We start from the raw sequence: 70,790 nt of genomic DNA on the forward strand, positions 1-70,790 counted from the left end.
TTTTCGTTTCGTGAAAGATGACTTCCATAAATATTACGGAACTGGTAAAAATGGAGGTGGAAGCGGGTTCAGCTACTAAGGCACCGAATATGCTTAAGGGTACCGATTTCGTGGCGTGGAAAGATCGGTTTGAGCAGTATGTTAAATATCAAGATGCTAAGATGTGGGTGTGCATTCAAGATGGATACATTCCACCAATTGCTTTGTATGAGGGTCGTGAACAAATTAAGAAATACAACAAGATGGAAGAGGAAGAAAAGAAGATGTATGAGGCTGAAAGCAAAGCTCATGCTGCGATAACAATGGCTCTTCCACAAGAGATTCTTCACACCTTCAGGAAGTATAAAACCGCTAGAGAGTTATGGGAAGCACTTGAAAACCGATTTGAAGGTAATGTGGGGATACGTGCATCCAAGATTAAACTACTCAAAACCCAATTCTCGGTGTTCAAGTATTTGAAGAATGAATCACTTGATGATATCATCACGAGATATTATCACCTGATGACCGAACTCAGCAATTATTCCATTGCTTACAAAGAAGAGGAGATTGTAGAAAAACTTCTTGATGCTCTCCCACCGAAATGGGAGATGTACACTGTCTTGATGAGAGAAGATAAAGAGTTTGCCGACTATGACTTGGAAACAGCAGTCAACAAACTACGAACTTTTGAACTTAACATGGTTCGAAAAGAGACACCAACTGATCAGGTTCAGGATCCGGGAATGTATGGTGCGAAAGTTAATTCAAGTTCAAGTTCGAAGTCAGAATCATCTGCTTACTACTCAAAGGGAGACTCGAGCTCTAACTCAACTCATGATGGTCATGTTTCTCTCAACATGGACGGTGATGTGTGTTTCGTAGCTGGTGGAACAAATTCTTCTAAACCTCAAACAACAAAGGGTAGTTTTTCTTCAAGTGTTCCGAACATCAACTACTCTCAGATGCCCATGAGTGTTAAATCTGCTGAACAACAGTTTGCTCTCTATGCATCTTTCATTGCTTCTTACGAAAATTACATTAAAGGTAAAATCGTTGATCCTGCAACTTTAGACGAAGACTATGATCAGATCGATGCTGATGATCTGGAGGAGATGGATCTGCAGTGGCAGATGGCAATGATTGTAAGAAGAGTTAAAAGGTTTATGAAGAAAACTGGTAGAAAATTCGTTGGTGAAAGACCAGGTTTTGACAAGTCAAAGGTTCGGTGTTATAACTGTCAACAGAATGGCCACTTTGCTAAAGAATGCACAAATGACAGAGTAGAACGCAGTCAAAACAGGTCTACACAACAGAGTGGTGGTGGTAGTGAGAATAGGGCGATGATATCCAGACAGAACGGGGAATACAACTGGAATCTGCAAGTTGAGGAAGTGTTCGAACAGGCCAACTTGGTTAACATCGAAACTGAAGACAAACCCAGAGAGACAAAAGAAAATCAAGCCTACATGGCAGAAGTGAACGATCAGCTTTCTGAGGTAAGTCCTAAACTCCCTTGTACGAAATGTGAAAATCTGTCTGAACAGTTGAAAACAATAACTGATCAGTTGGTTAGTTTGGATGCTCAATTCAGAACATTAAAAGAAGATCATTATTACACTAAAACTAGAGAAAACAGTTACAAGGTAAAAATAAAAGCTAGTGAGAAAGATATCAGAAGTCTTAAAGCAAGTCTAGCTGAAAAAATACAAGTAATTGATCTTAGCTATGAAGTGTTAGAAGAGAAAACCAAACTAATTGCTGAAAGGGATAAACAGATAGCTGATCACCAGGTGAAAATGGTGGAACTAAACAGAAAGCTTGAGCAATTTAGAAATTCCTCCGCAATACTTGATCACCTCATAAGTGATCAACGTTCCCCAGTTAAAAGGGGAGGAATTGGATATAATTAAGTTCCACCACCTTATAATCATAACTATACTTTTGATCCTAGTAATCAGAAATCTGTTGATATTGAAATTGGTCAGACAGTTCCTGTTAAGGTTACGATTAAAGATCCAGAAGTTAGTAAAGACGAAACGAGTAAGCCTGTTTCGAATGTTAAGATTTCTGTTCCTAGTTCTGTCTCATCAAATTCGGACAAGACATCCGAGTCTAGTGAGACAGAAGAAGAGGAAGTGTTACTAAAACGTGGAGAGGAACATAAACCAACTGAAAAGAATTCTCCACTAAACCCGTATGTCCCACCATATGTTAGACAAACGGACAGTAATGCAGCCTCATCATCTAAAACAACTATTGAGACGAAAGTTGAACACAGGAGTTGTTTCAGATGCAATCAAATAGGACACCTGATTGCTGATTGCCCTCTGAAGCAGAGATTCAGAGGTATGAGGCCTTCGAAAACTGAGAATAGAACTAACAGTAATTTCTATAATGGTAAAAATGAAAACTCATCAAAGTTCAGATGTTGGACTAATCCAGGTTTTCAAAGAAGTCGACCTCAGTTTTTCGCAGTTAACAACCAAACCATTAGTAATAATTCATTTAACTCACGAAGGTTTGGATGGCCTCATAGTCAATCTACTAGAAGGTATCCTTTTGGGACTTACAGAAATCAGTCTAATACTAACTTTGGACAGCCAAAGTACGGGATGCATTTTAACAGATTTAATCGACCCAAGACCAATAGGTCTTGGGTCCCCAGATTTTAATCCTTTGCTTTGATCGTGCAGGAACAGTTGAACAGGGCTGCAAACAATCTATGGGTTGTGGATAGCGGCTGTTCCCGGCACATGACGGGTAACAAGAATTTGTTACACGAGTGGAAACCTATTCAGGGAGGAAGAGTTAGTTTTGCTGGAGAGACTGGTGGAAGGATTACTGGAATTGGGACAGTTACTAATGGCAAAATGAAGTTAGAGAAGGTGAATTTCGTTGAAGAACTGAAGCATAATCTGCTGAGTGTATCTCAGATCTGTGACAAAGAGTACACTGTGCACTTTACCAAAGATGAAGCGATCGTACTGTATCCTGGTTTCAAGATACCAGAGGAATGGATAGTAATGAAGGCTCCAAGGGAAAAGAATACATATATTATGGACATGAGGTCGACTGAGATGGCAACAGAAGAATCGTGTCTTCTGTCAAAACCAACTGAATCGGAGTCCGAGTTATGGCATCGAAGAATGGGGCATATTCATCTTCGGAAAATGAACTACATTGTCAAGAATGGGCTGGTGCTGGGTGTTCCCTTGAAAAATTTCAACTTTGAAGACCAATGCTTATCGTGCAAAAAGGGAAAGCAACACAAGAAATCTCATCACACCAAGAAGGTTAATTCAATAGTCAGTACCATAGACCTACTTCACATGGATCTCTTCGGTCTCGTGAATGTAAAAAGCCTAGGTGGAACATCATACTGCTTGGTGATAACTGATGATTTCTCTCGATATTCTTGGGTATATTTCCTGAAGACAAAGGATGAAACGGTGCAGTTGGTAATAAATTTGATTACCAAGGTTGAGAATATTATGGGGAAGAAGGTTAAATACATCAGGACTGACAATGGGACAGAGTTCAAAAACTATCAGATGGAGATATTCTGCTTACAGAAAGGGATAGACCACCAGTACAGCGCTCCGTATACTCCGCAACAAAATGAGGTGGCTGAGAGGAAGAACAGAACGCTAATTGAAGGAGCCAGAACCATGCTGGCTGATTCTAAACTTCCTGTGGTGTTCTGGGCTGAAGCTATTGCAACAGCCTGTTATATCCTTAATAGAGTTTTAACTGTTAAAAGATTGAATAAAACATGTTATGAACTTATGCATGGGAGAAAGCCTAACTTGAGTGGTCTCGAACCATTTGGGTCCCCGTATTCGATATTAAAGACGAACTCAAAATTTGGTGAAATAGCCGACGAAGGTATTCTAGTCGGATATGTTGTTGGGACTCCCAACAGGCGAGTCTTTAATCTATCGACCAGCAGGGTTGAGGTGGTGTGTAACACTGATATCACAAGTTACAAATCACCAATACTAAGCACGGGACCCGCTGGGGCTTTCGACTATGATAGGCTTTTTAAATCTTTTAATTTGCCTTACCTGGATTGTGCAGAAGTTGATGAGAGAATAGCTACGAAGATGCTTTATGATGAGGAAGAAACTCTTGTGCAACGACCGCAGTACGATGAATGTCAACCTTCCTCGTCAAATGCTGTCGATACCCCTGCTGCCTCTACAGAAGAGGAATTCTTCAATCCGTTTCACTCTCAACAACAATCACCCATTGATGAGCTATCTTCGAACCTGGAAGACAATCTGCAAGTCAGTTAGGTTCCGACTACGAGTGTTCATAAAAATCACCCTTTGGAGAACGTGATAGGTGATCTGTCCGACGGTGTACAAACAAGACGAAGCTTGAATGAGCACACTTGTGTTTACACAAGCATTAAGGATACAGGCATCATTAACGAATGCTTGTACACCTGCTTCATAAGCCAGATTGAACCAAAGAACTATCAAATGGCTCTCAAGGACAGCTCGTGGGTTGAAGCCATGCAAGAAGAGTTAGCCCAGTTCAAGAAGATGGAGGTTTGGAATTTGGTTGCAAAACCGAAAAATGTGCATGCGATTGGTACAAAATGGGTTTTCAAATGCAAGAGAGATGAAAAAGGGATAATTATCAGGAACAAGGCGAGGCTGGTTGTAAAAGGTTTTAATCAGCAAGAGGGGATCGACTACAATGAAGTGTTTGCTCCTGTGGCGAGATTGGAAGCGATTCGATTGTTTTTGGCATTTGCGGCACACAAGGAGATGAAGGTGTTCCAGTTAGACGTGAAAAGTGCGTTTCTTAACGGTAAAGTCGATGAGGTTGTGTACGTTGAGCAACCTCCGGGTTTTCCTGACCCAGACTTTCCTAATCACGTGTTCAAGCTAAGTAAAGCGCTATATGGGCTACATCAGGCCCCTCGTGCCTGGTACTCAACTCTATTCGATTACTTGCTTGAGAATGAATTTGAAAGGGGAAAGATCGATAGCACACTGTTCGTTAAGAGCAATGGAAGAGACTTTCTTCTGGTTCAAGTCTACATGGACGACATCATCTTTGCTGTATCAAAAGTCGCCATGTGTCAGGAATTTGAAGCCGTCATGAAAAAGAAGTTTGAAATGAGTGCTATGGGTGAACTAACTTTCTTTTTAGGACTGCAGGTTGATCAGAAGAAAGATGGGATGTTCATTCATCAGACTAAATATGTCCAAGACGTTCTCAAACGCTTCAAGATGGAGGACAGCACACCATTTGATACTCCAGTTTGCGTCAACCATAAACTGGGTGCTGATTCAGACAGTGATACAGACGTGGACCCCACCCAATATCGGGCAATCATAGGTTCTTTAATGTACTTAACTGCATCTAGACCTGATATTATGTTTGCAGTTTGTCTTTGTGCTCGCTTTCAGGCAAACCCAAAGGAATCTCACATGAAGGGTGTGAAGAGGATATTGCGATATCTCAAAGGCAAGCCTAAGCTAGGGTTGTGGTACACGAAAGGAGGAGACTTGGAGTTAGTCGCCTACACAGATTCTGATTATGGAGGATGCAATCAGAATCGGAAGTCAACAACAGGTGGATGTCAGTTTCTTGGAGGCAGATTAGTGTCATGGCATGCAAGAAGCAGACCTCAGTCGCCATTTCTACCTGTGAAGCAGAATACATGGCAGCATCGAACCGCTGCTCCCAGGTTCTTTGGATACAACAGCAATTGCTCGATTATGGTCTGAATTTCACTCATACTCCTATTTGCATAGATAACACTGCTGCTATCTCAGTAACTAACAATCCCGTAAAGCATAGCAAAACTAAACACATTGACATCCGTCATCATTTTATACGGGATTGTGCTGAGAAGAAATTGATTGTGCTCGAAAAGGTTGATTCGTTAGATAATTTCGCTGATTTGTTTACTAAAGCGTTTGACAAAACTCGTTTTCAAAACCTTGTTGAGCTAAATGGGATGATCAATCCCGAGTAACCGTGTTTTTCGTTTTTGAGTATTTGTAAAAAAAAAAAAACATCACTATCGCTTAGAATTATGTCGGTTGCTTCAGTTTGAAGGACATATCTTTGGATATGTTTGGTCCTCATTTCTACCTGTAGAGTATGAGGATAGCCATTAACCAGATGACTGAAAGTGACCGAGGCGGTTTATGATGTGTTTTTATTCTTTCGCTGAAAATTAGTCGTTCATACTTAGTTAGAAGGACACATACTCGTATGTGGTCTGTCCAGCTGATCCATTGGATCTTCAGGATAGCCGTTTACCTGAAGACTTCGAATTGATCGGGGCGATAGAAGTTAAATTTTTTTTTAGGGAGATGAAATTATTTTTCAAGTCTACTACTTCGTAAGAAGTTTCTTTACTATGTTTAAAAGAAAATTGATCCAACCTTGGAAAGTGATAGACAAACTGATTCTGTGTGCTTAATTAGTGAAGTTATTAGGCCTAAAAGACTTTAGAACAGTCATTGTATGTCATGGTAGCTTTTTATGGTGCGTAAAAGTAGAAGTGATACAAACTAAATCTCCTCGATTTTACGTGGAAACTCCTTAAGAGTTGTGCATGTCTCCATATATATCTTTCCGAATGATAGGCAGAAAAGCGATTACCCAGTCATACACGAGCCCGTGAGTGTTCTGATTCCCGTGAAAATAGCGTGTCAAGAAACAGTGATCCAGATTCGGGACTTGCAGTTGTTTACGTCTCTAAAACTGTGTAAATCTTGTTATTAAAAAAAAAAAAAAAAAAAAAAAACTGAGACATTCTAGAGCTTATAATGTTAATACTTCTCAATCAAGATGCAAGAAAGAGAACGGGAAGAAGAGTCTAAAGATCGAAGAGTACTTACTATTTAATCAGACACTACGGGTCGAGGTCAACTCGGGGTGACTTGGGGAAAGCCAAATACGCTTTGAGAATAGATAGGAGACATCACAATCTCTGATGTGTTTCCCATTTAAATTTTGAGCTTAATTGAACCTAACCCGTATCACAGAAGCGATGAAAACCATTTTAAGTTATTTACCTGCTTACAACCTGTCTCTTTATGTCATAATACAGCTGAACATGGATCTATGTGACAGTCACGTAATTAGTATGATTCCTGTTCGGATCTTTTCTAAAAATATGAAGAAACTCTGATCTCCCTTTCCTTCCTGAAACTCAGATCTCCACAACATCTCAGATCTCTCTTTCCTTCCTGAACACATCCTCATCGATCTCTTCCTGAGAACCCTCAGAAGCCACCGTCATCCTCCGTCATCCACCGTCATCTAACATTGACTTTCAAGCGATCTGCTACAAGATCCGCCTCCACCGTCATCCTCCGTCGCCGCCGTGCTCCTCCACCCGTCACTCTCCTTCACTACCATCCTCCGTCGCCGTGCTCCACCACCGTCACTCTCCTCCACCACCGTGCTCCACCACCGTCACTCTTCTCCACCGTTGTGCTCCTCCATATCAGAAAGGTTTGATTTTCGTTTTCCTCCTAAAACCACTTTGATTGTAGACAAAATTTCATATACTGTACAGTGTACATACACCCATTTTGCAGCCAATTTTAGATTTTTTTTAGATTTTTTTTAAACAGTTTTATTATTGATCTTTTAATTTATTTTTTTATTGTTTTCTCCGAAAATCTGTTTAATTAAGATTTTTATTAATTTTTCGTTTTTTTGTTAATATTGAATAAACCATATCTGTAACTTGTAGCATTATTATTATTATTGTGGGTATTATTATTATTATTATTATTTTTGTGTGAGCAATTATTATTATTTTTGCTGCCGTTGGGGGTCCCAAAGCAAAAGAGTGAGCTTCTTGTAACCTGGCTGCCGTTGAGCTGTATCTGCGTTCATCATCTTCACGGTATACTCGTTCCTTTCTCACTGTTATTATTATTATTAGTATTATTATTATTATTATTATCATTAGAACATATGTGATCCGGATCTTTGGAGTTTATTTTCATTTTAAGATCTCTTGACTATTATTTTTATTGCTACACACTATTATTATTATTATTAGTTTATGTTACTATTATTATTATTATTATTATTATTATTATTGATTTAGTGTTCTATTGCTTGTGTTTGTGTGATTAGTTGCAACCATAGAGCGTAGGAACCATGACTATTACTTGAGACCATGTCCTGAAACGAGGGGTGTCGGAAAGAGTAAAGATAGGGAGCGTATATTGCGTTTGGCTTCTTGGAATGTAGGAACATTAAATGGTAAGTTGCTAGAATTGGTAGATATGCTTAAAAGACGTAGGGTTCAGATAGCATGCCTCCAGGAGACTAAGTGGAAAGGACATAGAGGGGCTGAGTGTAATGGGTATAAGTTGTGGTACTCGGGGTCTGATGGAGCTAGAAATGGAGTCGGGTTTCTAGTGGCTAAGGAAATACACACTAGTGTGGTGGAGGTGATAAGACATAATGACAGGATTATGGTGTTGAAATTAGTACTAGGAGAGGAAGTAGTGGCAGTAGTCTCCGCCTACGCGCCTCATGTAGGCCTAGGGGATCAGGAAAAGAGAGAATTTTGAGATTGCCTAGACGCAGTGGTAGGGGGCATACCTAGGGGGGAGAGGATTTGCATAGGAGGTGATTTTAATGGACACATTGGTAAGGCTAACGATGGTTTTCAAGCCGTACATGGGGGTTTCGGTTTTGGTGATAGGAATGAGACCGGAACAGATCTTCTAGAGTTTGCGGTGGCACATGACCTAGGTATTATAAATTCTTATTTTAGGAAACAAGATTCTCATTTAATCACTTTTAGCAGTGGCGGACGCGACACGCAAATTGACTACCTTTTGATGAGGCAAGGAGACCGACGTTGGTGGAAGGACTGCAAAGTCATACCTGGGGAGGCAGTTGTGACTCAACATCGACTACTAGTGACAGATATAGCCTTCAGAAATAAGCTAACTGTTCGAGAGAAGAAAGGTACACCGAGAATTCGATGGGGAAATTTGAAGGACGAAAATCTCCTACTGTTTAAGGATAAACTCATACTGCATACGCGGGCTCGACTAAATGGGGACTCAACTCATATATGGGAAGCTATGGAGACAAAGATCATCCAAGTAGCAAAGGAGACTCTCGGGGTCACAACAGGAAAGACAAGTGGGCATAAGGAGTCTTGGTGGTGGAATGACGCAGTGCAAGACAAGATAAGGGACAAACAAGGATGTTTTAGGGAGCTAATGAGGTGCACGAATGAGGAGGAGCGAGTGGAATTGAGGGACAACTACAAAACGGCCAAGATAGAGGCGAAGAAGGCAGTGGCGGAAGCAAAGAAGGCGGCCTTTAAACGGATGTATGAAAGTCTAGAAACAAAAGAGGGGGGACATGCTATGTTTAAGATTGCCAAAGCCAGGGAGCGTAGAAGGCAAGATCTAGGACCGGTGAAGTTCATAAAGGATACAGATGGGCATGTACTGGTCAAGGAGCAGGACATCAAGCTAAGATGGCAAACCTACTTCCACAATCTTTTTAACAATGGGAGAGCTTACCAAGAAGAACATGACAACACAAACTGCTACTGCCGACGGATCACACGAGAAGAGGTGAAGGATGCACTTAGGAGGATGGGAAGGTCTAAGGCGGTTGGCCCAGACAACATACCCATCGAGGTGTGGAAGTGTCTGGGGGAGGAAGGAGTCATGTGGTTAACTACTCTGTTCAATAGTATTCTCAAATCAGGTAAGATGCCAGACCAGTGGAGGAGCAGCGTTGTAGTTCCTATCTATAAGAACAAAGGAGACGCCCAATGTTGTGGTAACTACCGAGGAATCAAACTACTAAGCCATACTATGAAGCTATGGGAAAGAGTGATTGAGGTTAGACTTAGACGAGAAACTCAGGTTACGGTCAACCAATTTGGCTTCATGCCGGGGGCGTTCCACCACAGAGGCAATACACCTTATAAGAAGATTAATGGAAAAGTATAGGGAGAAGAAGCGTGATCTACATATGGTGTTTATTGACCTAGAAAAGGCCTACGACAGTGTGCCACGACAGGTGCTCTGGGAGTGCTTGGAGGGTAGAAGAGTGCCCAGGAAATACATAGAGATAATTATGGATATGTATACCAGGAGTGAAACAAGTGTCCGTGCGCCAGTGGGGGATACTGATTTCTTTCCTGTAGAGGTAGGTCTTCACCAGGGGTCAGCGTTGAGCCTGTTTCTTTTTGCAGTAGTCTTGGATGAGTTGTCAAAGTCGATTCAGGGGACTCTCCCGTGGTGCATGATGTTCGCAGACGGTATTTTGTTACTTGCTGAGAAAAAACAAGATCTAAACATGAGGCTTGAGGAGTGGCGAACAACCTTAGAGACAAAATGTTTAAAGATTAGCCGATCTAAGACGGAGTACCTCCACTGTGATTTTGGTGGGATAAACGACAATGAAGACGCACATATCACAATTGAAGGGCAGGTGGTCCCGCAGGTAATGAAGTTCAAGTATTTAGGATCATTTGTACAGAGCGATGGGGAATTAGACAGTGATGTGACCCACCGAGTTCAGGTAGGAAGGTGTAGATGGAAAGCAGCCACAGGTATATTGTGCGACAAGAGTTTCCCGATTAAACTAAAGGGAAAATTCTATAGGGTGGCAGTTAGACCTGCAATGCTATATGGAACAGATTGTTGGGCCATCAAGAAGGCACAAGTGCAGAAGATGGAGGTAGCAGAAATGAGAATGCTACGTTGGATGTGTGGGCACACAAGGCTAGACCGAATAAGAAACGTTGTATTTCGCGAGAGATTAGGGGTGGCGAACATAGCAGACAAGATAAGAGAGTGGAGATTGAGATGGTTTGGACATGTAAAGAGAAGACAGACGACGAATCCTGTTAGATCCGTAGAAAACATTACTATAGAGGGGAGGAGGGGTAGAGGACGACCGAAATTGACTTGGGATGAGAGGATTAGGCATGATTTGATAGACCTAAACCTCTCCGAGGACATGGTTGAGGATAGGAATTTGTGGAGAAGTAGAATTAAAGTTAAGGATTTTTAGAGAGAATTGAATACCTTAGGGCTTAGACTTAACTTATTTAGGTCACATATCATAATGGTATTTCCCTTACATATATTATTATTATTACTATAATTATTATTAGCTTTTATATAGCTGTTAAACTGTGATCTTATTATTAATATTATTATAATTAGTAGTAGTTGTTATATAACTGTTAAACTTTGATTTCCTTTATTTTGCTTCATACACATGTACTTAGAGCCGAGGGTCTCTCTGGAAGCCACCTCTTTATTCCTTTGGATAGAGGTACGGTGTGCCTACATCCCACCCTCCCCAGACCCTACTTATAGCTTTGCTGTCGGTGGGATTTTACTGGGCATGATTGATTGATTGATTGATATCTTTTCTAAAACGTGGTAGTCCCTGTCGAGACTGAAATTTGATCCCGTGTACCTTATTTCTAAGTTTTATCCTACTTATGTAGTTGTATGATTTTATACCTGGTTACTTGGTCTTGATCGTATTATTTAACTCTTTAAAGGATGTTTTAAAACTTAATTGCAAATTGTTCAAATTATAGGGGTTTGTTTTGTAAATTTTAACATCGGCGAAGTTATCCCAACTTCGCCTGCAATAGGCGAAGTTATCCATAACTTCGCCTGTATAACCTTGACCCTATATAAAGAAGTTTTTGGTCAAACGCTCAGTATTGTTTTTCAAAATCCGGCGAACTTATTCCCAGTAACCCTAAGCGAAGTTATATCTCGATCAATCTGTGTTATTTTTTCTCGAGTTCATTCCGTGTTAAAGGTGTGTAGGGTTGTTGCATCTTTTAATCTATGTCATTGGCGTTAATCAAAGGTCGTTTCGACCCGTTTAGTGACCTCGTTCTTTCAAACATCCAACACCCGATTTTCAAACTTATTTTCACGTGGTCGTAAACATATTGATCGTCTAGATCTCCATAAAAACATGTGTTTAACAGTCCGCAATCTCCAAATTGACCAAATCAATTCGTTTGAACAACTAAACTGTTGCCGATTCATATTCAGGCGAACTTACAGTTTAGGCGAAGTTATCCTTAACTTCGCCTGATAATTAATTATGTAACAGTACATGAGGTGAAGTTGTGGTTAGGCGAAGTTATCATTAACTTCGCCTGGCCCTTTTTACTTAACATTGATCAGGCGAAGTTCAAGTTGAGGCGAAGTTGTTCCCAACTTCGCCCCACCTCTAACTTCTCCTATACAGAATAAATCATAACTTCGCTCATGGTAACAGGCGAACTTGTGATCTGCCTCGACGATTCTCTAACTTAGTCTGTTTTTGTTGCGAAAATGGCAGCTGTAGCTGGAGCAGGTGGTGCAGGTGGTGACGAAGGAGGAGATAACCATCGACAGTTTTTCCCGGGGCATAACATGTACATCACATTGGACCCGGATGCGAGCGGTGTTGATGATTTCCGCGTGATCATCACATTTCTACTCCGCTCGCGTATCTTCCACGCTATTACTACAACACTGCCTATCTCATTACCAAACATAGAAGATTTCTGGCAGACAGTGGAATATGACTGTCGAGTCGAGCCCCCAGTTATGCGTGCAACGGTTAACAATCAGATAGTACAGTTCTCGTCTGAACAGATCAGGGTGGCTTTACAGTTTGGGGATGAAACGAGAGACGATCCTACAGACTTCGTGGCTCCATTCAGAGATTGTGCTTTTCTGAGGATGGGATATTCTGGTCCATTGGGAGATACTCAAAGACGAAAGGGATTCTTGTTATACCAATGGCGATTTCTTATGCACGTGATGATCGTGTGTATGTCAGGGAAAAAGGCTGGTACGGATGGAATGGGTGCGACCATGCAGTCGGCGATGACTGCACTGACTTACAATAAGCGTTATAGCTTTAGTCAGATGGTATTCTAGGAGATAGACCGTCAAAGAAGAGCGGTGGCGCGTGAGAGATTTCTGATGTATCCAAGATTCCTTCAAATGATCTTGAATCATGTTGCTCCCACGTTACCTCAGCGCCGCCCGATTAGATATGTGGAGAGTGTAAGCAAGAGGATCTTCGCTCAGTGTAGATCATCACGTGCAAGAAGCAAGCCTGAGCTCCGTCCTCGACATACTCCATTATTTGGGTACTTGATCAACCCAGAGTATGTTCCAGCTCGTGGGGACGAGTTTCGGGATCCGGCACCACAACAGGCTGGAGCACCTCAACCACCACCTGAGGTACAACAAGCTTTACCTGCTGCTCCTGTTGTGGCACCGGAGGAAAATGTAGACCTTGAAGCTGCGTTTGGCGGTCAAGGATTTTTTGATATGGATCGTGTTGATCCTGAGGAAGAGGTACAGGTCTCGGTAGCCCGGGTTACTAGTGTGGATGTTGCTAGGGCAGCTACGACTGAGGCTGATTCTGATTCTTCTGATGATGATGTGGCTGAAGCTAGACGGATTTTGGTTACACAAGAAAGGATTCATGGGAAGAGGAAGAGAGACAATGATGACAGTGAGTCGGATTTTGAGGAAGATTTACATCAGTTGGTCCATAGATCGAGAAGGGAACGGGCAGGTGCAGGTTCGGGAACTGGTGAGAGCTCAAGGGTGGTTCGTTTCACTCCACCCGCACTGTCTGGTATGACTATAGTCCCTACACCATTGCAAGTTACAGGTCCAATCGCCACGGATGTTCCCGTGGTGACTACCTCATCTTCCTTCGGCATCCCACCCACTACATTCCAGCTCTCGGCTCCGGAGATTGTGTCCCTGCCACCTCCAACTCTTACTCCAACGGAGGTCGTAGCAAGGTTTGTTGAGTCGACAGTTGTTGCTACTGCAGGGTTGTCGGTTACGATACCACCTGCGGTTACGTTTCCACCTGTTTCTGAGGTGCCGGTTACATTGGGAATCCCTCCTTCGTACGCTCAAGACATATCATATATGAGGTTTGATTTCGATGCAACCTTATCCGATTCGGAAAGAATAGCAGCGCTAGAAAGGGTCGTGGCAGAACAATCAAGGGTAAATCTTATCCAGACTCATGCTATTCAGCGCCTCGTTGCAGAGAATCAGATTCAGTCGTCCCTCCTGATCGAGCATGGTAAAATAATTGATGCCTTGAAACAGTTCTTGGCATCTCAGGGGGAGACGGGCTGTAAGGGTGATGAGCTGAGGACGAAGAAGCGTAATGATCGAGACGATGATCCCAATGCATCGAAAGGTGCAGGTGGAGAGTTGCCAAAAACTGAACAAGCTCTTGGGACTTCCACATCTCAGGGGGAGTCAACGAGTGCAGCGGGCGGTTCAGGGGGTGATGATGTGGTGGTTGTGGATGCTGAGGAGGTGTTAGATGATGTTATAGGTGATGAGGATGTGTTACCGATGGAGGAGATAGAGAAGATAGGGGCTGAGATTGTCATTGATAGTGAGATTGAAGAAGGAGAGATTGTGGAGGAGAACGTTGAGCACGAGATTCCGGAAGTTGATAAGGCAGATATGGGTCAAGATATGGGAAGCGATGAGACGGAATGGGAGGAGCAGCCAAGATGGAAAGAAGGCTACGCTCAGTGGTTCGTAAAGACTAAGAAACCGCCGGTCCCTACTATGTTCAAGAAAAGTTACAACATCAAGGGTTATGCTGAATCGAAAAAGGGGATTATATGCTGGTTATATGATGAGCAGTTGAGGCTTTTTGTGATTAAAAGGTATGATGGGGTTCAATATTTCAAGAGGCTGTTGAGATCGTTGAATACGTTGCCTGAGTGTGAAGTGAAGGACTTAGCCAGGTTGGGGTTGATAAACAGGAGTGATGATAACATGGCTAGGTCATTGGGAAGATAGTCTGGAAGGAAAGCATAAAGGAGAAAAAGTTCGAGCTGTTGAAACCACAGAAAGGAAAGCTTGTTGAAGACAAAGACAGAGGAATGAGAGCAGATGGCAAGCCTTGGATGATCATGAAGTATAAGCCGATCCGGTGTTTAAAAGAAGTGCCGATGAAACAAATGCCCAAGGATGTGCTCAAAGATCTGAAGTGGTGGTATGTGGATTGTGAAACAGCTGAAGCAGTAATGGAGGATGAAGATGAACAAGAGCTGATGAGAGTTTATGATCCTATGCATCTAGTGAATCTGTCTCAAGCTGATCTGCAGGTGCTGAACGAGAAAAAGATATTTTATATTCCTGCTTGGAAAGAAGAAGCAAAGAAGTATCAAAGAGTTGTTTCGGTTTGTGTACAAGAAGGCGTTCATGCTTGAAGATGAAAGATACAAGATCTTTGGGATTACAAGACACGTGTTTGAAGATAGAGATATGAAGCTACTGCCAAGGGGGAGTCTGTTGGTACATGATGTCAGTAGTTCAGTGTCTAGTGTCTGTAATCGAGTTAGTTGGATTTGTATTTTGTATTAAGCGAAGTTAGCTCACAAGTTCGCTTATATAGGCGAACTTGTGGAACAAGCGAAGTTAGTGACAACTTCGCCTAAACATGTTAGGCGAAGTTGTCGTCTGTTATATACGGCTAGGTTACGGCTGAATTAGATGAATCAGTTTATGAGTTGTTCAGAGTTTGTGTAATCGGTGATCAGTGAATCACGTGTTTCCAGTTGCAATACAACGTGTCTTTGTTTATTGTAACGTGTGTTTGATTGTGTTAACGTGTATCGTCTTCTACGCTCGTATCGTCTTACGTAGGGATTCCGCACCTACGTAGAACGAGATATTCCGTGTAGATCCGGCTGGGAACCTACAATATCTTGTAAGTCCCCCCGGGGCGTCGCCGATCGATACGAGATCCGCACAAGGTCTAGGAGTGCGGAATCCTCCTAGACTCGTTTAATGGTGTAGAAGACGAAGAACACAATTACACACAAACACATACACGAACAAACACACGAATGGGATAAACACATCTGCAGATCTTTTATATCATAACCAAACCATGTTACAAAACGAACAAAAACAAAGACACGGCCTACCCGAGGTGAGCTCTACCTCGGGCCGTCCCACACGACTCTGCCTCTCTGTTTCTCTCTAGCTACTTGAACTGAACACACAATACTCTAATTTTCTGGATACTCAAACCTAAACAAGACACATATATATAGACAAAACAACTTCGCAAGCTTGGGCTTGGGCCAGTAGGCGAAGTTGTTATAACTTCGCCATTCGCCTATGGCGAAGTTGTTCTAACTTCGCCTATGGCGAAGTTGTTATAACTTCGCCTATGGTGAAGTTGTTCTAACTTCGTACTTCGTTTCCGCTGATCAGAATTGCATAGCGACGGTCACAAAATGCACCAACAGACTCCCCTTTGACCGTTGCTCTCAATTCTAACAAACACAAAAGATCATCTGTTACAAAACATGCACCAACAGACTCCCTCTTAACTGATGATCTTCTATTTGCTCTTCAACCAGCCGTGCCTGAAACTGTCTTGTAGCTTCACAAATCTACCAATCACCCAGCGTCTTCCATATCAGATCTCCCCTTCAGTGTAAGCTTCTCCGACTATATAGATTAAAGTCTTTGAAATGCATGCATCCCCGTGCCTAATTGATCATCTCAACCAATCACGTGAGTCCTTCTGGCTTCACCAACACTTGAAGTTCTTCTAACTTCACCAACACGTGAAGTTGGGCTCCCTCCACAACTTCACCAACACGTCGGCATACGATAAGGTTTAATCTTCAACTACTCAACATCAAGTGATCAATTTCATCACAAAACCACCTTGACAGAATCTAACACACATGACCATTAATTAATCCGAAGCATCTTCAATCACCAGGGATAACGATCAAGAACATAAACACTTTAATTCCTGATTAAATCCAACTTGTTCCAGAATTTTTCACTTTAATAAATAAGCATCACGTTTCAGGATCCAATTCTCGAACGCCTTGAAAATAACATAAATAATATGCTCTGACCGCAATCCAGTAATGACGAAAACCTTCAGTTTAATTTGACTTTCTTCAGTTGGTCAACCTCGAACAACAACTATTTCATTGCCCACAAACACCCAAATATGTGTCAATATCCAGTTTCAATCAATATCCCATTCACAACCTCAACTCCATATCCAGAGTTGACACGTATTTGTTCACACGTAAGACCAAGAGATAACAAGTTTCACTCGTTAACGGAACAACGTCTTAGGTCTCACAATAATCGTGTACACCTGGCCATACAGACGAAAAATCCAAACAAATTTTTTTTTTTTTTTAACTTCGCCTAAAAGTCAACTTCGCCCCTCCTTAACTTCGCCTGTCCATAACTTCGCCTGTCCATAACTTCGCCTGACTGATAACTTCGCCAAAACCTTAAAATTTAAGCGACAACTTCGCCTGAACCCCATAACTTCGCCTGCCTAATAACTTCGCCTAAACCCTAAAATTTAAGCGACAACTTCGCCTGAACCCCATAACTTCGCCTGCGGCGGCTGTTCGGCCAAAAACGCATCAGAAACGTGCCAAAAACACCAAAACGCAGATCTCGAACCATAGCATAAGAGCCTAAGGCTCTGATACCACTTGTAGGTTCCCAGCCGGATCTACACGGAATATCTCGTTCTACGTAGGTGCGGAATCCCTACGTAAGACGATACGAGCGTAGAAGACGATACACGTTAACACAATCAAACACACGTTACAATAAACAAAGACACGTTGTATTGAAACTGGAAACACGTGATTCACTGATCACCGATTACACAAACTCTGAACAACTCATAAACTGATTCATCTAATTCAACCGTAACCTAGCCGTATATAACAGACGACAACTTCGCCTAACATGTTTAGGCGAAGTTGTCACTAACTTCGCTTGTTCCACAAGTTCGCCTATATAAGCGAACTTGTGAGCTAACTTCGCTTAATACAAAATGCAAATCCAACTAACTCGATTACAGACACTAGACACTGAACTACTGACATCATGTACCAACAGTTATCGACCCTACAGGTGCGTGGGGTTACTTTGGCCTGTTATCCATTCTTGTCATTTTTTCCTAACTAGTTTTTGTTTTCGCAGTTTCGGATTCCAATGAGGTTTATGCTCCAAGGTAGAATGTCCGCCGAGGAACAACTCTCCGGACTGCCGCAGACTACGTCGACTGGGCACGCCATGCCGCTCCAAGTGGTGCATTGGGAGAGGCGATGGTTAGCTACCAGGAAGGCCGCTTGTCCACTGAGCTCCGAATCCTTCTCACCTGTATGCAGCCGCGTGTAGAGTTACTTTGTCGTGAAAACGACAAGTTAAAGACTGTGCGTAGCTTGGAAGGGGCTTGATGTGTTGCAAAACACATAGCGTTTTTATTCTGTTTTTGGGTTGTTTTGTGCGTAAAAAGTTAACGAATATAAATTTTTCTTGCATGAAATTACATGTTTGTGTATGTGATAGGTCCCATGTTGAAGAGAGCGAGAAAACGAGTCAAATGGAAAAAGAATCAGCTAAAACGGAGCTCGGATGAAGCCGGTACGCAAAAACGAAGATAAACGAGCTGAAAGTCGAAAAACGTTAGAAAATGTCATGTTCGAGCTACGCGACCTGGTCATACCATTCAAGAAGCATGTGGTAGATTCCAACATGTCCCAAGGCTACCAAGAATGTTCAAGAATCAGCTACCACGTCTATTTTGTCTTCTAGTGGGCCTAGTGGGCTTGTTTTAACCTATTTTATATTAGGAAGGAGGTGATTAAACATATATATAAACCCTAAAAACCTATGAACGATTTTATTCAAGTTTCCAGCCATCCCACACCTGCTCTAGAGGAGAAATCAAGGAGGACAAGCTTACGGTTACATCTTTTATCCTTCGGTTGTCGGTTTTGACTATTTTAACGTTTGTGAGTTCGTTTTTGGTTTTTAAGCATTCAAACCTTTTGTAATCAGATTTATATGAACATGTTTATCATTTATATCTATTTCATCTATTGTTCATTGATTATGATTGGCTAAACGTGTTAGTTCTACCTAGGTTAGATGTTTATTGTTAGGTTTTAATAAGTAATATGGATTGTTGATTATCATGACTTGAATTGTTAATGAAAAGTTTGGTTTAACATTGAATTTGGTTGTGTTTAGTGGCTGTGAATTTATTAGTTATACTCATATACCTCTTGCTTTGATTAATTGAATAAGTTTTGATTGATTGTTGCTTGTTAGAACTCCTTACTTTGTGTTTAGGGTTTGTTTGCGGGGTGATCAACCGTAGGGTTTAAGTGAGTTTATTAATTGAATATAATCAGCGGGTGAACACCTTCTTAGAGACTGAGAGGTGATAAGAAGTAAACTCGTCTCATAGCTTTTACTTGTTAGGACTAGGACCGCGCGAGAGCGGGTTCGGTTCTTGTCGGGTTTGGGTTTTTGATCGATTAGTTGATCTAATTTAAGTTAAAGTAAATTGTTCCTCTATCCTTGGTTGCGTAGTATTCGTCTCCATTAGGGTAGTGTGTCGGTGAGACCGAGAGGAGAGTCGACATTAGAGCACTTTAACAATTCGTTTCCCGGTTTTTTCTTAAAATCAACTAAGTGTAAGTTAGAGTTTGTTAGTGAGACTGAGAGGTGATCTAGCTTTCTTGAGTGAACTTTAGTTGTGTCATCCTTAGGAACCGGTGTCGTGAGAATCCTCAATCCATTAGCTTATTATACCTTCAATACGATTCTTACCTACGTAGACGTTTTCCTCCGATTGTAGTTAAGTTTCCAAGTTTTGTTAAGTGTTTAGTTAAGTTAAGTTAAGTCTAGCTATTTAATTTAGTTAAAGTAAGTTAGGTTAAGTAGTTAATTATTAAAAATCATTTAAATATTCTTAGGTGAGTCTTGGTTAGGGTTAAGTATCATTGACGTTTTCAAGTGTCCTTGTGTTCGATACTCGGACTTCCATAGTGCTATACTATTAGTGATCGGTACACTTGCCGGTTTTATGTGGTTTCTTTAGGATTCTTGTTTAATAAATTTAAAGCTTAGTTGTGAGAGCATCATATTACACACATCAGGGCTCAGGTGCGATCGCTGCGGGAGGAGAACAAGAAGCTTGCCGCCACCGCTGCGGAGAAAGAGAAGGCCTTCAAGGATCTTGAGGCCGAAATTCAAGCTAGGCATGAGGCCCGTTCCAAGGCTACCCAAGCTATTAACGAACAGCTTAGGTTGGCTAAGGAAACTGCGCGTAATGCAACTGAAAGGGCCACCAAAGCTGAAGTTGTTGCTGAGCCTCTGCGCGCTGAGAATGAAGAGCTAAAAGCCAAACTGGAGAAGCTTCAGCAGGCTCATGAGGCTTTGGTTTTGGAAGATGCCAAGAAGCTACATGAGCTCTTGGATCAGAGGGGTGTGCTTGATCGCACTGAGCGCAAGCTTAAAGGCGTTGAAGAGGCTGCTGCCAAGGACGTGTTGCTTGCCAACCTAAACAGGAATGAGGCCGAACGCGCCCGCGATCAAGCTCAAGCTACCCTTCAAGAGGCTCTGTCCAATAAGGATTAGCTTCTACGAGAAGCGTTGCCGCAGGTACGCATAGCTCCCTAACTCTTTGCTTTTTGCTCTTTTTCTTTATACTTAGAAAAGTTTTTTTTTTTTTTTTGTTTTTGTTTTTGTAGGTTGTGCATCAGATTTTCACGAACACATCCTATGATGATGCCATGAGTGCAGCCCTCAACGCTTCTCATGAGGATGGAGAGAAGGCTGGTTTCTTGCTTGGTTTGCAGAGAAAGGCATCCCGCCTTCCAAATTTCCTCTACACGATGTTGACAGTGAAGCTGCCTACGACCAAGCTGTGAACCAGTACGCTGCTTTCTCTCATCCGGTTGTGGAGAAAATGAACGAAGTTGCTGCTGCTGATGACGGGCTAGCTGTTCTCAAATCTTTCCTTGAACAGCCGCAGCCAACTGATGGTGCGGGTTCAAGTGGGTTTGGAGGGAGTGGTCCCGAAGCCTGAATCTTGAGATTCCTCCCAGCCGTTAGGATAGATTTGTATTTTTTGTAGGCGGGTAGATACCTGGCCATTTTGTAATATTTGAACAGCTTTTAATGTGAATATAAATGTTTTGTTAACGCCTTGCCTTATAAACATTATATGATTTGTTCATGCATATTTTAGTTTAACTTAGCAATTTTCTAAGTGTTTTGAATAAGTTAACCTTTCGACGCGTGTCAGATAATATGTTAATGTTCTGTTTCCTCTATCATGATTGTGCGGGTAGGACCGTCACTTTCACTTAGTAGGATGACCAAACTTCATCTATGTCTGACCTGCGTGAAGGTTTTCCTCATCTTCCCCTTAGAAATTTTTGCTGTTTTTGTGTTTATGCGGGTTGTGCCACTTTCCACACGCAACGACTTACTTCCTCCCTCACTTATTTATGCGGTGAATACCGGCATATCAGTGTGGTCAGTTCATAAGTATAAAGGTAAGGCTATCAACATCAATGTGATAAGGAGAATCATTTCCATTAGAAGTGGCTCTAGGCCTTTTCTTTACAAGTTTGGAATTGATCTACATGTAACATCTGCGTAATTGAGCTCCATTCCATGTTCTTGGGATGGGGGTGCCATCGAGCCTTTCGAGCCGGTATGCGCCCTTTCCCAGAACTTTTTTAATAATGTATGGCTTTTCCCAGACCAGGGCCAGCTTTCCTGGGCGCTCCTGGTTCGAAGCCTCATTGTTACGCAGTATGTAGTCTCCGACATTGAAGTTGCAGAGTTTTACCTGCGTGTTGTAGTACTTTTGCATTTGTCGCTTGTAGTTCTCTTCACGTGCTGCGGCTAAGTCTCTGCGCTCTTCGGTTAGCATAAGGTCTAACCGTCTTTCCGCATCATTGTCTTCTGGCTGAATTATGACTCTTGGTGAGGGTAGACCAATCTCGACTGGAACCATGGCTTCAGTGCCATAGGTGAGGCTGAACGGGGTTTCGCCCGTGCTTGCTTTTTTCATCGTTCTGTTTTCCCAAAGGACATGTGGAACTTCGTCCACCCAGCCGGATCTATGCTCCAAGAGTCTTTTCTTTATGCCGTCGACGATGCTCTTGTTTTCTCTTTCCACCTCACCATTACCCTGCGGGTGTGCCACTGAGGTAAATGTGTGGGTGATTTGAAGCTCTTTCAGCCACTTTTGTAGCTTCTGGTCAGCAAAGTTGGTGCCGTTATCGCTCACCAAATTCTGTGGAAGTCCAAAACGACAAATAATAAATTCCCAATTAAATTTTTTGATATGCTTTGCGGTTGTTTAGGCTAAGGGTTTTGCTTCTATCCACTTGGTGAAGTAGTCGATGGCTACCACTAGGAACTGAACGTTCCCTGCTGCTGTGGGAAATGGGCCTGTCACATTGATGGCCCACTTCTGGAATGGCCATGAAGAAGTGACTGGAACAAGTTCGTTCTTCGGGCGATGCGTGTTGGGTGCGTAAAGCTGGCAGGACCTACATTTTCTGATGTAGGCCAGCGCATCCGTGTGCATCCCCGGCCAAAAGTATCCCGCGTTGTTTAGCTTAGCTACAACTGCGCGTGGACCTGCGTGTACTCCACAGATGCCTTCGTGTACTTCCCTTAGGAGGTAGTCGGCATTTTGGTCGTCAACGCATTTGAGGAGTGGGCCAAGAAAATTACGCCTGTAAAGTATGTCATCAACAAGTTGATAGTTCAGTGATTTACAGTGTATCTTTCTTCCCTGTGTCTTTGACTCTGGTAGTATACTCGCTGCAAGGTAATTTATGATTGGTGTCATCCATGTTTCCGTGCCGGTTTGGATGACACAAATTTCCTTGTGCGGGACTGATGGTGCTCCAAGAAGTTCAACGCGGATGTCCTTTCCCAAGTGGGTGAAGGCTAACGATTCAAGCTTGCTTAACGCATCCGCAGATTTTTTTTCGCTTCGCTTGAGGTGCACAACTTTGCAATCGTTAAAATAGCGCATAAGGGTTTTTGCTTGTGCGAGGTACAGGGCCATTGTGTCGTTCACGGCCGTGTACGTCCCGTTAATCTGGCTGGCTACTAGCATGGAATCCATGTGGGCTTCCAAGTTTTTCACCCCCATCTTACGCGCAATTCTTAATCCGGCCAAGAACGCTTCGTACTCCGCTTCGTTATTCGTACTTGGGAAATCCAGCCGAATAGCGTAAGTGTATTCTTGGCCTGCTGGGTTAGTTAGTTTCAACCCTGCACCTAAACCTTCGTTGTTGGCTGCTCCATCAGTATAGAGTCGCCAGACATCGTCAATGTCTTGTGCTGGAGAGGGTTGAGCCTCTTCCTGGCACTCTTTTTCCCACGATGCGGGGACTTCCGCAATAAAGTCGGCCAAGACCTGGCCTTTTATGGCTGGTCTTGGCTTGTACTTTATCGCGTATTCCCCCAACTCAATTGCCCATTTGGCTAGGCGCCCCGACAATTCGGGTTTCCCTAGAACGTTTGCAAGTTTGAAGTTGGTGAGAATGGTGATTGGGTGACCTTGGAAATATCGTCTTAGCCGGCGTGAAGCCTGTACAAGCGCTAAGACTAATTTTTCCAGGGTAGAGTACCGGGTTTCCACGTCTGTTAAGACGTGGCTTACATAGTAGATGGGCATCTGGATGCCTTTTCGTTCTACTAGTAAGACTTCCCCGGTTGCTCTGTCTGTGGCGGAGAGGTAGAGAATTAATTCCTCCCCCCCTTCTGGTGCTGTGAGCGTTGGGAGTTCGATCAAGCGTGACCGAATCTCTTGAAAAGCTGCTTCCGCTTCTGGTGTCCAACGGAATTGTGTTTTCTTCAAGCAATTTCTCAATGTTGACACGAATGGGAACGACCTATCCGCATGATTTGCCAAAAAGCGGTTAAGTGCGACTAGTCGTCCATTCAGTGTCTGAGCCTGTTTGATGGTAGTAGGTGATTCCATTTTCATAATGGCTTCAACCTTTTCAGGGTTCGCTCTGAAGCCATATTTGGTAACGATGACTCCTAAGAACTTCCCTTCTTCCATCCCAAAGGAACACTTGCTCGGGTTGAGCTTCATGTTTATCTTTCTGAGCGTGTTGAAAGTTTCTTCGATGTCTTTCAACATCGCTTCTGGCTCGAGGCTTTTGATGACCAAGTCATCCATGTAAACTTCCAAGTTCCTCCCAATTTGGGCATGAAACTCTTTGACCATCAGGCGTTGGTATGTGGACCCGACATTCTTAAGTCCGAATGGCATCATTTGGTAACAAAATGTGCCATCGGGCGTCCGAAATGCGGTTTTATCCTGATTGTCAACAGCCATGTGGATTTGATGGTACCCTTTATACGCATCAAGGAAGCATTTAAGGCGAAACGATGCTAATGAATCTACCTTAAGGTTAATTTCGGGTAACGGGTAACAATCCTTAGGGCATGCTTTGTTTAGGTCTTTAAAATCTATGCACATGCGCCATTGTTTGTTGGATTTTGGTACCATGACGGGATTTGCAACCCATGTTTGGTATTTACTAACGCGTACGATGCCTGCGTCAAGGAGTTCCTTGACTTGGGTTCTACACGCGTTAGCCTGTTCAGCACCCATTACGCGACGCTTTTGTCTGACCGGCGTAAACGCCGGGTCACACTTGAGCTTATGTTCAGCCTTACTTCGAGGTACACCAGTCATGTCAGCTGGTGTCCACGCGAAGATGTCGGCATTTTTTTACAACAAGCGTTTGAGTAAGGTGCGTGTGGGGTTAGTGATCGTTGGGCCAATGGTAACAGCCTGGTCAGGGTATTTGCCATTGAAGGCCCACTCTTCTGGTTCAGAGGTGGTTGGTTTAGCCATTTTTGGTTTGGGTTTAGATGAGACAGATGCGATGCATACCTGGGGAATGCTCGTGATCATAGCAACGCCCTCGGCTGTTGGCCATCCCATCATCCCATGGACCGAAGACACCACGGCATTAAATCCTGCCATCCCATCTCTCCCGAAGAGAATGTCGTATGTGTGGTGTGGCTTCCTCATTACGACGAAGTCCACGTCTTCTGTGCGGGAGTACTTCCCGTCCGTGAGAGTGACGGGGAAGGATAGGATACCCAAGGGGGTGTTTGTGCTGCCATCGAACCCTTCCATCGAGGCGTAAACTGTTCTAGGCGTTCTTTGTCTTCGTCGTCTAGCTTGTCGAAGAACTGCCTATACATGACCGTTGATGAAGCGCCATTATCAGCAAGAGTGCGGGAGGTGATGTAGTGCCCCAGCTGGCTTTTGATGACTATGGGGCCTTCTTTGTTGGGCCCTCCTGGCACACACGGGAAGCGCACTTCAGCTTCCTTCCACGCACTTGGCTCTGTTCGTCGTTTTCTTCCTTTGACGTTGCCATGAACCATGTGAATGCTGATGTCGACGGGCTTTCTTCCATTGCCCTTGTACCGATTGTCATTCCTCCCTCCGTTCTTGATTGACGCCACGAGGTGTGTGGTTTCCCATCTTTGACGAATGTTTCGACGATATCCTTCAAAGATGTGCACTCCTCCGTGGTGTGGCCTTTTGTCCCGTGGAAGTCACAGGATTTGCTCTGATCAGCGTTATGACGCTGTCGGATTATTGGAGCCTTTGGCCATGGGAGCTTCTCGGTGGCAAATATCTCGGTGACGCTTTTGGTGAGTGGCGTCCATCAGGGATTCCGGTTCGACGACTGCGTGTTATCCCTCCCGCCTAGGAGAGGGCGGGAGCTGGAGGAGGTGTCAAAGTTTACCCTTGACTGCCAAATACCAAGCTTCCTCTTTTTATTTTGTCGGGCGGTACGGACGTTATTTTCTCTTGTTCTTTGCGTGTAGAGGTTTGTGCTCTGGGGAAGATTTCTACCCAGTTGCTTCTCCGTTTCGGCAAAGCGTTTAGCTGCCGTCATGATGGCATCCCACGTGGATGGCATGCCATATTTACCTGTCAACGTGCGGATGAGCTCTGGGTACTCAGCGCCCTGGATGAAAGCGGCGCGAACAAGATCTTCGCTAATAGTGCCCAGACTTAGCTTCTTTGAGTTGAAGCGAGTGATGAAGTCTAGCAAAGATTCGTCTTCCTCACGGTGCAGTTGAGGATCGTCCATTACTCTTCAGTATATTTTCTTTGTTGACTGAAGTGCTGGCTGAACTTGTGCTGGAAGTCTGCCCAATCATAGATGTGGTGTACCGGTAGACGATCAAACCACGCTCTGGCTGCCCCCACGAGCGTCATCTGGAACATGTAACACCATGTGGGTTCCGTCCAATTATTGACGGTTGCCCCGCTATAAATCTGTTCATGTGATCGTCCGGGTCAGATATGCCATCGTAAGTGCCTATGTTGGACATCTGTTTGGCACTCTTTGGAGCGATTGCTTCCGCAATGTCCCTTGCAAATTTGGATGTTCCCGCATTCACAACAGTTGGTCTGAAAGTATTGGAGAAGTCACGTGGGTTTCCCCTCGTGTTCTTTGGTTTGAAGGTTCCCTCGAAATTTCTTCTCGAGTGGAAGTCTGCTTCTTTACGCTTCCTTTTCGCCTTATGACGAGGGTTTGCGTCACTGTCAGATTCTTCCCAATCTTCATCATCCACATACTCGCAATCATTGCTCATGTTGAGCTGTTGTCGAGTGCTTCCGAATTTGTCATTGGCCTGTTGGATTGAACGTAAACGTTCGTCCAACTCGGCTTGAAATTCTTTCTGACGTGCTTCCGCCCAAGCTTTAACTTGATCTAGTGTTTGTCGGGGAAGTCTCGTCTGTTGTTTCCCCAACTGGGTATCAATGAATCCCAGGAGAGGATTGTTTACTGCACTTGCCCCGGCTTGGGTAACCGGGGTAGTGTTCGTAACAATCGTGTATTCACCGGTGTTCCCCCCAGTAGCTGGGGTTGTGGTTACCGGAGTTTCTTGGTTACCCGGTGGCTTTGGCATCGGAGTAACCTTAACCATCTTTCCAGAAGTTTGAAAAAAACTGAGAAAAAGAAGAGTAAGTTCTAGCTTAATGCACGGATGGCGCCAATGAAGAAACACTAAATGACCCCGACAGATTAAGGATTATCTTAAGGTTAAGTAGATGTTTCCCACGAGGGTTAGGTCCGGCAAAGATGGTTATTCTTCTCAACCTGCAAAACAGACACCGTAAGCTCGTCACTGAGAAGGGGGGGGGGGTTCCTCCTTGTGACCACCCTCCGGCGTGAGAATCAGTCTAGGTTGCTCTAAATATAAGTGTATATAAAGAGAAATAGCTAGAGAGAAGATGATGATACCGTTCCAGGGTGTTGGAGTATTTATAGCCGAAGGTAGGTTTCCAAGCAGGTACGGCCAGCTGTATATAATATTCCTTTTCCACCAACTATGGGCTACGTTCGTGCCATGATGGGAGTTGGTGGGTAGGCAGCGGCTGATAGTGACATTTTGTACTGGAGCGTGCTCCTCCTCGTACTATTGTCAGTGAGCTGTCACCCTGTGATTGGTTCATGGGTTGCTTTTGTCAGATCTTGTCTATTTGTCCATACCTTGGTAGGTATAGTACAAAAGATCTTCTAGAAGCGTACGGACTGGCTCTTTTGGGCGGGAATATTCCCGCCCTGCTCATTCCTTCTTCAGGTGACATTACTGAAGTATTAAGAGTTAGTGCCTTATACGTGTAGCCTTACTATTAGTGCGGGTAGCCTTCCTTCTTGGCTTGTACCCACAGCTGCGGGGACAGGCAGGGTACGTACCAAGGGAGGCTTTCCTGCGGGGACAGCTGGCTTACTGCGTGTAAGGTCTTCATCTCTCTGAGCATGGTGGGTCATGCGGATCCAGTTAGTCTTTGCGTAGACGTACCTCTTCAAGGTGAGTCTTGTGGGTCCAACTGGGCTTTGCGGGAACCTACCTCTTCAAGTATTTATTCAACTATTATGTTTATGTTTAACCAAAGAACTTCTAGCCAAGTGATACTGAAGTTTGATAAAAACATGTCATTCTCTATGAGTTTGAGAGTTTAGTCTAATGATAGATTATATAAATTTAGAAGTAGCATTAGTAATTATATATTGTTCTAAGTAAAAATGTTTCTCTAACGTTGTGAAAAAGATCGTTGTATTAGTCTATACTATCAATAGTAAAGATTGTATTTGATATTGTTAAAATTAAGAAGCCACTGAGACTTTGATCAAGCGGTAAAAGGGGATATTTCTTTTGGTGGAAACCCATGTTTGATACCTGGAAGATGTATATAATTTAGGGTAATAATAGAATTGTTTTTAAAAAACAAAATAATAATAATAATAATATATTAAAAAGAACGCAATTTGTTTATATTAAATTAGAAAACCCCTCACTAATTGTGGTACTATGACAGTATGATGTTTTCTGTTTCTAATTGAAAAATATTATAATATTTTAACGGTAATAATTTCATCAAGTCCCCAACTTTTCATTTGATTCTTATATTCTTTGATAACCATTAGTCAAAAAATCTATTTCTAAATAATTACAAATAATTGACTTTTCTTACCTCCCAAATACGAAACAAATAGTAACATTTTTTCCTTTACTTAGAAAACTTTAATAATTGTTTTCACATACAAACTGCAAGCATATGCCACGTATGTAGAGGTGGTATATCAAGTGTAACAACTAACAAGCTTATAAAAAAAATATTTAGCGACAATAACAAATTTCATATATTTACTTATAATAAGCCAATTTAATACTTTTATGACCGCATGTAATTTTTTCTCTTAAAATTGTTTTCATATAAACCTAAGTTTTTAATTGATAAATCAACAAGCAATTTTAATAATAATAGTATATTATTATTCTAAATATATATTTATTTTATTTGACTCTTAAGAGAGCATTATTGACACATCTCAAAAGAGAAAAATCCAGTCATCATCCATGGACTGATGGGCCCATTGCTTGTATTTTGGATGGATTAGCAATCTAAAATAGTTATACTGATCATGCAAGAGAGCCCAATGGGCCATATGAACCTTCTTCTATTCTTTTTCAAGCAAATTCTTTTTGGTTTAAAATAATGCGAACTTGTGTTACAAATATAATTCATTTTCAAATAGTTACAGATTAATTTCAGTATATTACAGATACACGTGACATACATTTGATCATTACATTCTGTTATATGTTAGTTTCGTATGTTGGTTGTATTGGAGCCGAGATTCTATGTGGAAGCAGACTTTTTATCTTCATAGAGGTAAAGTTTGCATGCATCCTATTCTCCCATATCCACCAATAGCTTTCGTTTTTTAGGATTTATTGGATACGGTTGTTGCTGTAGTATTATGTTATGTGTTAGTTTGTAACTTGATTAGATTTCTTATTTCTATATATATGTATTTCATTTTTGATATACAATTTATAAACAAATTAAATACACCACTCTCATACTTTTTATATACATTTTATTCACAACACTTGGCTTTTAAAGTAGTTTTACAAAATGTTGTCGGCACGAAGGCCATCCTATATGTCTTGCTTTAGTAATAGCTAAAATTCAAATAACTTAAGTTGATGATTAAATATAGTAGTATTTTGATATCTTTTACCTAAGAGAATCTAGTCTACATATGTCGATCACACTTATACACATGTACCATGTCTCACCTAGTCATCTCCAAGTGTTCATTTTTTCCTTGCATAATCTCATACATGTCACTACACACTTCATCTTTTTACATTATATAATCCTACTTCATAACACCTATTCACCACAACACACTACCAACAATGGCATCCTAACCATTGTTACTTCTAGCATTCTTCCTTCTCTTCACCACCTGTCTTGCTCGCCAACAAAACCAATGCCATATTCCAAACTTCGAGGCGCTCGAGCCCTTTGAAGTCCTCGAAGCCGAAGGTGGTTCGACTGATATCTGGGACGCTACTAACCAACAGTTCCAGTGTGCTGGTGTCAACTTTATTCGACACCGTATTGACCCCAATGGACTTCTCTTGCCTTCCTACATCAATGCACCCGTCTTGTTCTTCGTCGAAAAAGGTATATATACAACTATACATCTAACAAGTCCCATACAAGTCTTTCATTTCTTGAAGAAATACAAGTAATGTGTTATTGTCTTTTGAGATACATTTACCTTTTGTTTCGATGTAATCACTACTTTTCACAAAATTAACCATTTACAGGTCGTGGTATTCATGGGGTTATATTGCCGGGACTGCACGAAACCTACGAACAACAGTTTGACAGTAGAGAATCGCAGTTTCGGTTTCAGGATCGTCATCAAAAAATAGAAAACTTAAACCAGGGTGATGTGGTTGCCATCCCTACTGGGGCAGCCCACTGGCTTCATAACGATGGCGATACCGAACTTGTTGTCGTCGTCTTTCTCGACACTCAGAACATTGATAACCAGCTTGATCAAAACCTTAGGGTACATAAATGCATAAATACATGATCATGATCACATTATACTATAATGCTCTATAATGCTCCCTCTGTCCCATTAAAAGTGTCCTGTTTGAAAAACACAAATTTCAAAAATTTCAAGGTAGATTTAGATTGAATGATTATTTTTTTTCTTACCAAATGACAATAATGTCATTGAAAATTGGGTTCATCAATATTATTTATCAATATTGTTTATTAATGTTAATTGTGTGTTTAAGGATAAAATTGGAAATTGGCTAATAAATTTTGAAAGGGAACTTTTGTAATAGGACAAATAAAAAAGAAAATACGGACATTTTAACGGGACAGAGTAATGTGACGGAGGGAGTATAATTTAGCTAATTAATTACCAAATTACAGAGATTCTTCCTAGCTGGAAATGCATATACTCAACATCTAATGGAGTTGCCAGAAGGAAAACTTAGTGGCAACATCTTTAGAGGTTTGAGTCCTTGGATCGTAGCGGAAGCATTCAACATCGACACGTTGATGGCTGAGAAGCTTTTCGGACCGAAAGACGAAAGAGGTCACATTGTTTATGCCTTTGATGACCTTCAATTAATCAAACCACAACAACAACAACAACAAGGCGGACAAATCAATGGTCTTGAAGAAAATGTTTGCAGTTTGAAGCTAAAAGAAAACATTGGTAACCCTTCGTATGCGGATTTTGTAAACCCGCTAGCAGGAAGGATTGCGAACCTCAACAGCTTCAAATTCCCGGTTCTAAAGCAACTTAAACTCAGTGCGGAGATAGGTGAACTCTTCCCGAATGCAATTCAATCCCCACACTGGACGATTAACGCACACAATGTTGTTTACATAACCGAGGGAACATTGAGGGTGCAGATAGTGGACAACGAAGGAAACTCGGTTTTCGATAATGTGCTACATCAAGGACAGGTGGTGGTGATCCCGCAGAACTTTGCGGTGATCAAGAAAGCCGGTGAGCAAGGGAGCAGGTGGATTTCTTTCAAGACTAATGATAATGCTCAGATAGCAAACCTTGCGGGTCGTGTGTCGGCGATCAGGAACTTGCCGGTGGATGTGGTGGTGAACTCGTATCAGTTGTCGAGAGAGGATGCTCAACGGCTGAAGTTTAGCCAGAGCGAGGCGGTTTTGTTTACTCCGAGTCCTTTTAGAGGCCAAGAGAGTGCTTCAGCTTAACTGAAAGTGTTTACTTTTTTTTTTTCTCGGTTTGATGAGTAATAAAGGTACAACATTGTTGTATAATAATCTAAGGACTTAAAGGAGTAGTTTCAGTTTGGTTTTGATGGTTTTGGGTTGTAGGGCCTTGATGAAAAATGCACAAACATTAAACAAAAAAAGTTGTCCATAATGCACAAACATGCTGTCAAAAGACCTTTTCCAATACACCAAAAACAATCCAAAATGTCCACAACAACAACTTTTTAACTCCTTGACAAGTAATATTATAACATTTTATATCTAACAACACCCATATCACCCATATGAACTGTTATCTTTTCAAATTCAGTAGCAAAATATGTAGAATATGCAGTAGATTATACATCTTTTATGCAAATCACCAAACCATATATATATATATATATATATATATATATATATATGTATGCACATAAATATAATGAAACCCAATAATCAATTATCTGCTAAGAGACAAATACCGGAAACCAGATAATATATAATTCAGATAACCGCATAGCATACATTAAGCTCTTACTACTCTCGGGTTATTACACAACTCTTTTACGTCTTTTATTCTTAAACTCAGTCACTACATCACTCAAGCCGAAGCCCTCCTCATCTCTTGACCCTGAAAATAACTCGGGTTAAACAAAACTGTCTCCCGCTGGCTAAACTTCAATCAATGAGCCTGCTCTTTAGAAGACTGATACGAGTTCGCCACCACATCCACCAGAAAGCTCCTGATCGCTGAAACACGACCCGCAAGGTTCGCTATCTTAGCATTATCATTGGTCTTGAAACACACCCATCTGCCCCCTTGTTCACCGCCTCTCTTGAGTACTGCAAAGTTCCACGGGATCACAACCAGATGTCCCTCGTGGAGCTCATCGTCGAAAACCAAGTTCCCTTCGTTGTTCACAATCTGCACCCTCAAGCTCCCATCGGTTACGTAGAGAAAACTATGGGTGTTAACCGTCCAGTGTGGGGACTGAATTGCATTCCGATAAAGCTCGCCTCTCTCCGCACTGAGTTGAAGTTGCTTTAGAACCGGGAATTTGAAGCTGTTTAGGTTTGCAATCCTTCTGGATTGAGGGTTTACAAAATTAGCTTGTGCACGGTTATCAATGTTTTCTTTTAGCTTCAACCCATAAATGGTTTCCTTAAGACTGTTGCTTCCACCTTCGTAAAATTCGGGTTGTTGTCGAAACATAAAGTAGTGATTAGAAATGTATATCAAATTGAAAAGTAGTGATTACATCGAAACATAAAGTAAGCGTGCCACAAGCTGCGTAGCTACCCATTTCTGAATTGCAAAATCCAATCTGATTTCAAACTATAAAACGGTCTTCTATAGAAACCACCGTTTTGACAAAAAAAAGTCTAAGTGTTAAAAATTATTGGTTAGAATAGCCATTTAAACAATATGTGGAAAACCGTTCTGACCATAGGGGGCAAAGTTTGAAACTTGTTGGCTAAAAAGGTTGTTCGGCCCATATATATGTGGACGCCCGTTTATGGCTATAGATTGTCAAACTTTAAAATATTTTTTGTCAAAATAGTCATTTAATATCTATCCGGAGGTCTTCTAAAATGGCGTAGGATTAGATGTGAGACGGGTGCATGTATATCTGGCCTTTAGACTTGTTATATATGTGTGTACGGTATACCTTGTTCGATGAATGCCAAGACGGGTGCGTTGAGGTAGGAAGGCAAGAGGAGTCCACCAAGTTGTATCCGGTATCGAAGAAAGGGGACACTAGCACACTAGAGGGTTTTTTAGCACACTATATATCAAAACCATCAACTACCTTAATCCAGAAGCCCTGATCTATTACTAGGCTTCTTAAAAAATTATTATTCTTACCATAACCTTGGACGGTCACCCACTTCGTCCCTACTTTAGGCTGGTCGTGTATACTATTGTATGGAACTGTATAACTTGTATAAAACCCTAGACAATGATGGTATGACACTTCTGCGTCATTGTTGTGTTCGGAAATGCTATGTAGTTCGGTACTTGTACATGTATTGACAAGCTGGTGTCTAGTGATTAGGGAAGCATCCATTTTTTATATTATCCTTAATTAACATCATAAAGATAAAAGACATAGTTGAGTTATTTGCTGCAAGACAAATACCGGAAACTAGATAGTAATATATTTATTTAGATAACTGCATAAACATACATTAAGCTCTTATTATTACTCTCGAGTTATTATACAACTCTTTTACATGTTTTATTATTCTTCCAACTCTCACTTCACTTAAGCAGAAGCCTTCCTCATCTGTTGACCCCAGAAAGAACTTGGGTTGAACAAAACCGTCTCTCGCTGGCTGAACTTGAGCTGATGAGCCTGCTCTTTAGACAGCTGGAACGAGTTTGCCACCACATCCACCGGCAAGCTCCTGATCACGGACACACGACCCGCAAGGTTCGCTATCTTAGCATTATCATTGGTCTTGAAAGACACCCATCTGGCCCCTTGCTCACTGGCTCTCTTGATCACTGCAAAGTTCTGCGGGATCACCACCACCTGTCCCTCGCGGAGCTCATCATCGAAAATTGAGTTTCCTTCGTTGTTCACAATCTGCACCCTCAAGCTACCTTCGGTTACGTAGAGAAGAGTATGGGCGTTAACCGTCCAGTGTGGGGACTGGATTGCATTCGGGTAGAGCTCGCCTCTTTCCGCACTGAGTTGGAGTTCCTTGAGAAGAGGGAATTTGTAGCTGTTGAGGTTTGCAATCCTTCCGGCTTGCGGGTTCACGAAATCTGCGTGGGAAGGGTTGTCAATGTTTTCTTTTACCTTCAAACCGCAGATGGTTTCCTCAAGACCGTTGCTTCCGGTTCTTTGGTAATATTCGGGTTGTTGTCGTGGCTGGATTACTTGAAGGCTTTGTCCAACATTAACAATGTGGCCTCTCTGGTCGTCCTGTCCTTGGAGCTTCTGGGCAGTCTCTAAGTCGACTTTGAACACTTGGACTAGGAACTCCACTGCCAAACCATTGAAGATGTTGCGGTTGAACTGGTACGGTAGCTGGTGCTGTTGCTGGTGATGACCCTGCTGGCTTTGTCCCTGAGGGTTTCCAGCTAGGAAGAATCTCTGAAACGTTATATATTCGCAATATTAGAATCTAATTTATTATTAACTCGTATTGTAATGTTATGTATATTATTTAATTACCCTGTAGTTTGCATCAAGCTGGTTATCATTGTTCTGAGTGTCGAAGAAGACAACCACCACAAGTTCAGTATCACCGTTGTTATGAAGCCAGTGAGCTGCTCCGGTGGGAATGGCAACCAGGTCACCCTGAATCACGTTCTCTACCTTTTGATGACGATCTTGAAACTGAAACTGCTGCTGCGGGCGTCCTCTACGGTCGAATTGTTGCTCCTGAGAGTATTCGTAGGTTTCGGGACATCCAGGCAATATGACCCCATGAATACCCCGACCTGTAAACATCAAATAATTAAAAATTATTGGAAGTTAATCACGAAACGAATTATAAACAATTGATGAGTTAGTTTTGAAAGAAAGTACAAGTTAAAGAGGTATTTGGAAATTAAGAGTTTAATTAAAAAGGATTTAGTTAATAGTTTGAAAGTCTAGAATAACTATCTGCTTATTTAGTTTTTTAATTTTTATTTGGTACGTAAGTGTATCAAATAATTACTATAATAAAAAGAAAGATTCATAGATTATGGTATGAGATCAAATTACGTGTTTTTGGCCTTGATATTCAAGAAAAACCGTTACTTGTTTTCATTCAATAATTTAGAGACTTGATTGGATATGATATATGTGTATACTATATATATACCTCTTTCGACGAAGGACAAGATGGGGACGTTGAGGTAGGAAGGCAAGAAGAGTCCACCAGGCTGAATCCTGTGTCGAACAAAATCGACACCGGCACACTGGAACTGTTGGTTATTGGTGTCCCAGACCTCAGTGAAACCAGCTTCAGCTTGGATAACGTTGTAGGGCTCGAGCGCCTCAATGTTTTGAAGCTGGCACAGGTTTTGTTTCTGTTGCGGTTGCTGGTGTTGTGTCCGGGCAAGACTAAGACTGTAGGCAGTGGTAAGGAAAAGAGAGAAAGCTAAAAGCAAACAAGCTTTGGATGCCATTGTGTTTGTAGTTGAAGTTTGAAGTGAGATGTGATGTGGTGAATGTTGTTGTGAAGTATGGCTTTTATAGTGGAAGATGAGGAAGATGGGAGTGACATGTATGAGGTTACGCCAGGAAAAGATCAACACTTGGGATATGACTAGGTGAGACATGGTACGTGTGTATAAGTGTGCTTGTCTTTCTGCGTGATCAAGATGATGTTCATAAGTATAAATCCAACGGTGATGAACAAGAACCATATGTAGGCTAGGTTCTTTTTGCTCATATTGATATATTTGAATTTTTGTTTTCTTTATTGTTAACACATTTTTCAAACAATCATGGCATGTTTTATCATGTTAACGTACATGATTCGATCAGTATAAACCCTTGAGAGGTATTCATGTAAAATCATGATTCGAACATATGGTTTAGGGTCTAGATCATATGATATATTTCATGTCTTAATTGAATTGTTGATAATAAACTTTGTAACTAACATTACATCTTAAGGTAATAATGTCAAGAATTAATGTAGGTTATTCATGTGCATAACTTAGTTGAATGTAACTATGTCAAACTAGAGGATATGCACATGAGTTGTGGTATTAAAATGTTGCAAGAAGGCAAATGATGAACTTGGCCCATTTGTATTGTTGAGATTGATTTTGGGATTTACGAACTCATGATGTTGTAATGGTTTTTAAGTGGTAATCAAGTTGAGATGATGGTTTTAAGTGTACTTTTAACTTCATATGTTGTGGAAAGATTGATTAAAGAGATGTACGAGTTGCTCGTGATTGAATGGCCAAGTTGGAAAAGGTAAAAATCAAAGCAGGGGTTGCAGGCTTATATTCGGCGTAGCGTAAGCCAGATATGGAGTCATTGGCGTAGCTTTAGTTGGGCCAGGGGTGGCCCCAGCCCCCTCCGTTTTTTCGCTAGATAGCGTAAAGTTATCCTTTTCGGCCGAAATATTTTATACATATTGTAAATTTACCCGTTTTCGACCGAAATTTTGAGCATGGCCCCCTCAAGTTTTTGCTCGGTAGTGTAAACTTATCCACTTTTTGCATGAAAATTTTTATACATAATGTAAATTTATTCGTTTTCGATCGAAATTTTGAGTCTGGCCTCATTTTTTTCTCTCAACGGTGTGAATTTAACCTTTTTCAGCCGAAACTTTTTATACATGGTATAAATTCACTCGTTTCCAACCGAAATTTTAAGCCCGCCCCCCTCTAGTCTAGGAATTTTTTTATACATATTGAGTCCGGCCCACTCAACGTGTATGTCCAACCTTCGCCACTGAATGGAGTACCCTAAGTTGAGGCTATGCAATGACTGCATCTTACGCTGGGTTGTACGCCAATGTAGTTTTTGCACAGTTCATCACAAGTCTTGAACATGTACGTTCATGGTTATATTACTTAGCTTAGGCTAATGATTAGATGCATGTTTGTGTGTGTTCACAGATGGATGACTAAGGGATGATATGAAGATAACAAGAAGGGTTGTTGATGTTGTAGTTAAAGTACCAAATGATAAGTATAAGACATGTTCATTGCAATTATGTCTTTAGATTTGCTTGTACGTTGTTTAACTAATAATATTAATATTAGTCTTAATGTTGTAATACCTTAGGTGAAGATCTAAACATGAATTAACATGAATCCAAAGTTGTTCCTTAAGTGTTGTTTTGTATAAAGTAATATAATGTTATTGTATTTGAAGAGTGTTGATATCTAATTAAGTTGTACAAAATTTAATTACCTCATAGTTAATAAAAGGAAATTATGGGACTAATTATACTTGAACATTACTAGTTGGCACCTTAAATAATTTTATTACTTTACGTAAACTTATTTGATTCATAACAAAATTAGGCTAGTGTTATTATGCTATAGAAGTATTTATCAAAATACCACAGGGTTTATTTTTTTATCTAGTTTGCGATCTTCTCACGGAATAATGACCTAGTTTAGCCGTATTATAATTCAAAATTCGAATACTTCATCAAATTTCCAAAGTTAGGATTATGCATGTAATATATGCAATTATTAATTGATATATTTTTTAGATTATATAAAAATAAAGAATAAAATACTAAAGAATTATAAACCAAATTCAAGAGCCAAAAAACAAAAAGAAACTATTTTCGACTTGGAATCAAAAGAATCTAGCCGGCATATTCCTTAGTGCTCATCACAACCAGATATATATCTGGATTATCATGATCACCATGCATATATACAAAACACACGTGTACCATGTCTCACCTCCATGTGTTGATCTTTTCATGGCATAACCTCTTACATGTCACTTCCTCCTTCACAGTCTCGAATTGTCACAAACATCAATATTGTGTTGCGTAACATAAATTAGTCATTCCATCAAAAAGAATATAACAACTAATTAACTATTCTATACCTCAATTTTCTTAAAAAATTAAAAGTTCTTATGTAACCATTTTAAACCAGGAGTGTACGTACCTACATGTAGAGTATGGGCCAGCCGGAGCCTAAAAAAGAAAATTATAGTGTTATTTATACCTCAAAAATCCTGATCCTACCTATAAAATTTTGGTTATGGCCCCGATCATCCTTTATGAAAAAATTCTTATGTTCTCGCGTCACTAATTAAGATTTCATTTACCCATCAACATTATATTTACCTAAGATGGTGTATACATGTGTGTGACACGTGAGTAGTAATGGAACAAATTTTCAAAATCATATATGAACTGAGCTCCTTTAAGACTGTCCGTAATGGGGCGTTAAACAACATGTTTCACGCTAAAACATGTGACACAATTAACCATTAAATATAGGAGTTAAATGAGGGTTAATAATTTGTGTTTTTTTTAAATCACGCCTTCATATTTTCTGGAAACTACAAACAACCGTTAGAATATTATTATATACAATCCGTATTTTCTTGAAGATAGCCTTATCATAAAGTGGTAACGGCACAACTTATTATCCATTTGCCTTGTATTTCGATGTTGTCGCTACTTTTCAGTTTTATAGCATATACTAATTAGCCCGATATTATCGTTTGAGAATTTATTAGTTATAATCTTTATTTAGTACTTTCATTTTTTTACTTTGCTATCATTATCATAAAACATCATTTTTTAATTCTTTACGAATTTTAATTCTTTACCAACTTATTTTGAAAGAAAATTTGGGAACGATCATCTAAAAAATAGTTTGAAGTGGGATCTTGTCCCGATAACAATACCAAAGCCTACACGGGCATCCAGGAGGTCGAAAACACCGCCATGCTCCGATGAACCCACGAGTCTATCTTCTGACTCTCGAATTAATATTGACTTAAATGAGACCGAGGACAAGTACGAGGAAAAAGAAGAAGAAGAAGAACATGGATTCCAAGATTTACCACGACCTCCCTGTAGGGGGGGGCAACAAAAAGGAACGGCCTCGTCGTCGTTTGGTGTTGATTGCAATGAAAGGTTTCTTGAAATGAATAAAAGGTTAGAAACATTAACCGGCATTGGACAAAAACGTTTAGAGTTAAAGCAAAATACGAGAAGCGGAAAAGAAAGAACGAGTTGAACTAAAAAAGATATTTGGCTATGGATCTTGAAATTTTGTCGAACCCCATTCCTGACATTCCAGGACCGAAACGTGACATCTCCTTGAAATTGCATGATTGAATTAAAAACAATTACGACCTCAATGGTGACAAATGAAATATGTTTTTATCGGTTATGTGCCTTTTTAAATTTTGATGAAATGTTTTATTAAGTTTATACATTTAAAAATTTCTAATGAAGTATTTTATGTTTTTATCAAGTATTTTTAGATTGCAATTTAATACATAAAATAATTAAATAAAAAGATTGTAAAAGTATCTAATTAAGGGGCATGATATGGGCTCGAACCACCCCACCCTTTTTAGCTAAAAATACTCATGTGACATGACATCCACATGGCATAAAATGTCTTTAAAAAACTTCAACCATTACGCATGGTGTCACAATCAATGGAGATGTCATATTAGATCATAATTACAATATTTAGTATTAGATCCGAGACAATTCGTGTAAATATGTTTATTATATAATCCTTATTTATAAAAACCATGGACACAATAGATCGATACAACTTACGACTATACAAGGTATTTAAAAGGCATCATTTAACATGGTCTTCGCATTCGGCACAACACCAATTCTCATCTACAAGCATTTACTGATGCCCACTGGCAGGGAACTTCGAATATCAAGCCTTCTCGAATGTCGACTAGGTTAGTTGCTCGGTGACCATATAGATCCACATGGGGGTTAGCTATCTACATGGGCTCCAATCTTGTCTCCTGGACCGCATGAAATAGAACACAATTTCTTGGTCATCTATAGAAGCCGAATACAAGACACTGGCCATTTTCAAGTAAAAGAAGTAAAAGTTGGATCCCAAATCAAATTGCCAAAACTATCAACTTGTCTTATAAATCTGAATCGGAAAATTTATCCTATAACAATTCCATGTTTTTCTTATATATCTGTGAAGAGTATGAGAGATTTTAAGTGAATAATAAAGTATTCTGTATAAAGGTTTATATATTTTAAAAAGTTTTATTTATTCAAATATACCCAATGACTATATTCCATCCACCAATGGGCAACGGTCCTTTTTTGGGTGAGAGAAAGTGGTCGGCACCACTACAATTGTGTGTAGGGGTGGCGCCCTCTTAATTTCACTACTACAAAATGTTGTTTGGTGTCCGGCCAACTTACATGGCCAAGGGGTGGCGCCCCCTTTACAATCACAACCCATGGTCTTGCTTGTTTGACTTTTTTTCTCCGTCCACCCTTACTATCACCCGAGTTCCATCTCCTTTCCTCCGGGTCTCACTCTCCAACCCAATTTAACCTACTCATTTCGCCCACATCCCTAGCTAGCTCGCACAATAACTCGCAATATTTGTTTTTAAACATTTTCAAATTTTAAGTATATATATCTTTTGTTCATTAGTTTTTTTTTTATTTTTTTATTTCCTTTCAATTATAATTCTCTAAAACTTTTAGGCGCAAGATGCCTTATATCATTAATGTTAATCACCGGTCCAATTATACTAATTATCATGAAAAGCATCACCATTGACCATTCACCATGCATGCATATATGCATGAATACAACCACACTTGTTCACATTTCCCTCTATATCACATCCAAGTGTTGATCTTTTCATGGCATGCATCTCACTCCATTGTTCATCTTCTTTCACTATAAAACCTATTCACCAATCACATTCCACTTCACAATACATATTAACAATGGCATCCAAAGCTTGTTTGCTTCTAGCTTTCTCCCTTTTCTTTGCCACCACCTGCCTTGCCCGCCACCAGAAACAGCAACAAAACCAATGTCAGCTTCAAAACATCGAGCCGGTCCTGTCCTTCGACAATATCAAATCTGAAGCTGGTTTCACCGAGGTCTGGGACACCAATAACCCAGAGCTCCGGTGTGCTGGTGTCGATTTTGTTCGACACACAATTCAGCCTGGTGGCCTCTTCTTGCCTTCATACGTTAGCGCCCCCATCTTGTCCTTCATCGAAAGTGGTATGTATGTATGTATACACATATATAGCATCTCCAATATATAATATAATTAAATTATAATTATAGTACGATCCGGTACAAATGAAATTAACCTGCTAAACATATAAATAACTAGAGTAATTATTATTATTATTATTATTATTATTATTAATTACTTTGTAGTTATGAAATAGAGTAATTACACTAAGAAACTTAAAGTAATAATTACTCTGATTCGAAAATAGGAGTAATAATAACTTAAAAAACTATATTGTAATAATAATTACTCAGTACTAACATAAATTATTTCTACGTGCATTTCTCTGCTAAAAGTTGTTTGTATTTATTTACAGGTCAGGGTATTCAAGGGGTCATATTGCCAGGATGTCCGGAAACCTACATATACTCACCGGAGCAACAGTTCGACCGTAGAGGACACCAGCAGTTCCAGTTTCAGGATCGTCATCAAAAGGTAGAGAACGTAAACCCGGGTGACGTGATTGCCATCCCCGCCGGAGCAGCTCACTGGCTTCATAACAACGGTGATACCGAACTTGTGGTGGTTGTCTTCTTGGACACTCAGAACAATGATAACCAGCTTGATGAAAGATATAGGGTAAATAATGATACATACATCACAATAAGAGTTAATAATAAAGTATTTTAATTCGAATAAATAATGTTACAGAGATTCTTCCTGGCTGGAAACCCTCAAGCACAGACCCAGCCGGAACGTCGCCACCAGCAACAGTACCAGAACAACCGCAACATCTTCAACGCTTTTGATGTCGAGTTCATAGCCCAAGTGTTCAACGTCGACAGAGAGACTGCCGAGAAGCTTCAAGGACAGAACGAACAGAGAGGTCATATTGTTAAAGTTGGACAAGATATTCAAGTAATTAGGCCACGACAACAAGGCGAATTATACCAAGGAAGAGGAAGCAATGGTTTTGAAGAAACCATTTGCAGTTTGAAGGTAAAGGAAAACATTGACAACCCTTCCCATGCTGATTTCGTAAACCCGCAAGCCGGAAGGATTGCAAACCTCAACAGCTTCAAATTCCCTCTTCTCAAGCAACTTCAACTCAGTGTGGAGGGAGGCGAGCTCCATCCGAATGCAACTCAGTCCCCACACTGGACTGTTAACGCCCATAGTCTTCTCTACGTAACCAACGGGAGCTTGTGGGTACAGATTGTGAACAACGAAGGACACTCGATTTTCGATGGTGACATTCCTAAGGGAATGGTGATGGTGATCCCGCAAAACTTCGCAGTGGTCAAGAGAGGCGGTGAAAAAGGGGCCAGATGGGTTTCTTTCAAGACCAATGATAATGCTAAGATAGCGAACCTTGCGGGTCGCGTGTCAGCGATCAGGAGCTTGCCGGTGGATGTGGTGGCTAACTCGTATCAGTTGTCTAGAGAGCAGGCTCATCGACTCAAGTTTAGCCAGCGGGATACGGTTTTGTTTAACCCAAGTTATTTTCAGGGCCAACAGAAGAGGGCTTCGGCTTGAATGAAGTGTTTTAAGATTGTTTTACGGCTTGAAGAATAATAGATGTAAGAGAGTTGTATGATAATCTAAGAGTACTAAGAGCTTAATGTATGCATATGCAATCATCTAAATAAAATATCATCTATCTTTTGGTTAATGTCTTATGTAGCAATAACTCACATCATGGCTATTGTCGCTTGACGGCTGCTGATCTCCCTTCACGGAGGGCGGATGATTAAAATCGATTAAGGATTCTTGAATAGCTCTGATACCAATTCGAGTCAAAAAATCGATAAACACACAATACTTAGATAAACTCACTTTATTATAATCATGGAAAATACAACTTGAAAACCTTCAATTACAATACTCTCATACATAACACCTTGGCGAGAAGATACGACTTGATCAACAAGGAAAGTAAATAAAACCCCTAAGCCAGGCCACCGATGAGTGGAGCCCATACTCAGAAATACGCAAACAAGGTTATTAGGTTTAACTCATCAGATTTCATAAAATGCAGCATTTCACAAGTCAGGATCTCATAAAATGCAGCATTATTATAAATCGAGATCATGTCAAACGCACCGTTTAATGCAACATTTTCATAAGTCGCGATTCTGTAAAATGAAACATTCATAAGGTCGGAATTCCATAAAATGCAGCATTTCATAGGTCTAGGTAATTCTACTAAACAACTCATAATTTAAAAGTAAAACAAAATCTACAAAATACCAACTCTACTTGTCGATAACTATCAAGAACCGGTTACTACGAACAGCATAACTCAACAGTTGATGCTAATCTGAATTCCTGTTTCAGAATTAATAATTTGTTTTGTTGGTTCTTCAAGCGGATTTTACCTTCGCTGATGCTGAAGCAAGGTGAGAGAGTGTCCTGTGTCCCACAAACATCAAGAACATCCCCAAAACTCCCAATGTTTTCAATGTGGGGAAAAGATCAAGCTGCATAAACAAGAAACAAGTATATCACATTAGAGCCAACCTTTTAGCTGTCTACCCGTTACCAAACAAATAGTCTGAGTTGACTCGCTTTTGTATGAATTGGAAACAAACCTTTAACCAGAAAAGCACGTAGAGTCCAAGAACCGCTGCAATGCCACCATGGAATAAGATGGCGAGTGTGGCGGGTACTGTTGAAGTAGGGAATTTCTTCATGTTCACGCCAAGACGTAACAGCTATAAAACAATTGAGAATATTGCAATAAGTACTCAACCCGAACCGTTCCGCCACAAGCTAAAAAAACATTGTTTTAACCAATCCTGTTTTGGCACATTACAGGGTGTTCATGGGTCGGTTTTAAGCTCAAACCGGACCTCAAACCAAAAGTTTAGTTTTTGAGCTTTTGAAAACCGTTTGGTTTCGATATTTCAGTTTTCACTTTTAGGTTCGCTTTTTTTGGTTTTACATTTGGGCTTGAAATTTTTGGGACGAAAAAAAATTGGCCTAAAATGATAAAGTTGGGCCTATATCTTTTTGTTAATTGATGATTAATTAATTTGTATACACGTGGGCCTACAAATAGTTGAGTTACACTATTAATTAACATCTTATAAATTACTTAACATTCGAAATAAAAATGAAAATCTATAAACTTGGTTCTGTTCGGATCAGTTTTTTGGGTTTTAGTCTTTTAGATTTTCGGATTTACCATTTGGGCTTGAAATTTTCGGGTCACAAAAAAAAAAGTTGGCCCAATATAATAAAGTCGGACCTAAATCTTTTTTGTTGATTAATGATTAACTTAATTATATTATACATAAGGACAAAAATATTTGGATTACACTAATTATTAAGTTCTTATAAATTACTTAAAACTCAATTAAAAAAAATCAATACACTTGATTCGGTTCGGTTTTTTTTGGTTTTAAGTTTTAACAACACACAAATCCGAAACCGAACTGACAAATTGGTTTTTAGAAAAAACATAAAATCAACCCGGCGGTATTCGTTTAGGTTTGGTTTTTACGGTCACGGGTCGGTTTTCGGTTGCATGCACACCCCTCGTTACCCAGCCAGCACATTTGTGCCATCTCTAATCATACGTGTAATTTAGTAGGTAGGATGTCAGATAAATACTTACACCGACCAAAAATGCCAAAAACGGAACAAAAACAAGACCCGCAAAAGCATAAGAGAGTTCTTGAGGGGGGCGTTTCTCTTGGGGTCTAAATATGTGAGCTATCTCGGGCTTGGGCCCATGTCTCAAGTCCTTAACGGGTTGTGCTGGCGGGCGGGATGCCTTTTCAGGTGCAGCGGGTAGATCCAACTCAATTTGGCCAAGAGGTTGTAAGAAAGAGTTCTCCTGAGAAACAGAATTCAGCTTAAGTAACAACCAGTAAATGGAAACAAAGATGCGCGCATCACGTACGTGAGGCATGAGGTGTTTATATAATACTTTTTATATTTCTGATATATTCTAATCATCATGTACACAAATTTGAAAGTAAACCTTTGTGTATATAAATAATTATATATATAAATAACCTTTGTGTAGTATGTACAACCTAAAAAGCTATATGTACAACCTAAGGTCCTTAAAAGGAATAAAGCATTTACCATCGCGGCATCACCTACGGTCAACTCCATGTCATATTTCCCAGTGAGATAAAAGAATTTCTCAACAAGTCCCAGAAAATCCTGCAGCAGGTAATGTAGAGTAAGTATAGTGTAAATATTATGCCCAAAGTACGACAAAACATTGTTAAATTTCTAGATAAGATGTTTATAGAGGTAGACAGTTTCAACCCGTTTGCATAGAAACGAGTTGATATGGGTTGTACTCCATCTCTGACGGGTCAAATATATTAAATTAAAAGGATTCAACAAAAAAAGGGTCAAAGAGATCAAGTTAAAAGATTGACCAGTGTTAGCTCAAACAGCTTGCCAGAGTTCCCGACAACAAAAATATGGTCAACTCCAGATTCGTGCTTCAACTTCAACAGTGCCTGTAAGTAAATAACACTTATATAATAAGCATAAAGAAGACAATTAAAGATATAAAAGAATGACTGGGGCTGATTAGAGACCTGGTGAGGTTTGAATGGGTTTTGAAGTGGGGTTGTTAACTGAAAGGATAAACGAAGCTTTTGAAGATGATTTGCTGCCAGTGCCACGTCATTCTTTCCAGGTAAATCAAGCCTAGTTAATTAAATAACCGATATTGAATAAAAAGAATTAGATTATTATTGAAGAACATGATTTTGTTGAATCATGTTCGACGTTAGATACAAACAACTATATTTTAGACAAGCGTGTTTCAAGTGAACATGTACCCAAAAACAACCCATTTTGGCCAGAACCCAGTTTTGTAAACGAGCCGACCCAAGTTGAGCTTGGGCTCGACTCGTTTAGAAATCGAGTCCGGCTAGGCTCGTTTATCTTGATGAGTTGACATGTTGATCTTGAGCTCGGCTCATAAAAAACTCGAACTGGATTGCAGCTCGTAGAGCCAGCTCGTTTAATTATCTTTTTTAAATATTTTTATATTTCTACACAAATTGATGGATATAAAAAGAAAACAAAACATTTATTTTAAAGCCCAACTAAAAAACTACAAAATGTATAATTTTTATATATTAAAATTTGGGTTATACTTTTGTGTTGTAATTTGCATATATATTAAAACTCACGCTTTAACTTAAACGAGCCAATGAGCCAGCAAAATGAGCCTGACGAACGAACCGACACGCCTTGGCTCATTTACAGACCGATATGGCTCACTCAGCTCGGCTCATTTTAGAACAAGCCAACTTCGAGTAGGGTTAACATTTCAAATAAAATAGCATACTTCTGTTGAGCCTCTACACTGTCACCCTCAAGTACTTCAACTTTGGCATTTTCAACTTTAACAACTCCTGTAACATAAATTGGCACCTTTGTTCTTCCACCAGTTACATAAACTTTTTTATGTTCTGGATCTGATAACACAATCTAAAAAACGGAAAATATAATTAAAGGTGATAGATAATTTGTTAGAACGGTAATTTGCTATAAAAACAGAAAATACTAAGTACCTCAAAAGCAAAAACATATTCCCCAACGTCAACATCCGCTGGCAAAGTATCCAAGATATGGACGGCTTCTTTATGGTCAAACTTGAGTTCCTGAAAACGGAAGCAAATTTCAGAACTTAACTTTGCATAAAATGATACATAGGGTTGTAAACGAACCGAACGTTCAGCGAACCGTTCGGCTGGAAGTTCGTTTACGTTTGTTCGTTACATCGTTTAGTACGAACATGAACAAGAAATTACTTTCAATTACGTTCGTTAATGTGTCCGTTTATGTCCATTCATTTACATTCGTTAAGGTTCGTTCTTTTTCATTTAGTCATTAAAAGTTTTTTTTAATATTTTACACACTTTAACTTATTATCCTAACATTTTAACTTTTAATATTTTTATTAGTTTATATCACATTAACTTTTATACTATGTTTATACCTATTATGTCAAAGTAATTTAAATAAAATGTCACATACTTAAATTTATACTTATTTTGGATAACTATGTTTAATACTTGAGTATAAGAACGGAGGGTTTTTTATTTTTAAATTGATATGTGTCCGTTTATAAAATTAACGAACAAACACGAACAAAATCATTCCTTAATGAACGAACGCAAAAAGGAAGTTTTGTTTGGTTATGTGTCCATGCACCATTTGTTTGTCCGATCAACGCTAAACAAACGAACATGAACAAGGTCTTGTTCGGTTCGTTTACATCCCTACTGATACATAACTGCAACATTTATAAAAGAAACTATTTAGAGTAATAATATTAGTAGCTACCTGATTAATGATTGAAGCGTCCTTTGATCCATGGCTGAAAACTTGCATGAGTTTTACTGATAAAGGAGGTGTGTTAGATCCCAGCACAGTGGTCACTTTAACCTGTAAACAAAACAGAGGATAAGCAAGAATCTGGAGCAATAACCTAAAATATAGAATAAAAACTACTCTTTAAAACTATAAGATGAAACAAATAAATCAACATACCTTAAGTTTGTCTTGGCTGGTAATTGAAAGAACACTAGCTGGAAGTGATAAAATGAGAGGAACCAGCACGCTGCACCATAAAGCTTTTTAACATCCAGTAAAACTAATGTGTAGATGTATCCAAGTAAAAGTCAAAATTAGACCGATTTATTTATGAATGAATCAATTCAATGTCTTTTAAGTTTTAACACTAATAGGTCAAATAGTAACGGGTCGGAAGTCCTCTATATTCAAATTAATTGTACAGCTTTTATATTATACACACTATTTATTAAAAATAAATAATAATGAACAAAAATTTTCAGGTCAACCTGACCTGTTTTGACTAGTTACCCAACCCGCGCATGTCAAAGTAAAAAAACAGAAACTTAGCTTAAAAGTTAAAAAGTCAAAAGACTCAGGAGTCCTCTTTATTTCAAATTATTTTATAGCCTTAAATCATATTATCTAAATAAAAAAAATGATGAACAAAGGTTTTTCTGGTAAACCAGACCTGTTTTGACCAGTTACCTAGAAGTGTTCATCGCCTTGGATATCAGTATATTCAGCTTATTCGATATGGTTATACGATTTTTGAATTTTTTTTCTTTTGACCCTAACTGAAAGCCAAACCAATCTGAATTAGAAATGTCTAACCGAATTCAACCGCTTTATTCGGTTTGGTCATCCGATTAAACCAGCTAATATTCGGTTTATTCAATTGAATTCAATAATCGGCTTGGTTATCTAATTAAAACGGTTGTTATTCACTTTATTCGATTAATATCGACAATCAATTCGGTTATCCGAATTTGTCGAACCGAAAACCGAATTCACAATTCGATCGGTTTTTTCCAGTTACGAATACAGTTTGGTGGTCAAACCCACCCATTCAACCACCTCTAGATTTAAAAATAATGGTTCATAAAATAACAGCAATCACAAAACCACTTACCCGTTTTGATCTAAACAAGCTAAAGCATCAACTTGGTGATATAGATCTTTGCCACTGCCCGGGATTCCAATGCCAAGGAAGAATCTTGCCAGACCCAAGATCTTGTCACCCGGTATCTGCAATCAAACAAAGGGATTAAAATCAAATGGTAAAAAATGACTGTAAAAAACAAACAAGACCCGCAGTAAAATAATAACACCGTGTCACACATTTAAACTTCCGGAAACGGAAGCCAAAGATGTCAATCCACAAACAACTGATGAGGTCGCAAAAACAGGACCTTGATGTCCACTTGCATCAACATATTGATCATCAAAGAAATGGGCCCCGTCATCTACAAAAATGTAAAAAAGAAAATAAATAATAGCTAACGAAATAGGATCCTATGTACAAATGTACAATGTACAAGAATTAACTGGTAGAATCACACTGCAAGGCATAAGTATACCACGTAACTATGCCCGCAAGCTGGGCAGGTCCCCGGGTTCGGGTTACAAGTCAAAGCGATTTCGAACGAGTTCTAAGCAAAATGAGTTCAGTCAAAAAGGGTTCTATAATGGAAAGATGAGAGAAACAGGTATTACATAACAATTTCTATCTTATATTCAACATGCAAGCTTCTTGAATGAGCAAAAGACAATGCATGTACTAACCATATTTTTTAATATTGTCGAATTGCTTCACAACATCCTTTTTCAGTGCATCAATCTGCAAAAGTAGATGATAATTAGACCAAAAGGAGAGTCTTTATTCAACGTTTATTCAATAATCAATGATACGATAACTAAACAAGAAAGTTGACCAAAAGACAAACAGTTTAGCATTGTCAAATATTTTAGAACTTATGGCTAGTAGACTTTAGCAAAAGACAACCAGCTACATTCTTTAGAAGTAAATAAACTTGGTATTAACTATCATATAGACCAGAATATGTAATTAAATTACCAGATTGCCATCAATGTCTGAGGACTTCAATGTAATAATGCCAGCAAGTGTTTCAAGTGCAACTCCTGAGTCGAAAGATAATAATCAGTGTCATTAAATAAAACAACCTCTAAAGACTAAGTGACTAACCACAAGTGGCTAACAAGATTAGAAAAGTCAAAAATATGAAAGACGTCCCAATTAGATTTTGAAAGTCAAAAAAATGAAAGACATCCGAATTTGATAAAATCAAGTATCACAGTAACCAAAAGATACCAGTAGACGTGTAATCGGATAACCAAGCGAATGATCGGACACGAACAACTAAACAAACGAGGTTCCTTGTTCATGTCCGTTCGTTCAGAAACTGAACGTGTTCGTTTATGTTTGTTCGTTAAAGTATAAACGAATGGTTCGCCAACGTAAATGAACGCAAATGAACATAAACGAAAGAACAAAACTAAGCATGGGTGAACGATCATAAACGGACGTGAACATCAATTTTTTAGGCTTAAAAGATTAATAAAACTAGACTAAATTGTAATGGTTGATATTTTAGTTTCATAAAATAGACTAAATTGTAATCGTTGATATTTGAAATTTCATAAACTAGACTAAATTGTCATATGCCTAAACAATTTAAATGAATATATATAAGAATCAAACTAAAACTAACGAACGTAGATGAACAGACAGACATATACAAATTTAAATGAACAAATGTTCATTGACATAAATGAACGAATGAAGCATGTGTTCATGTTCGTTCGTTTAACTAAATGTACAAAAATTTGTGTTCATGCTTGTTCGTTTATATAAAAGGACTTCCCGTTGAACAGTTCACTGAACGTTTGGTTCGTATACAGGTGTCTACCAGTCTCATTAGGTGAAAAACGCTTACCGGCCGCATAAGTACTTGACTCAGGATTGTTAGAGCTGTAACACCACTTTCCATCACTTTGTCTGAGATCCTAAAAAGTAATAAAACCACTTGATGTCAACTCACTTAAGATATTTGCTTAGAAATAATAAAAGAAGATTCTAAAAGTGTTTAAAGGGAGAGAATGCTCTAGCCTCTAGGAACTTTCTAGAACATAAAATATAGAAAACCAACCTTTACAGATCGAAAAATTCCTTCGGAATCCACAAGAAACACATCAACTTCAGAAGTTTGATCCTGCATCATTAATTAAAATGAAATTGTGACACACAAAAATACATGAAGAACATACTAAATAAACAAAATCTTGAACTTGCTGTAAATCATCATACCTTGATTAGTACTAAACCTCCTATTGAATAATGGAAATCTAGAAGCGACTTTGCGTCTTTGATGGAATCTTTAAGCCTTGATGCAACACCCTACAAATGTAAAAAGTTATTAATGGCATTTACAACTTTAATTCTGAACAAAAACGTGTAACCAATTACATTTATAACTGTAACTCTGGAAAGAAATGTAATTGAGCTGAACTAACAAGAACAGAGCATGTATGTGTTCGTTCGTTTAACTTTAACCAAACAAATGGTCAAACATAAACAATTAATGAAGTAAACGAACAAGATTTTCTTATTTGTGTTTTTTCGTTAAAAAAATGAAAGTTTTCATGTTTGCTTATGTCCGTTCATTATGACGAACGTAAACGAACAAACATAGATGAACGAGCGTAACTGAGCTAAAACCAATTAAAAGTAAACGTGACCAACAATGTGTGGCGTCTAACAAGTTGTTTAAACTAGACTAAATTGTAATGGGCCTAACAACGAACGAACTTAAACAAATGTAAACTAACAAACATAAATGAACAAACAAGACAAGTGTTCGTGTACGTTCCCTTAACTAAATGAACAAAAGGTGTGTTTTATGACTTTATGTTTGTTCGTTTACTAAACAAATGAGCACAAACTTCCCACCAAACGGTGCACTGAACATTCAATTCGTTCACAATTTAGAAACCTATTTGAAAAGGATATATGCCAGTGATTTTCCCAAAGTATGACTTAGGTAACTTTATTCAAAATAAAAATAGGTGTACCGTTAGAGCTTCTCCACTGATCTTGCATTTTAATACTGAACCAACTCGTAGTGCATGGTACAAATCCTTTGGTGACCCTGAAGAAAGAGCATCCACCACAGTTTTACAAGTGGAATCCTTTAAATCAGGCTTGATTTCTATACCAAGAACCTCAAATGTCCTGAAAGCTTCATATGCTTCTTCCAAGCTGAATCAAAGAAAACCAAATCATATGTCTAGAAAATTATATGAAAAAATAGGACCATTAAATACCAATAAAAGTAGACACTTATTGGTATAACATATAGCCTTTAGTATACTTAATAACTAGATGGCATAGAAGCAATGAGAGAGTTTGTTTCAATATTCAAAAGGAAAATATTTCATCAAACAATATCACATTGCAGGATAGACAGAAGACTATACAAAGGAGAGATATTGCAGAACACTTTTCAGTTTTCACTCAATTACATAATAAGATAAGAAAATAGACAATGCATCAATCAACTAATCAAGCATATGACCAACTAGCCATGCCAATACATAACAAATTGTATACTATTCATCAACCAGCTAAATAATCCCCAAATTTTGTGTCACAACAAAGTATCAATGAAACCTAATCAATTTTCAATCAAATAAATATAAATGACAGATGATTTAACTTATCAAAAATGATAATAATAATAATAATAATAATAACAACATGCAATTAGTCGTTAGGGTTTAGGTAACCTGGAAAATGATCCAGCGTAATGAGAAAACAACTCCAATGCAGCAGATCGATGAGATACAGAGATCGGATTGAATATTGCAGCCGCCTCACAGATCGATGCTACTGCTAGTAATAGTATAACAAATCCTAATTTCGTTGTCATTGCCTGTGAAAAAACAACGAATTGCAAAGTAATTCAACAATGTAATAATAATAATAATAATATGGAGGTGTTTGAGACCCTACGAATTTGATCGCCGGAGAAGTAACGGCAAATGCGACACCACGCCAGTTGAATGATGGGTTTTTGAGTAACACACAGCTACACAAATGAGTGAGAAGACCGTAGAATTTACGTTTCTACCCCTGTCTTGTTTTGTTGGGGAGTGTTGACTATTGAATACCGTTTCGAATCTATTGGTGCGGTTTCGGTACTCGTTACAAAATGCGTATCTCTGTATGGTATTGGTGACGCGCCTATACTGAAAATACTGGTAAGAAATTCTTTAAAAGATGGATACTGAATATTGTATCGAATCTATGGCTACCTGCACCTGAAACCAAATGATCATTCCTATATGTATATGTATGTAATGACTACTTATATTGTTGTTCTTAAATTGTTTTTGACTTTTGTTTTGAGGTATTAAAACCATGGCTTAAAATTTAAATTTATCGACGCGAGCATTGCCACTTTGCTTGTCACTTAGGTGGTGTTTGGGATTACTTATTTTAAGCAACTTATGTCTTATTCACTTTTAGAAAAGTTAAAAGGTGTTTGGTATTGTGTGTTATTGTGAGGGGATAGGTTAATAAGTTATAAAGTTGTAACTTATTAACTTATGGGAAAAGTTATAAGGATGTAAAAGAAGGAATCCCAAACACCCCATTACATCCGTACATGAAAATAAGTTATTTTATGTTTTAGTGTTAAAGAGTGATATGTTGACATACGAATTAACCTCTTTTCCAACTTAACTACTTTTCAAACGCTAAAAATCATTAAATATGTGTTAAACACTCCAATAATCTATGATGTTTACCTAATACAGTGATAGTCAATCATGTAATGAGTTTATAAATGTTTCATAAAAAATCTAATTGTTTTTGTTAACCCATTATCAACTTAACTAGTTTTCAAACGTTAAAAATACTATTTTATGCAAATATCGAACGACTATAGTAGTAAGATACGCAGCACCATTATTAGCTCATTTGCAAATACAAACTCCAACCTCATTAAACATTATAAACTTTATTATACAACAAGCGTCTAGACAATGCTCAAATAATCTTTTGTATGGAAAAACCACCATTTTAGTCAGCATTATGGGTTGGTCCATAAATCACATCAGTGCCTACTTGCATCATAGGACTCAAGTAAGACCTAACACGTTTCGTGACATATCAACCTTGTTATCAAGTGAGTTTTTGCGACCCTCACTTTTACATGATTGCTTTCGTCGGCAAGACATCTTAAACTTATACAGGTTTTCATAAGATCCCACAATTACATAATCATTAAACTTAAATTAGCTTGTGAATATATTAACAATACTATTTGGGTTGGTTGGTCTCACTAACTTTAACACTCGTGCCAGATGAATGCACATCACCCATCATTTTTAATGTTACATGAGTATGTGACAAAACATTGGTCTGAGACGTACAAGGAAGTCAATGTATGGTTACGAGGTCATTGCAATTACATCATGATTATGCATGACAAAATGATCTATTTAATCGTGTCCATAAACGCTTGAATTCACCATCTATTTTAGTTTATGTTTATAAGCGTGATTTCCAAGAAAACGTTAATTGAGCTAACATAAGGCATCATGATTAGGATCACACGTAAAGAACCCAGTTTTTGAGGTCAGTGGCGAAGCTTGGACTAAGACACCGGAGGACTTAATTTTTCGGCCGAAAACGGCTAAATTTACACTACGTATAGAAATTTCGGCCGAAAACGACTAAATTTTTCACTACGTATACAAAACTTCGGTCGAAAACGACTAAATTTCACACTACGTATATAAATTTCGGCCGAAAACGCCTAAACATACACTACGTATAAAAATTTCAGACGAAATCTGGTAAATTTACACTACCGCATAAAACACACAGAGGGGGCGGGGCCACCCCGGGCCCTAAGAATCCTTCGCCATTGCTTGAGGAGTGAACATATACATAGATGGTGCCTCTTTTTCGAGAATGCATTGCGCAAAGAGATCAAAACAGAACACTTAAGCGGAGATTATCATAGAGACAATATTTACAGAAGCATTATCTTAAATGAAATAAAATGACTCGTTGGAGTCACAAGATTAATGGGTAATAGATATATAGATCTAGATAAATAAATACAATAAATTAGCATTATTACCTAATGTATCGTTACAAAAATTATCTTTCAAAAAAAACGAAGACGAAAAAAAGTAAAAAAAGAAAGGTGAAAAAGAGGAAGGAAAAAGTAAAATATCGACGCCTGCTTTTCTTCTTCATCGTTCTTTTTTAGTTTTTCACGAATCTTTACATTTCATAATACCAGATTACCGAATTCATTCATAATATTATTTCCACAAATCAATCATATTATTATTATTATTATTATTATTATTATTATTACTTCCCCATAAAAATCTTGTCTTTTTACTCGTCCATTGCAATAAAAATACAACGAAATTGGGGTTGAATTTCAGAGGGTATTCAAGAATTAAAATGTAGTTTTCGTCAAAATCAAGATTAGGGTTTGGTAATGTTTCGTGTTTCCTGTAATGGGTATTTTGAATTTTGGTTAATTTTGATGAAATTGTCAAATGGGGGCTCCTTAATTGAAGTTTAATCAGGTGTTTTTATAGGTTGATTGAATAAGCAATTATGGATCTTGTTGTTGGTGGGAAGTTTAAGCTTGGAAAGAAAATTGGGAGTGGATCATTTGGTGAACTTTATTTAGGTATTAATTGCAAATATTATATATAAATGTGTTTGTGTGTGTGTTTATGTTGATGATCATATTCTTGTTTGATGATATTGCAGGTGTCAATATTCAAACTGGTGAAGAAGTAGCTGTCAAATTGGTATTATTGACTTCCATTATTCTTGTTCATTGTTTTGTTTCCAACAAAGAAATTATTTTTCTTGACAAAACACAATTTTTTTTTATTTTGCATTAAAAAACCGGTTAAGTAACCTTTTATTGATTGGCCGGTATATTTATCTTCATCAATTTAGGTTGCTATACGAGTGTGATTGTTTTGATCTTGTGAATTTGTAATAACGGGATATAGAAAGTGAGTGGAGCACGCGGTTACAAAAACGTTTTATCTATTACACTTAAAGCGATGTGTACAAGTGTAACATAATACTGGCTTTCAAAAGTGCGCTACTCATAGCATACTTAAGGGTGTGCATGGGTCTACTAAAAAGCGAAATTTCCGTTTTTGAGTTTTTAGAAACCGGTTCGTGTACGATTTCAGTTTTCACGGTTGGGCGAAAAAAAAGTTGTCTCGAAATAGTGAATTTGGGCCTAATTACTTATGTTAATTAATAATTAATAATTAATTGATTATTATACATTTGGGGCTAAAATATTTTGGTAACACTATTTCTTAAATTTTTATTAATTACATAAAATTTAAATTAAAAATGAAAACACAAAATTTGGTTTGTTTTTTTCAGTTTTAATTACATGCAAAACCGAACCGAAAGTTCAGTTTTTACAAAAACATAAAACCAAACCAACGGTTTTTGTTTGGTTTTGATTGTTTCGGTTATTGATCAGTTTTTTTCAGTTTCATGCACACCCCTATGACAATCTTTCACTTAGCTTTTGCTTCTTTATTATTTCGCCTTACAGGAATCCGTTAAGACAAGGCATCCTCAACTTCATTATGAATCAAAAATATATAGGCTTTTCCAAGGAGGATGTGAGTTTATCTCTCTTGTAGCTTCGGTTTTACATTTTTTTCAATAATCACTTTTCTAGGTTCTTTTAAACTTAATTTATCGATAATGAAGATCATAATACTAAACCGTTGGTTTTTTATTGGGTTTGGTTATTTTGGTTTTTCATGCACATAATTAACTAAAAGTACTCTTTTGGCAAGTTTCTACCCATTACTTTTGTAAGTTGCTTTTAACCCATCTGACCCGTTAAAGATAAAAACATAGCACGAAGCGCTCATTACATGTGTTGAAATCAACACATTTACTAATATGTATACATATTCATTTAATGAGGTTATATATCTGACTAAAATAATCAACCTTTCTAATAAATTTAATCATTTTCTTTATTGAAGCGGGAATACCAAGTCTTAAGTGGTTCGGAGTCGAGCGAGAATACAATATTATGGTCATTGACCTTCTTGGACCAAGTCTTGAAGATTATTTCAATAATTGCAATAGAAAATTATCCTTGAAAACGGTTCTAATGCTTGCGGATCAATTAGTAAGTGTTCATAGAGTTATGATGTTAACTCTACATTAAAATGTGAAATACCTCAAAATCTATTAATCGCTGCTTAAATACGTTATGATGTTACAGTTAAACAGAGTTGAGTTCATGCATGAGAGAGGTTTTCTTCACCGTGACTTAAAGCCAGACAATTTTCTTATGGGCCTCGGTCGCAAGGCTAATCAGGTAATTTTGGGAAATTTTACTTTTTTTTTGTGCAGGCTAATCGATTTTTTTTTGTTTTATAAATATGAAAGGTGTACGCGATCGATTTTGGGCTCGCGAAAAAGTTTAGGGATCTTCAAACTCATAAACACATACCGTATAGGTAACTTTTAAGTTGGTGCATAATAGTCTAGAGGTGGCAAACCGTCTAAAATGGGCCATATCGGGTTTGACCTGCCAATACTTTTTTTTTTCCTTTTTTAACTTTTGGTTTCGAAATGATATTATGTTTTAAGTATAATTATAAGAACCGTATTATAAAAAATAATACTTTTTGTTGTTCAAACCGAACCAATGATTCGATTTTTTGCGTATTTGAAAACGGTTCTGTCCTTTTGATTTGGTTTTACCATTTGGGCTTGATAATTTTGGGCCGAAAAAGAGTTAGTCCCATATAATGAGTTTTTGTAGTTTTAAAACTTTGAACCTAAATTTTTTTGTTACTTAATATCTGATTATAATACATCTTGGCTTAAAAATTTTGGTTACATTATTTATTAAATTATTATAAATTACTTAACTTTCAAAATCAAAAAATGAAAACCTATAAATTTGGTTCGGTTTTTTCGGTTCTAATTAGATGGAAAACCCGAAACCATACCGAGAATTCGGTTTTCACGAAAAAATAAAAGCAAACCGTTGGTTTTTGTTTGGGTTCGGTTATGTCGGTCTTTTTGTTTATGTTTTTTTTTTTTTTGGTTTCATACGTTAACCCATCCATATGAGCCTGTTTTATGCCACGCATAGTTGATTTGGATGTTAATTGAGCTTAGGCAGCTGTTCTGAAAAATAAATAAATAAAGTTTGAGTTTAGGTGTAACAAATAGTGTTTATAAGTAATGCTTAAAAAAGGTAACTTTTACTTTTAATGGTTTCCAACAAAAAAATATTGTTTTTTAAGAACTTGTTTGAAATTGTATCAGGGAAAACAAGAATTTAACAGGCACAGCCCGCTATTGTAGTATCAACACACATCTTGGAGTTGGTAAGTGGTTTTAATAACTTGTATTGTTATTCCAAGTATAATTTTTATAAGAAAAGAGTTTTTTTTTTTTTTTACCTTTTTATGCTTTGATGCCATATAAAATACTGCCTTTTCTATTTACGACAGAACAAAGCAGGCGGGATGATCTTGAATCTCTCGGTTATATTCTTATGTATTTTATTAGAGGAAGGTTTGTAGATAATTTATTTTATATTTTTTTCAGTTTTTAATCTTTTTATGATTATTATTATTATTATTAATTTATTTTTGATCTAATACTTTGCATGCTTTTGCATTAGCCTCCCGTGGCAAGGACTGAAAGCGGGGAACTAGAAACAGAAATATGACCGGATTAGTGAGAAGAAAATGTTTACTTCAATAGAGGTAGTGAATTTAGGCGTGCTAAGCGGGTCGTGTTCGCAGGTTGGTGGGTCTAACCCAACACGAACCCCAAGAATCATATCAAACATATGAACCCAAACACGACCCGTTTAACCTGATTTTTTAAAGTTTTTCTGCATATGAATACGTCTGGGCGGTCAGGCATATGAACCTGAACACGATGCATTCAACCTAATTCTAGTTTTTTGCGTATTGATACGTCAGGTATATGAGCCCAAACACGACACGAATACGTTAAACCTGAATTTCTTTTGCTTTTTTTTTGGCATATAAATATTGTTATTTGGAATATCAATTACAAATACTTAAGAATTACAGTTAAAAAGGATGATACAAATGTATATAAAACAATTAAATATTATTATAAAATCTTATATGCCAATTTCCCTTTTTAAGTTCTAAATTTTGGCATACAATACCCAACCAATTCAATTAATGATAAAACATATTTTGAAAATACAAAATAAAACTTAATGGGAACACCCGAAACTGACCCGTTTAGCTAAACGGGAAAACTGACCCAAACCTGACACATTTAGCTAAACGGGTTCGGACTGAAACTGACCCTAACCCATTCATACTAAACTCAACGTGTTAGGTTCATGTCGTGTCAGAAATTCACACCTTAGTGCCTTACTTATACATATACTAATATGCGTATATGTACAACTATATAACAGGTGTTTGGATTTGAATTTTGAATCTAATTTGTAAAAATTTTTATAGGTATTATGTAAATCATATCCATCCGAGTTCGTCTCATACTTTCATTATTGTCGATCGTTAAGATTTGAAGATAAACCGGCCTATTCTTACCTGAAGAAGCTTTTCCGCGACTTATTTATTCGCGAAGGTGATCTCCACAATCTTTTTTTATTAATTAATTTATCCATCGTTGATCACAAATTTAGTCTGTGTGTGTGTGTGTGTGTGTGTGTTTCTGTATTTATATTTATATATTCATATTTTTCAGGCTATCAATATGACTATGTATTTGATTGGAACTTATTGAAATATCCTCAGATAAGTGCCACCTCCAGAGTGCGGGTTTGTACCACACATATACTTTATTATTATTACTATAATTATACATTCATGCTGTTTTTTAATACGGTATAATTTTTTCAGCATATTAGTGGTAATTCAGGGTTAAATGGTGGAACGTCGACTGAAAAGCCGGGAAGAGTTTCGGGTATTTGCTTGTAACTTAAGTCTTATTTTATTGGTATCAGGCATGTAAATGAACCAAATGTTCGGTGAACCGTTAAGCGAAAAGTTCGGATATGTTCATTTATTTAAAGACGAACCAGAATGAAAGCATGTCTCTAACGTTCTTTTATGTTCATTATTTTATGTTTTTTTAAGTTCGTTTGTTTACGTTCGTTATTATATTTATATAGAACTTTTAGGCCCATTCAGTGGCGAAGCTTGGACGTGAACGCCGGGGGGGGCGAACTCAAAATGTATTAAAAAATTCATAAACGAGGGGGGGCCGGGCTTAAATTTTTGGTCGAAAACAGGCAAATTTACACTATGCATAAACTATTTCGGACGAAAAACGGCTAAATTTACACTAACGCGCGAAAAAACAGGGGGACCAGGGCCACCCCTGGCCCTCATTATACTTCGCCTCTGGGCCCATTGCAGTTTAGTCTAGCTTTTAATAACTTTTTAGCCCGGACACATTGTTGTTCACACTTACTTTTATTGGTTTTAGCTCCGTTATGTTTGTTCATCCATGTTCAATTACTATTGTTCGTTTATGCTGTTAACGAACAAACATAAACGAATACTAACAAGAAAACTCTGCTCGTTTATTTGTTCGTGTTCGATCTGTTAAAGTTGAAGGAACGAACACGAACCTGCGTCGTTCGTGTTTGTTCGGTTCATTTACATGCGTAATTGATATATACATACAAGTATACATTATATTTATTTGTCATGTGTTGTTAAATAGATGGACACGATTCGCGTGCGTTGGAAGCATTGCTAAGAAGAAATCTGGGAGTCGGTGGTCGTTATGAGCATTCAAAGGATGTGGTAAAGCTATTATTTTGAGGTGGAAAAATGGGCGGGTCGGGGGGATGGGTTAGCGGGTCGGTAATTTTGGTATGGGTTGAAATGGTTGGGTTGGTCTGAGTCACTTCTTGTGCAATGATTTATTTTTCAGTAAGTATGATTACGAAAAAGGCCCCTTACAGAAACTATATTATTTTAAATAAAATTTATTTTCTTTTTAATAAAATAATATAGGAGGTTTTAACATTTATGTATTAATAAAACTCTTTGGGCCTATTGCGTTAGCCTTTATAAAAACTCTATAATTCTTAACTAATGTAATAGTATATTTAAAAAGACATTTTGGGCTAGTTTTAGGGGTGTGCATGGGTTGGTTTTGTGTTCAAACTGAACCAAAAACCAAAAATTCACTTTTTGAGTTTCTGAAAACTGTTCGCTTTCGCTCTTCAGTTTGGATTCGTAACTATCTTTTTGGTTCTACCATTTGGGCTGAGATTTCTTTTGGCCCAAATTAATAAATTTGGGTCTAAATCTTTTTGTTAATTTATTGATTAAATGATTATTATACATTTGTACTAAAATATTTGGGTTCCACCATTTATTAAATTCTTATAAATTACTTGACATTTAAATCGAAATATGAAAATTCATACATTCGGTTTGGTTTTTTTTTTTGAACTAAATGCAAAACTGAAATCGAACTGAGTTTGCATTTTACAAAAACATAAACCAAACCGTTGGTTTTTGTGCGGGTACGGCTTTTTTGGTCACAGGTCGTTTTTATCATTTTCATGCACACCTTAACGAAAAGGGTCAATAGCTTGTAATTAGCCCTTGCAAAACTTATATTATTTTAAATAATATATATTTTTTAAAATAAAATAATTTAGGTTTCTATGCATTAAAAAGGCACTGGGCTACTTTTGATCTATTATGAACCATTGAACTATTACAAGTTAAAAGAATCGACCCCTTTATAAATAAACGTGTCGAATTCGCCTGTATATCTTCTTTCATAATATTTACCATGATAATATTGTTTACAGCAAGCCAATTCTGAAATGTGAGAACGTCTCGAAATGTGAGCTCATCGACTGATGTTGAACCGACTGATGTTGAACATTGGGGCCCGCACATCAAGAGCACAAGTTGGTTATGGGACCAAAGCATCGGGGCTTGCTCGCATCTCAAAGGGTGGCCGAGAAGACCAGCTCCGAAGCTTTGAGTCTCTCCAAATCAAGAAGTAACGTTTTTGACTCGTCATGATCATAATTACTCGATTTAGTGTGTTATATTTGAATATGATGGTTATTTTATTTCCTCAACTATGTGTGTTTTGGAATGGCAATTTAGTATAGCTTGATGAGCCTGTATATAATAAGCTCGAGTCTACTTAATAAAAGATTTACACTTGGAGTTGAAGGTTTTTAATGCAATTTTTTTCCCTCAAATAACTACCTCTTTATACTTCGAAATGAATCAAAATCCTACCTATCGTGGGAAGCCAAGAGGCGTCACGTGTGCCAAAGACGAGGAAGTTATTAAAAACGCTTAAAGTTGATATAGTCTCGAAACCTACTTCATAGTGTAACGTATCCATCATAATGTCCAACTCGTGCACAGAGAATAGGTCGATAAGAAAGAAAGAATATTTGGTGTTGTGCATCTAGGCTTCTCTAGTCGTTACACAATAAATACTATGTTCAATAAACAAAAAGAAAAGGATAGTAAATGCCAGGATTCGAACTTAAATCGTTAATATATCATGAAGTTTATTTTTTATTTTGGGCCCCAAAGTTTTGGGACCTGGGCGGTTGCATAGCCTACACGAGCTATGGGCCGGCCCTTGTTTACCCCTGATGCCCGATGTGTAATTACCCGGCAAGTTTGGGATGAGCTTTACCAACAAGAGAATTTACCCTTGATGCCGACGGGTAATTGTTTGTTTTTACATTTGTGTGAAGAGGAGTATTTCTCATTGCAACCAAAACACTCCCCTCTTACTATTTTGTCTGCTATTTTTTTGGTTGTCAAGGTTTTTATGATACAAGTTATTGATTTAAAAGGTGGTTTGGGAAGTAAAGAAAGATTGGCACATGACAAAGGTGTAGGATTGCCTGACCAAACATATAGACCTCAGGTAGACTGTAAATTCTTAACAGTTTAAGTGGGTTGTCATCTTCTAGTTTTAAATCTTTAAGAAATAAACTAATAGAATATTCTTCAAAGATGTTATTGTTGTTAATGCTAAATCAAATTATTGACAGAGGTCTTGAATAGTACCGGTTTGTCTGATAGATGCCAATGCACTCATAGCATTTTGGTCCATGATTATGGCAAATATGGTTGCAATTGATCCTTTGTGTTCCAACCAAGACATACCCTCAATGGAACAACACCCCCCCCCCCCCCCCCCCCGGTTTGATTTGACAAAAGGCTGATGCCACAGGAGTGTTGTGTCTTCCAAATGAGTGATAGCATATCACACCTTGGAATTCCCTATAATACCATCAATAGAAAATAAATGACCCGCCCTACACAACCAACCTTCCACATTAACTCCATTGATTCAATATTTGACAGCCCACTGAAACTTCCATAATTTTGTTGATGGAATCTTTGATCTCCTAAATCTCCATTGGAGTAAAATTGGTCCTTGGACCTTCATGCTCGGATTAGATTGTATTTCTTTCAAGGATTGAGTCGCTTGAATATGTGTTTCAAATTGAGAATCCATTTTTTATTCCAATTTAGTCAATGTTGCATCATAATCATCCAATGTTTGTTCTATTGATTGATTACGAGTTGCCATAATTGCAGGAGTTGGGGAATTGATCGAACGATGATCAATTGGATGAATTGAATCGAAATAAGTCAAGAAGTAGATGTTTCGGGAACAAATTTTAGGAATTAGGGTTATAAATCAATAACTTTCGAGGATCGGAAGCTATGATACCACTTGATACAGTGAAAGCACATAATAAAGTGAAGAAAGTTCAACCAACACCAAGATGATCCTAACGACCTAACTGATTCTTTTACAGTTGAGTCCCTATTCTTCTAAACAAATACAAAATACTACCTAGACTATCACATATTCAAACAGTACAAGTTTAGAATACATATGAAACTACAACATTATATACAAAATATAAATTAAAATAAGTATATTATATATTTTTCTAACTTTTTAGGTAAAGTCAATTTATTGAAGCAAACAAAGTAATCAAACACAAATACTATTGAATCCGGAATGGGTGATGAACGCAGGACATTATATACAAAATATAAATTAAAATGAGTGTTTCTTGAGGTGTTGGTGAAAGATGGATGAAATGATATATAGGGTTTTAGGGTATTTATACCCATAGACCCGTAAACCCATCATCCCTCTCAACTCCATTAACACTTTTTAACTCCATATGGATTCCTTAAGCCCATTTTCTATTCTCTTAGGTCTATAACCGTAACTTTATTATTTAAAATTTAAATAATAAATACGTCTGATAATGATAATAAATAATTTATTATTATTTCACGAAAAGTTCGGATGTTTCTTTGTACTCGTTGTGGAAGACAGGGCACTCCAACGCGCCTTTTCCGATCTTCTGTTCCTTTACAAAGGAGTAAACGAACGTCGTAAACGTTTCGATGACAAACTAGTCCATGTCGTGTGACGCAGTCGTCAAGCGACAGATAGAAAGCGCTCCACGAAGGCTAACACCGCCTTCGTTGAAGCGCCGGCATATGTAAATCGAGAAATTATGATTTGATTACAATGATATAAATTAAAGTAGATAAATATGATATATTTTTAAAGTAGCATATCTATTAATTTAAAATAGTTATGTATATAATACTAAAATAATTTTAAAAATATATTTCCAACATTCACCATCGATTCACTCGGGATTCAAATACTGGTTAACTCGTTTTCAAGGCATCGGTTATTAGCCATACCGATTCTTGATCAAACAGTCAAAACCTGTAACCGATTTGGTTCGGTTATTAAAGGGTCCCCAACATGTGGTTAATATCGGTTACAAACCGGTCTCAACCATACTGGTTTCGGTTCGGGTCGTTTAGGTTTGCTGTGTTGCACCACTCTCTTGCTTAGACTGGGCCGGGCTACATTCAAATAATTAGGGGCCCAAATCGGAATTACAAACAAGCGAGCCCTAACTATTAAAGCCAACGACCAGTGGAAAACCCTAGCTGGCTTTCATCGTCTTCAATCAATCACCACAGCCTCCGGCGATCTGCACTTTGAAATAACAAAATGGTATAATGCAACTCTCAGATTTTGATATTTATAACCATGTGTGTTAGTTCATCAATCTTATTGTTAATATTATTATAATAATTTGATTATTGTAGCCGTTCAAGAGGTACGTTGAGATCGGAAGAATTGCTCTTGTTAACTACGGAAAGGATTATGGAAAGCTCGTCGTCATTGTTGACGTCATCGATCAAAACAGGGTATATTCATTATCCTTTGAAGTTGCTATAATTTTGCTCATTTTTTACTTTGGTTTGATTGTTAATTGATAAATATTGTTAGCTTATGTTTGTTATTTGTAGCTCAATTTAATCAGTAGTTTGATTTTAATTTCTTTATTTTACAAATTTTCATGTACTAAATTAGTTGGTTTTTGTATTTTGAACAGTTTTTTTATAAAGTTTTTAAATTGATAAAAGATGGTTTTTGATACAATTTTTATATTTAAATACGTATTTCAAAATTGAAAAGATTAAGAGAACAGTTAAGCTTAAATTATTGGTTTCAAGTATTAAACATTGTGCTAACTGCCAAACCGTCAAACCCGAACCTTAAACGCCAAACCTGCTGTACCGGCTTTTTAGTTACGGTTTGAGTTGTCCGTTCGGTTTTAATAGTTATGAACACCGGTAACATAGTTAAGCGGGATTTTGAATGTTTATGTATCGGTGAGTATGATCCAAGTTTTTTGATAATAAATTTTTTTTGATGTCAACTTAAATAAAGTTTTGTAATATGTAGTTTGAAGTCAGTTCTCAAATGATGGTTAATGTTTTTATGCTGTTATAGCCGGTTTAAGTTCTGATATTATTTTTTAGTTTTAAATAATGTAAGAATATGGTGTATTAATGCAGGCTCTTGTTGATTCTCCTGACATGGTTAGAGGCCAAATGAACTTCAAGAGGCTAACACTAACCGACATCAAAATCGATATCAACAGAGTTCCAAATAAGAAGACTCTCATTGCTGCAATGGAAGCTGCTGGTAAGTATACATTAATGAAATGGCAAAGGTTATGTTATTTTTGTTGGCTGTTGGGTTGGTTACTGAGTTTTTGTTTTTTGTTTTTAGATGTGAAGAACAAGTGGGAAAACAGCTCGTGGGGAAGAAAATTCATTGTTCAAAAGAAGAGAGCCTCACTTAACGATTTTGATCGGTTTAAGGTTATGTTGGCAAAGATTAAGGTCAGTACTTTTGAGCTTTACCTTCACTTTATGTAGTTTAGATAAAGGTTATGTTGACCAGTTCTAGTCAAGACTGAACTTGTTTATTTTGAGTTTGGCATGTGGTTAGTTTTCAAGTTCGAGCTCGGTTTTTATTAATCATTAATAATTTTATTCAGTGTTTTTTTTCTATTTGTTAATTTTTTCCATTAGGTAGATGTTAAGGTTTTTTAGAATTATTAATATATATTTTATTGTATTAATAATTAATAAAATTATTTTAATTATCAGTTGTTTTTTTTTAATTTACGAGCTCTCTTGATTGGTCATCGAGTACTTTGTTTTTGTATTTTTCAGTTTGAGTATTCTGTTTATGGATATTTTAATTACATAAAAGGCTCTTTTAGGTTCGTGAGCTTTGTTTTTTTTGTCTAGTTCTTGATTGTTTTTTTTTGTGTTTTTAATTATGTATATTTATGCTCGTCACTCTAATTGAAACAAGCGAAAGGGCTCGTGAGTCAAATTGAGTTTAATGTCTGAAGTATGACTGCTTGACTTGTTTGGCATGTTTTCTATTTTACTATTAGCTGTTTTCATTTTTACTCATTTGATTTACTTTGAGATAAATTTGATTTAAATTAACTCTTTTATTTTACTTATCTGATTAATTTGTTTATTTTGAACTTGCAGAAAGCGGGAGTCGTTAGGCAAGAGCTAGCGAAGCTAAAGAAGGAGACCGCTTGAGGCTTAGGCGTCGGGTGCAGTTTATTTGAAGTTGTTGAGTAGATTATTATTGTTGGGTTTTTAGGATTTTGTGTTTTGACCTTTTCAAGGTATTAAAGGGATTCAAGTCTTTGTTTGATTATTAAAGGGATTCAAGTCTTTGTTTGATTCAATTTTGAACTTCTATGTTTTATTGTTATTATGTTTGCCCACTTTTTCTGTTCATTCACTATCTAGATTCTTGTGGGGTTGGTTACAAGATGAGCAAAGATCAGCCTGTTTATTTAAATTATGTGTTAATTGTGTCAAATTCTTGGGTTATAACTACTTAATAACAAAAATAAGATAAACAATAGAATTAACAATATAGCCTATTAACATAAGATAAGATATAATGTATCATGAGAGAAAATGATATGTATGTAAAATGTCATGAGAGAATAACTCTTTACAAACGGTTATATTCTTAATTCTTTATTCAACGACCATCTAATATCCGGAAACCCAATGACAAAACACGACCTCATAGCACACCATCTTCACAAACTTTTATATATATATATACATATAAAATGTATGAGAGGTGGGCAAATTAAAACACTTTGTTTTTAAGGGATTAACAAGCTATACAACACATAATACAACATACAAAACATGTTGAAGAATAGCATTCAAATCTTTGAAAATATTTATAATTTCACTCTCAACATTACCAGTGTTTTGAAAAATTAAGAATATTTGCAAGTGTGGTCCCTCATTTTTCACCAAATATCATTTTTGTTTTAGTTTTCAACAAACTCTCACACGATTTTTATACGATCATATTTTTTTTTTCATACGTTAATATTCTTTAACAAAAATTACACCATAAAAACAATCATTTTATTCTTTAATCTAAGTATGATATTGTTCCAGGCTTTTTCAATTAAAAAAATAGCATGTTACGTACGGGTGCTCACGACTCGGTTTGACGAGAGACAAACCATTAGTAACGATATATATATTTTTTTTTGACAAAAATCGAACTAAATTGTTATAAATTGAAACCGAAAGTTATAGTTAAAACCAACTGTGAAACCTAACTGATAACCAGTTTAAACAATCTTAAAACTTTAAGACCGGACCATGAACACACATAATTGTTACGTGATTATCAGAGCGTGTGTTCAAATATCCGTCGCATCACACGGGCACTTGTCCAGTAAAAATATTAAAGCTTTGTAAAAAAATATATCATGGTTAATTTTATTTTTAAAATTTTGAAAAAAAAAACAAAAATAAAACCTGTGTGTGTGGGTGAAGATATACACAGAATCACAATTGACTGGTTTAAGACTTCACTGATTAATATTACAACACCGTTCATTTAACGCCAACCTGAACCTACCTGCTGCTGCTGCTGCAGGTGAATCCAAACTTCAAATCGTCGTTTTTAATTTGTTCATTCATTTGATCACGATCTACTTGTGTGTATCTGTTGATCTGTGCGCATTCAGATCTACTTAGCATCTTCTTCATTTTTTGAATTGTTATTTCATGATTAATCTATATCTAGGGCTTATGGATTCGATATATATTTCCGTGCCAACAGTGTATCGTGATTTGTGGAACTAAGATCTGAATTCTAATCACATTTGCTGAATGCTAGTTAGGCTCTAGAACCTCGATTAATGTAGTTATGCTTGGTTTCATGATATAAATAGATATCATAGATTTGAATGTTAATCTTCTGAGTTTATCATGATTTGTGGAACTTTGATTTGATCACGTTTGCTGAATGCTAATTATTATGCTTTAGAATCTGTAGGATTGATGTACTTCTGCTTTGCGGTAATCCGTTTCATAATACGGATAAGAGTTAACACTTAGAATGTTAATCCTTTGATAGTCGGATTTCGTTTTGTGAAATGGATTTTTTAATAAGAATTGAATGCTCTAAAGTTGATTTGGTAACTTTGGTGATGATTTTACTGTTCATATTTCTGTTACCTTTAATTACTATGATTGAGGTGTGCTAGTATATTATTGGATGATTAATATTCTTTAATCAGGCGAGTTCTGTGGGTATACTAGGCATGATTATACCATGATCTGGTGTTTGTTTTTGCTTTTTGTATCCGGCTATATCAATAAAAGAGAGCAAAGTGAAGCATTAAATCAAATTTTGATATCAATTTTACTATTCCAGTAAGCTCAATCTCAAGATGGAAGGAACGGTGCTTGCTCCTGCTATAGAAGGAATGAAACATGTCAAGTCTGAAGATGGAGAAATGCTTACCAAGCCTTTCTTAGACGTCTGCAAACATATACTACCTGTTATTGGTATGATTTTCTAGATATTAACTTATCTTCCACATTTGAAATATTAAGTTTTTGTGTCAGAAATAACATGTATGTAATGGTATATTCACTCTTATAATTAAGCCCCCTAACAGTATTTTAAACTTTCAATATAGGAAATAGTGAAATACATTATACATGACAGTATGACATTTAAATTTACCCCATAAACTAAAATATAGAGGCATTCATGTTTCAACAACTTACATTCTAGTTTTCTTACACGATGCTAGACAAATTCGGAGCTGCTATGGCGCTTGTCAAAACTGATGTTGGTGGTAATATAACAGTAAGTATTCCACCTCTTCCTTCATTTTGATGATGGGTTATTTTTTGGTCTGAATTTGAATTGTGCCAACCATGACCCATTCTTTAATGAATTGGTTGATTTGGGCAGAATTAAATTGCATATGGGGTTCATTTGGGTCATCTCACATAAGACAACGAGTCAATTTGGGTTTACTTAAATTAGTCAACGGGTCAAAATGAATAACAATTATAACACTGGTTAACTTAAAAGGGTCCAAGTGAGTTAGCACCACGCCACCACCCCACCACCCATAACCATTGTTTGTCTTCACCACCTACTCATTGTTGCCGACACCATCACTGTCACCACTAGCCACCATAAAAAAATATATCGGGTGAACCTATTTGGTACATTTTTCTAGAATGACTCAATTCATCCCGGCTCAGTTTTGTCCAAAACCCGTTTTGACCCAAACTTAGTTTGCTTAGAACCCATATTGACCCGAAATCTTGATGGCGACATTATTTTCCAATTCTGATGTGTGCATTTTTGAGTTAAAGTGAGTTTTTGCATAGCTTACTTGAACCTTATGCATAGACTACTTGTACACACAAAGTTAAAGACTTATTTTGGTTATACATGAAACTTCTTTAGTGGTACTATAACGTTTTTTTAATGTCTTATTTTTTAGTGTTTAAAAGTTAGCAAGTTAAAATACTATATGTAATAAATTTTTAGTATTTTTTTAATAAGAAACGCCTTGCATACGTTATGTGTGCGCATCCGCATCGGCTTAATGGATCAAAACACATCGGAGCATAGCGCATTTTAAAACCAAGAATGTGCATATATTTCTGTATTAAGGGACATGTAATATACTTGGTTATCCATCTATTATTTGACTTTGTAGTTTGCTTTATTTCCGGCATTTGATCGCTTCAACTTACATATTTCACATTTTTTTTTGTTTCTGCTCTGAATCTAACTGTTTAAACTTCACTAATCCGTGTATACTCTTTGATCAGAGGTTGGAGAACAAATATTTGACCAACCCAACAGAATTTCAGAACCTATACAGTATGGTTCAGGTGGAGGTTGCAGCTAAAAAAGCTAAAGATTCATCAAGTTGCACCAACAGTCTTTTGTGGCTAACTAGGTGAGGATACGCAGCTCTTCTACCCTCCAAGTTGATAACCCAAATAATTAAATATTTTATGCTCACAAATTGATTATTTTTTCAGGGCAATGGATTTTATACTGGAATTGTTCCGTAACTTAATGGAGCATGAAGATTGGGCCATGTCACAAGTTTGTTCTGAAGCGTATACTAAAACACTAAAGAAGTTTCACGGATGGTTGGCCAGTTCAACTTTCACGGTACGTGCTTGCTGTTTGGTGACTTCTAATTATAATTATTATTAGTTGGTGCCATTGTGGCAATTCCTGACATGACACGATAAAATACAGATTTTGGGTCGGCTAACACAACCCATTTTATTAAACAGTAACCATAAAGTAACAAATAGTTTTCTTGTTATAACCCCAAACTTGATTCGCAGGTTGCAATGAAGCTTGCTCCTGAGCGGAACAAGTTCATGGATGTTGTGGCTGGGAAGGGTGACATCCGTTCTGATATTGAAAAATTTTGTGCAACTTTCACACCACTTCTTGAGGAGAACCACAAGTTCTTG

General features: G+C 38.0%; 6 protein-coding genes and 2 pseudogenes across 8 annotated transcripts in view; 5 read left to right on the top strand and 3 right to left on the bottom strand.

Annotated features, from left to right (window-relative positions):
• The first annotated feature begins 29,633 nt into the window (after positions 1-29,633).
• Positions 29,634-31,482, top strand: LOC143553241 (11S globulin seed storage protein G3-like; annotated as a pseudogene). Its single transcript, XR_013138797.1, has 3 exons — positions 29,634-29,904; positions 30,051-30,298; positions 30,676-31,482. The product of XR_013138797.1 is annotated as an 11S globulin seed storage protein G3-like (transcript).
• A 682-nt stretch (positions 31,483-32,164) lies between these two features.
• LOC143553295 (11S globulin seed storage protein G3-like) lies at positions 32,165-32,695 on the bottom strand. Its single transcript, XM_077043321.1, has one exon. It carries the CDS (start codon positions 32,693-32,695, stop codon positions 32,165-32,167), a length of 531 nt encoding a protein of 176 aa, XP_076899436.1.
• Positions 32,696-33,735: 1,040 nt separating this feature from the next.
• On the bottom strand, positions 33,736-35,646 carry LOC143553286 (11S globulin seed storage protein G3-like). The gene is made up of 3 exons (XM_077043308.1): positions 35,305-35,646; positions 34,668-34,936; positions 33,736-34,586 (listed from the first exon to the last, which is right to left on the bottom strand). Exons 1-3 carry the CDS (start codon positions 35,609-35,611, stop codon positions 33,750-33,752), a joined length of 1,413 nt encoding a protein of 470 aa, XP_076899423.1. The 5' UTR covers positions 35,612-35,646; the 3' UTR covers positions 33,736-33,749.
• Positions 35,647-40,676: 5,030 nt separating this feature from the next.
• LOC143553242 (11S globulin seed storage protein G3-like) lies at positions 40,677-42,792 on the top strand. Its single transcript, XM_077043275.1, has 3 exons — positions 40,677-41,176; positions 41,509-41,771; positions 41,844-42,792. The coding sequence occupies exons 1-3, from the start codon at positions 40,804-40,806 to the stop codon at positions 42,666-42,668; spliced, it is 1,461 nt and encodes a 486-aa protein (XP_076899390.1). The 5' UTR covers positions 40,677-40,803; the 3' UTR covers positions 42,669-42,792.
• A 479-nt stretch (positions 42,793-43,271) lies between these two features.
• LOC143553287 (dolichyl-diphosphooligosaccharide--protein glycosyltransferase subunit 2-like) lies at positions 43,272-52,509 on the bottom strand. The gene is made up of 20 exons (XM_077043309.1): positions 52,501-52,509; positions 52,275-52,420; positions 51,561-51,747; positions 50,797-50,886; positions 50,639-50,701; positions 50,426-50,495; positions 49,546-49,610; positions 49,254-49,308; positions 48,810-48,934; positions 48,601-48,716; positions 47,667-47,736; positions 47,460-47,561; positions 46,685-46,774; positions 46,459-46,601; positions 45,698-45,809; positions 45,533-45,616; positions 45,228-45,308; positions 44,752-44,973; positions 43,724-43,846; positions 43,272-43,612 (listed from the first exon to the last, which is right to left on the bottom strand). The coding sequence occupies exons 2-20, from the start codon at positions 52,415-52,417 to the stop codon at positions 43,496-43,498; spliced, it is 2,058 nt and encodes a 685-aa protein (XP_076899424.1). The 5' UTR covers positions 52,418-52,420; positions 52,501-52,509; the 3' UTR covers positions 43,272-43,495.
• Positions 52,510-54,896: 2,387 nt separating this feature from the next.
• LOC143553243 (casein kinase 1-like protein 7) lies at positions 54,897-59,502 on the top strand (annotated as a pseudogene). Its single transcript, XR_013138798.1, has 11 exons — positions 54,897-55,210; positions 55,294-55,334; positions 56,114-56,183; positions 56,559-56,707; positions 56,804-56,899; positions 56,971-57,041; positions 57,862-57,923; positions 58,050-58,113; positions 58,223-58,307; positions 59,052-59,178; positions 59,299-59,502. The product of XR_013138798.1 is annotated as a casein kinase 1-like protein 7 (transcript).
• Positions 59,503-64,532: 5,030 nt separating this feature from the next.
• LOC143553244 (large ribosomal subunit protein eL14y-like) lies at positions 64,533-66,635 on the top strand. Its single transcript, XM_077043276.1, has 5 exons — positions 64,533-64,626; positions 64,722-64,823; positions 65,478-65,607; positions 65,695-65,807; positions 66,477-66,635. The coding sequence occupies exons 1-5, from the start codon at positions 64,624-64,626 to the stop codon at positions 66,528-66,530; spliced, it is 402 nt and encodes a 133-aa protein (XP_076899391.1). The 5' UTR covers positions 64,533-64,623; the 3' UTR covers positions 66,531-66,635.
• Positions 66,636-67,774: 1,139 nt separating this feature from the next.
• Positions 67,775-70,790, top strand: part of LOC143553245 (glycolipid transfer protein 1-like) — a 3,951-nt gene continuing 935 nt past the window's right edge. The window contains exons 1-6 of the mRNA XM_077043277.1: positions 67,775-67,908; positions 68,695-68,831; positions 69,083-69,138; positions 70,125-70,255; positions 70,341-70,476; positions 70,659-70,790. Coding sequence (XP_076899392.1) covers positions 68,714-68,831; positions 69,083-69,138; positions 70,125-70,255; positions 70,341-70,476; positions 70,659-70,790 — 573 coding nt within the window. The 5' untranslated portion in view covers positions 67,775-67,908; positions 68,695-68,713. The remainder of the gene's footprint in view (positions 67,909-68,694; positions 68,832-69,082; positions 69,139-70,124; positions 70,256-70,340; positions 70,477-70,658) is intronic.

This window comes from Bidens hawaiensis, unplaced genomic scaffold (assembly GCF_021521415.1).
Source record: "Bidens hawaiensis isolate Kalapana, Puna unplaced genomic scaffold, B.hawaiensis_p1.1 tig00017162_1, whole genome shotgun sequence".
NCBI classification, from domain to species: domain Eukaryota; kingdom Viridiplantae; phylum Streptophyta; class Magnoliopsida; order Asterales; family Asteraceae; genus Bidens; species Bidens hawaiensis.

Coding starts and splice junctions, on each gene's coding strand:
- LOC143553242 (XM_077043275.1), top strand. CDS start 40,804: ATGGCATGCATCTCACTCCATTGTTCATCTTCTTTCACTATAAAACCT. Junction 41,177..41,508: donor CTTGTCCTTCATCGAAAGTG/GTATGTATGTAT, acceptor ATTTATTTACAG/GTCAGGGTATTCAAGGGGTC. Junction 41,772..41,843: donor AGCTTGATGAAAGATATAGG/GTAAATAATGAT, acceptor ATAATGTTACAG/AGATTCTTCCTGGCTGGAAA.
- LOC143553286 (XM_077043308.1), bottom strand. CDS start 35,611: ATGGCATCCAAAGCTTGTTTGCTTTTAGCTTTCTCTCTTTTCCTTACC. Junction 34,937..35,304: donor CTTGTCCTTCGTCGAAAGAG/GTATATATATAG, acceptor TGATGTTTACAG/GTCGGGGTATTCATGGGGTC. Junction 34,587..34,667: donor AGCTTGATGCAAACTACAGG/GTAATTAAATAA, acceptor ATAACGTTTCAG/AGATTCTTCCTAGCTGGAAA.
- LOC143553295 (XM_077043321.1), bottom strand. CDS start 32,695: ATGTTTCGACAACAACCCGAATTTTACGAAGGTGGAAGCAACAGTCTT.
- LOC143553287 (XM_077043309.1), bottom strand. CDS start 52,417: ATGACAACGAAATTAGGATTTGTTATACTATTACTAGCAGTAGCATCG. Junction 45,617..45,697: donor ACCCATTCAAACCTCACCAG/GTCTCTAATCAG, acceptor ATTTACTTACAG/GCACTGTTGAAGTTGAAGCA. Junction 43,613..43,723: donor ACGTGCTTTTCTGGTTAAAG/GTTTGTTTCCAA, acceptor TTGTTTATGCAG/CTTGATCTTTTCCCCACATT.
- LOC143553244 (XM_077043276.1), top strand. Junction 64,824..65,477: donor ACGTCATCGATCAAAACAGG/GTATATTCATTA, acceptor GTATTAATGCAG/GCTCTTGTTGATTCTCCTGA. Junction 65,608..65,694: donor TGCTGCAATGGAAGCTGCTG/GTAAGTATACAT, acceptor TTTTGTTTTTAG/ATGTGAAGAACAAGTGGGAA.